A 70,177-nucleotide genomic window follows, 5' to 3' on the forward strand; every position below is an offset into this window, starting at 1 on the left:
GGGGGGCAGGAATAATGAGGTCAGTTTTGGGCATGTCTGTGGGACGTCAGGAGGCAGGTGGACATACAGTCTGGAGCTGAGGAGACATCAAGGCCAGGTATAGAAATTGAGACTCATTAAGGTGTAGTAGAGGGCAGTCGAAATCATGAGCACGATGAGATCCTAATCAATCAGGTCTCTCACTGACCCAGCTCCAACTGGCCTAAGCAATAAGGGAATCTTTTGGCTCAAGCCATTAAAAAGAATGGATCAAGCTTCTTCAGGAACAGCTGAATAAAAGGGCCAAAAGATATTGGGAACCTGCGGTTCAGCTCTAGGCTGAGCTCTCCCCATGCCTCTCTTAGTGGCAAAATGGATTTCCATAGCTCCAAACTTAAGTCCCAGTAGCTTAGCAACTCTCGTAGGAGCATGTCTTTTTTTCTGAGATTTGCAGTAAAATTTCCAGAACTGACTTTAGCTGATTGGCTTGGATCATGTGCTTATCCTGAAACACAAAGGCCTCGTGACCCACGAGATTGGAGATGGATAAATGCCCTGACTCACACAAGGATGTTTGTTCGAGGCTGAGGCTACTGGATGGAGTTGGAAAAAATCATGGTGGAAGGGCAAGTTCTGGCCTAACCAGCCTTTGTCCCCATCTCTACCCCAGTTCTAACCAAATTAACATCAGCTCCCAGATGGCCTTTGTTAAGGTCTTCATCACCATCTTTGTCAATTCCATCTTCCAGTTCAGAAAAACATGTCAATGGAAAGGCCTCTAGTTCTGTGATCACCCCCCCCCCCTCCCTGATACCCTTACATACCCTTTCTCTGTAGTTGGCCCATCCTTGTCCAGGAGAGAGAAAAGTTGAGGAATACAGAAAGGTAAGGGGCCGGTGATGATGGGTTAGGTTTGGAAATGTGTCTAAGCTGTCCAATAAAACTTTCTGCAATGACTGAAGTGTTCTGTATTAGTACTGCCTAGTTTGGTAGGCACTAGCCACATGTAGCTTTTGAGCACTTGAAATGTGGCTAGTGTGACTAAGGAACTGAAGTTTTCTTTTTCTTTTTTTTTTTTTTGTGCCATGCTGCACGGCTTGCAGGATCTTAGCTCCCTGACCAGGGATTGAACCCGGGCCATGGCAGTGAAAGCGTCGAGTCCTAGCCACTGGACAGCCAGGGAATTCCCGGAACCGAAGTTTTCATTTTAATTAATTAAAATAGCCACATGTGCCTAATGACTACTGTATTGGTGTAAGAGGTGCCTGTAGGCAACTAGGTGGAGCTGTCCAGCAGAGATGGATCTACAGCCCCAGCTGCACAAAGTAGTGTGGTCGTGATCAGACATGAGTAGTGGTTAAAGCCATGGACATGAATGAGATTATCCCGGTAATATGTGTAGAGAGAAGAGAGCCTGAAACCTAATTCTGGGGGAAAAGCCACATTTAACAGGCAGGTAAAGAAAGAGAAGTAGAAAGTGCTGAGATGTTGTCTTGGGTAAGATTTTCCAGAAGCATACTCTGAGATGAGAATTTTTGTGCAAGTGATTTATTTAAAAAGTGCTACCAGGAGAAACTAGTAAAGGAGTGGGAGAAGCAGGAGGAAACCAAGCAAACATGTGATCTCAGGAAGAGAGTAGTTCAGCTTGATTCCTCAAGGGAGCCCTGGATGTAAGTTGTGCCTCAGATTTATCCAGAAACAAGGGAGCTGGGCCTTTCATATACCAACATCCCTCAGCTGTAGACTAGGGCTTCCCCTGGGAGATGTCAATTCTCAGGCACTTCATCAAGGCGAAGACTCCAGTAGCCTGAGGACAGTACTCAAAAAAAAAAAAAAAATCTGGAAGGTCTAATTGTGTGGAAGAAAAACCACACACCAAAGACCAGGGGGTGTGGGAATACAGTGTGTGTGTGGTGTGTGGGGGGATTGGGCAAACACTTCACACACAAATGATAAAAAGGGATCCATGCTACTGGGCACTGCCATTGTCTCCTATAGAATACATTGACTTAGATTGCTTGGTGACTTTGTTGAGAGTATCTTTAGGGAAGTGAAAAGGAAGCAGAAGCCAATGGTAGTGGACTGAGGAGTGAATGGAAGGTGAACAAGTGGGAGGAGGAATGCTGAGAGCTGCCTTACAGTTTGGCCAGAAAGGGAAGGAGAGAGATATGGAGGGCTGCAATTTTAGAGGGTGGAAAGGTTTGCTCGTTTGTTTCAATCCTGAGGGAAACCTGATTATGTCTGAAGTCCTAGGAGAAAGGAGCCAGTAGAAAGGATGGTAATTGAAGGAGTGAAGTTTGGGGAAGGTGGGAAGGATGGATCTAGGGCCCAGGTTAAGCCAAGGTATTAATATGAAAGGGAAGACACTTCTTCCTCCTTACGAACAGGGGATGCAATACTCAGGATGCTTTCAGTTACAAGTAATAGGAACACCTCCCCACCCCATTTAAGGTAGTTTAAACATGAAAAGAGAGGGAGTTTATTGGTTCACAGAATTTAAAAATCAGAGGTAGAATGATGTTAGGCATGGCTGGAGCCACAGGCTCAAACAATGTCCATCTGAACTTGCTCTCTGTCTCTTAGCTCTGCTTTCCTCTGGACTGTCTTCCTTCTCAGGCAGGTTTTCCCCTCATAGATAGCAAGATGGCCACCAGAATTCCAAGCTTACATTCTGCCAGCTTCATAATCCCAGCAGAAAAAGATCATAGCTTTCCCAGTAATTCCAGCAAGTGCAATAGGGTTGTGTCTCATCAGCTCAGCTTGGGTCACCCAATGCCTATCTATCGTGTAATAATTTGTCTGGTCTTTGTCCCACGTTCCTGGCACAGAGCTTTTAAAATACTTGGAATTTCCTCAGTGACAGATGTGCCTGTTATTCGTGAGCCCCTTAGGTCACACCTGAGTTTCTGCTGACAAGCTGACTAATGGCAAGTCCCTACATAGCTTCAGGATGGGCTCACCAGAAACACCAACTTTGTGATTAGAGGGTTGGGATTTTGAGCCAGTTTGACCTACAGGGAGGGGAGGGGACTTGGAGATTGAGTTCAGTCACATGACAGTGATTTAATCAATCATGCCTAAGTAATGAAACCCCTAATAAAACTTTGGACACTGAAGCTCAGTGGGGCTTCCTGGTGGGTGAATACACTGATGTGTCGGGGGGGTGGGGGTGATGTGCCCTGATTCTATGTCTCTGTGGACCCTCCCAGACCTCTCCCTATGTAGCTCTTCATTTAGCTGTTCCTGACTTGTATCCTTTATTATAAAATGTAATCATAATTGTAATCATAAGTACAGTGCCTTCCTGCATTCTGTGAGTGGTTCTAGTAAATTATCAAACCTGACGGGGGTCATGGGAAACTCCCAGATCCGTAGGCAGTTGACCAGAAGTAGAGATGGCTGGGGGACCCCACTTGCAGGTGGCATCTGAAGTGGGTGCCCTCTTGTGAAGGAGTGAGCCCTTAACTTGCGGGGTCTGTGCTAACTCTGGGCAGTCAGTGCCAGAACTGCACTTCAGTACACCAGTGAGGGTTGAAACAAAATACTAACACTGAACAGACAATTGTGACTATGAGGAATAGATTATGCTGATTGGTAAACACTGGATCGCGGCCCCATCACCTGAGGTTGGGATGGGCTCAGCTCCAATCAAACTCCATGGGCTGAGCATGGAAGAGGGTGGCTCTTCAAAGGAAAACTGGAGTCTCTGACTGAAGGGGAAGTGGTTGCTTGTGGACTTCTGGAGGTCATCTTGACCCTCCCCCACCCCAAGAGATGGAAATTCCTCTTATTTTGTCCTATTTTCTGGGATGTCAAATTCAGCCTTGGTGCTTTGACCAGAACCTCCTACCCTCCAAGCAAATCATGCTTTGCTCAATCAGAACATTTTGACAGCTGAAGAACTCCACCTTTACTCAGGTTCTGCCTCTGATACCGCACACACCATTTCCCCCAGTTCTGCCAATCTTCCTCCCCCTGGTTTCAGGCTTCAAAGTGTAGCCTCCTCTAGGAAGCCATGCATGACTAACACACCTAGGTTGCCTCTCAAGTGCCTTTTACTTAGGAGCTTTTGTGTGACATTCACAAAGTGTTTCCAACTGGAATGTCTCCAGTCACATCTGAGTGACATGAGTGTGATAAGAGTTCTGTGTTTGGAAGGGCATCCAGGGCCAGTATGGGAGGGCTAGGACTGGATGCAGAGAGGAGACGGGTGCAGTGGTCCAGGAGAGGGCTGATGCTGACCTGGCCAAGGCAGTGCAGTGAGGTTAGTTCCAAGGAGAATGTCCAGAAAGATTTCTGAGGAGACACTGCCAGGCTGACTGGTGGGGAAGAGTGAAGGATGCCCTTGAGCTGTTGAGTGACACCAACAACAAGGCTCTGGGTCCTAGTCCCCAACTTGCCACTAAGTTGTGGGTCACCCCAGAACCTATTTCAATAACAGTAGACCCCACCTCCTTTTAGAAGTTAGAGCTACAAAAACTCTTAGAGATCATAAGGTTTAACCTCTTCACTCATCCCCATTTTATAGATAATAAAGCAGAAGCCCCAAAAGTTACAGTGACTCACCTTTATTTTTTAAATGAACGTGAATACAAAATTTGCCTTCCATTGAAAACATCGAGAAACTTAAGCCCAACACAATGCTGAACTGAATGCTCAACTGAAATGATTCAACAAATTCTTCCTTCAGCAAATACTTCTTCACCTAAGCATTAGGCACTGTTCCTAGAGTGAAAAATAAGTTCTTACTGTCAGGAGCTGGTGAAACAGAATAAAAAATAAAAACAAAAAACCAAACCCCAACAAACAAGCAAACTACTAAGATAATTTTGGATATTTAGATGCTATGAAGAAAATTAAAGAGGACCATTGATACGAGAGTGACAGAAGAGATGACATCTGAGGTGGGAAGATGAGAAGGAACAAGCTGTGGGGAAATCTCCAGGGAAGAGCATTCCAGGGAGAGGGAAGAACATTTGCAAAGACCTTGAGGTAGAAGCAATGGTGGATGTTTGTGGAACAGAAGGATGGCCAGTGTGGCTGGGAGAGAGAGGAAAACAGCACTGAGATGGGGGTCAAAGAGGTGGGCAGAGGCCAGATCATGCATCTTGTGGGCCACAGGGAGGACTCTGGATTTTTTTTTTTAATAGTAGGTTTATTGAGATATAATTCACCTGCCATACAGTTCACGCATTTTAAAGCAGGAGCTTGGATTTTATTCTAAGTGTTATAAGGAGTCATTGAGGGAGGATTCATTTCTGAATCATATTTAAAGATTGATCTGGCTGCTGTGTGGAGGATGGATTTGACAGGTATTGAGAATAAGGACAGAAGCTGGGAAACCCATTGGAGAGGTCATCAGGTAACCTAGGGGAGAGGTGATCCTGGTTTGAACCACAGTATTGACAGTGGAGATAGAAGTGGTCACACTGAGACTTATTTTGGAGAGAGAACAAGTGGGACTGGGTAATGGATAGATGTCCGATGAGGGGAAAGGAGAAAGGTGGTGCCATTTATTCAGATGTGTAAGGAGAGTGTGGGAGAATACAGAGTGTCCGGTTTTGGATATGTTAGGTTCATAGCATCACAGTGGTAGCACCCTTCGGTTTGGAAGGCTCATTAATATAGTTCAAGTGTAAACATGCACAGAGGCCTACTGTGGCCAGGCACAGAGTATACGGAGATAAAGGAAGCCCAGTCCTTGCCCTACTCAAGTCACTCAGTCTCAGACAAGTGAAACCAAGAAATATGTCTCAGGGTACCAAGTGTTGTAAGGCAGACTTATCTGTTAGGGTGTATTTGGCTGCAAGTAAGAGACAACTCTGACACAGTCTGGCTTAAACAATAAAGACATTTGTCATCTCACACCATGAGGAGTCCACACTTCTAAGATCCTCTTCGCTTTGCCCTCTTCTGGATTTTGGCTTCATCATGGACCGGGAGCATGATGGGCACAGTAGTTCCAGGCTTCCCATCCAGACCCAACAACTTCCAGAATCTGAAGGATGTCCATCTCGTCAGTGCCTCCTTCTTAAAAGTGAGGGATCCTCTCCTGAAAGCCCTCCCCAAGGCAGATAGCCTCTTACCAATCATTAGCCCCAAAGGAATCACACACGTAACCCTAAACAAACCCCCTGGCAAGGAGAATAAGACCAGCAGAAGTGGGCTAGCTCTGTCAGGATTTATTCCTGGAACTGGGGAAAGGGCCACCTGAACAAAATCAGGGCCCTGACTGCAGGAAGATGGAAAAATAGTTGTTAAGCGGGAGCTCAAAGTGTCTGTCATAGAGCAGAATGAACGCACTGCTGGGGAGACCAAGAAGGTTGTTTGATTTCAAGAGCATCTTTTTTAAAGAGTTCAAGATTCTGCACAAAAAACTCCTTTAACTGTAATCACATAAAAGAAATGTTTGCGAGAAAAATCTCTCCTTCTCCAAGCAAATTACAGCCTCCTAAAATCACAATTGTTTTCCACTTTGTCCCCACTCCCACCTTGTACACTTGCTATTTTTTTTTTACAGTGGCCAAACTTCTTTCATTTAACACTGCTCACAAGCATTTTCACAGGTGGTTGGCTCTTGTCTCTGCAACCCTGAGCCCAACATTTCATCTAGTGGCTATGCCAAAATTTATGCTACTGTATCCACGTACTGGGCATTTGTATTCATTCTGCTCTTTCACTGTGATATTGGTCATAAGCATGGCTGGACATCTGGAGAAATTCCCTGCTATCAGTCTTGTTCTTACAACAAAGTTAGAAAAATACATCCCGCAGCCTCCTCTGATACAAGAGCACTGAAATATGATGACCTAAACTTCTCCAATCAGACACATCCATGTGAGCCTTTGAATTTGCCTGGCTTTGGGGGTGGAGAGGAGAGAAGGGCACTTTCTTGATGCAAAAGTGGCTTCAGTGCCATAAGCAGTCACTGTTACAGATAAGTCTAAGTCCTGGCATTTAGTGTTTGGTGGCAGCGGCAGTAGCAGCGGTTTTCTTATCAGATCAGTTCTATGGCTTAGGAGCCACTTCTGCAGCCTGCCCCACAAGTCTATAAGCTGCCTACCACTTTTTTTTGTTACTTATTTATTTGTTTATTTGGCTGCATCGGCCCTTAGTTGCAGCATGAGGGATCTTTTGTTGTGGCAAGTGGGCTCTTCATTGCGGCACGCGGGTTTCTCTCTAGTTGTGGTGCGTGGGCTCAGTAGTTGTGGCACGCGGGCTTAGTTGCCCCGTAGCATGTGTGATATTAGTTCCCTGACAAGGGATTGAACCCGCGTCCCTTGCACTGGAAGGCAGATTCTTAACCACTGGATCACCAGGGAAGTCCCAAGCTGCCTACCACTTCTAAACAAATCCCTCTCTTCTCAAACCAGCCCCTGTAAATTCTGTTATCTGTAAATCAAGACTCCTGACTATTACAGAGAATGCTACACACAACAGCTCTAGAAGAAACTCTCTCCCTTTGGACTCTTTTCCGAGCACTGTGTTTTGCAAATTTCAGTCATTCATGTTCACCTCTCCCCAAATTTGCCATATATTCATACCACCCATTTTATCTACCAAGTATTGTTTTTCAAATTGATTCATTTTTTTCAACTCAATATTTACAATGCCAGTCTTTCTGTCAAACTAATACACATTAAAATAAATATAGCACCACTAAAATAATAAGCATCAGTTCAAGTACCAGCCCCCGAAATCTCACATGTTGATGGTGGCCAATAGTGTCTTAGGAAATTCCCAGGAGTGACTGAGGTACAGGCTGGGGACAAAGAGAACCCTTTTATACTGTACCAACCCTTCGTAAGCAGAGCTGATGGGTTTGGAGGGCCAGGAGGACAGAAGTCTTAGCAAGTTTCTCATTGTAAAATGACAGTTAAATTATAGTACAGTTCAGTGGCTAAGTGCACACTCTTTTGGAGGTTAGCCGTGTTGGGCTCCTTGATCACCCTATGCTCAGTTTTCTCATTGCTAAAATGAGGTAAATAATGGCGCCTATTACAGACGATAACACTGGGAGCATTGAATGTGAACCAATATGAAGCATTTCCACAACGTCTGATCCATAAAAGTCTCTAATTCTGAGTTTCCCAAACTCCTCTGAGCTTAACAAGGGTGTTTGTGTGTGTTAAAAATAAATACAGTTTCCTTGCCTATGCCCAGACACTACTGAATCATAATCTCCAAGGGAGGAATTAAGGAATCTATTTGAAACAGACACCGTCAATTGAGTCTTAGGCTCTGATGAGTTTCAGAAACATTAATCAAGGTTAAGCAGCTGCTATTATCATCCCAGGGTGATGAGATGATGGATGTGAAAGTTAAAGGTCATCCTTGCACTCATTCATTCAGTCAACAGACATTTATTGAGTACTCACTGAGTGCCCCGCCCTGTGGTAGGAGCCAGGGACACAGCGGGAACAAGAAAGACTCAGGCTGCCCTTAAAGGCACCAGAAGTTTGTCCCTCACCTGGTCATCTGTAAAATTGGGTGGGTGGAACGACGATCGAGGGAATTACTCTCTGGGCTGCTGAGGGTCCACAAGGGTGGACGGCAAACTTTGTCGCCGCGGTCTGTGAGCCAGGAGCGAGGGTATTTGAGGGTCAAAGACTGTGGGACCTGGAGGCTTCTGGAGCCCTTTTCTGTCTCTTGCCCAGCTCATTTCCTCTCAGAGCCAGACGTCAGCATCTCCCTATGAAGTAGATACTACTATTCCCATTTTACAGATAAGAAAACAAAGGCTCATTGGAGAGATGGGTCATACTAGAGCCCCACCCCCGAAAGATTCCCAGGACGGTCTTCCTCAGCCAGGCCGCAGGGCCTGGTCCTACCTCCAGCTGCGACACACGGCCGCCAGATCTGTCGCCAGACCCGCGCAGTGGGTCGCACTCCAGGGGGTTCGGGGCCAGGACGTTCCGGAGTCATCCACGCTGGGACAGCCGCTTCTGCCTCAAGGAGGACGGGACCTTGCCTCCAGACCTGGCCTCACCCTCCCACGCTAAGTGCCAGCACAGCTCGCCGCCCTGGGAACTACAACGCCCATGAGCCTCCGGGGCGTAGGTGCGCTGTGGGACGCTCCACATCGCCCCCCGGCGCCACCAGAGAGAACTGCGTGGGCCCTGAGCCCGCGAGGCCCGAGGGCGCCTTGGAAACCTCTACCCTCACCCAGCCGAGAGCCATCAGCACCTTCCTGGACGTCTTACGTCCCGCGCCCGGAAGTTGACAGGGCCATAGAGATTGGGGGCTAGAAGCTCCCAGACTTGCCCTCTCGGCCCTCACTTCCGCCGGAAGCGACTTCCATCCACAGTTGCCCTTTGCTTACTACACGCGCCGCCGCCAGTGCCCGGTACACACTAGTCCGGGCCCGGTACACACTAGTCCGGGCACCAGTACGACCACAATGGCGGCCTCAACCCTGCTGCGCGCGACGCCCCTCTTCAGCGGTGAGGGGGCGGGGAGGGCGATTGCGGCCCGGTTTCACGTGGGGTCTTCGGGAGCGGCCGGGCTCAGACCCGCGCCCTGACTCCAAGCCTCTGCCCCGGCAGGTCTCGGCGCCGGCCCGACCCCACTGCTGAAGGGTCTTTTGCGGCCGCTGAAGGCCCCGGCATTGCCCCTCTTGTGCCGCGGCCTGGCTGTGGAGGCCAAGAAGATCTATGTGCGCGACAAGCCCCATGTAAACGTGGGTACCATTGGCCATGTAGACCACGGCAAGACCACACTGACCGCGGCCATCACGAAAAGTAAGCAGGGTTGGGGTGGAGGCTTCCGGCAGCGCCAGCTCTGCTGGCGGGACCTGGAGCCAGGGAGGTGGGGCCCGCGGAGAGGCTGCTAGAGGTGTTCAGTGTGACCCTAGGCGCCAGAACTCGGGCGGACAGTAGGTTGCAAGATGCAGGAGACAGATTTCCCGTAGACATGAAGAAGTTTGTGATGCATAAATTGGGGGACCCCGAATGGCCTCCCTCCAGCCCTGGGGAGTGCCCTGTAAGCAGAGGTGTTACCCTAGAGAAGTCACAGGGATGGCCCTTGAGGTCCTATAACCTTTCTTTCTGACCTGAAGTTACCTCTGCTCCAGGAGTTGAAGGAGGGCGTCTCGGAAGCTTACTTCTCCCAGACTGTCCTTTGTTTAGGTAGGAGGGGCCCAGGGGTGTGGCCTGAGCCCCTCCTCTATCTCTGGAACTTTAGCTGAAACGCGTGTTCTCTTACTTCCGTTAGTTTTAGCCGAGGGAGGTGGGGCCAAGTTTAAGAAATACGAGGAGATTGACAACGCCCCTGAGGAGCGAGCCCGAGGTATCACAATCAATGCCGCCCATGTGGAGTACAGCACCACTGCCCGCCACTACGCCCACACGGACTGTCCCGGTCATGCAGACTACGTTAAGGTGAGAGCTGCTGGGGACAGGGCCTGGAACTGCCCTCCCTCAGGAAAAATGTGAGGCTGGTGGGGAGGAGGTTAAGATACTTGAGATGTATGGTTTTGAGATCATGGATTTGTGGGCCTGGCCAGTCACAGCAGGTGGTAAGGAGGTGGCTGGGGAGCTGAGGAGGTCATTGACCTACACTGAGTGTTTCCTCTCCTCTCCCTCCCCAGAATATGATCACAGGCACAGCCCCCCTCGACGGCTGCATCCTGGTGGTGGCAGCCAACGATGGCCCCATGCCCCAGACCCGAGAACACTTATTACTGGCCAAACAGGTACCCAGAGCCTGGGTACGGGTGGAAAGAGGAAGGGGGGAGCGGCGTTGGGCCACTCAGGACACCATCTCTATGTCTTTGCCCACCTACAGATTGGAGTAGAGCGTGTGGTGGTGTATGTGAACAAGGCGGATGCTGTGCAGGACTCTGAGATGGTGGAGCTGGTTGAGCTGGAGATCAGGGAACTGCTCACTGAATTTGGCTACAAAGGGGAGGAGACTCCGATCATCGTTGGCTCCGCCCTCTGCGCCCTTGAGGTGAAGGCGGGGTCGGGCAGGAGCTGCTGCTGGCTGGGGCTGGGGCTGGATGGGCGTCAGAGCTCTGCTCTGAGTCTGGGGACTGGCTCTTGGCACGTAAGAGGAGCAGAATGGAAGTTTCAGAGTCCTGTCACCTCCCGCTCATAGCAACGTGACCCTGAGCTAGGCTTGAAGTCTGTACAGAAGCTGCTGGATGCTGTGGACACTTACATCACAGTGCCCACCCGGGACCTGGAGAAGCCTTTCCTGCTGCCTATAGAGTCAGTGTACTCTATCCCCGGTGAGGACCCTGCTTATTTGCACCCCCTCCCCCTCACAGAAGCTTCACCCGGAGTTCTTGATATCCTGTCCTGTTTCTCCCAGGCCGGGGCACGGTGGTGACAGGCACACTAGAGCGTGGCATTTTGAAGAGGGGAGATGAGTGTGAATTCCTGGGACATAGCAAGAATATTCGCAGTGTGGTGACAGGTACAGAAAGAAGCCTTGGGACCCAGGGGCTCCAGGATGACCCCTCCCCTCGCAGACCCCTTGTGCCTTCCCTCTGCCTCACACCCTTCTCCCTCCTCTCTCCTCTCTCCTCTCTCCTCTCTCCTAGGCATTGAGATGTTCCACAAGAGCCTGGAGAGGGCAGAGGCAGGCGACAACCTTGGGGCCCTGGTCCGTGGCTTGAAGCGGGAGGACCTGAGGCGTGGCCTGGTCATGGCCAAGCCAGGTTCCATCCAGCCCCACCAGAAGGTGGAGGCACAGGTGAGGGTTCCCTGTGATGGTGGGCAGGCACCGTGGAGAGGCTCGGTGCTTCCAGCCACGCCCAGCTCCACCCTCGTTTTCTCTCACAGGTGTACATCCTCAGTAAGGAGGAGGGTGGCCGCCACAAGCCCTTTGTATCCCACTTCATGCCTGTCATGTTCTCCCTGACTTGGGACATGGCCTGTCGGACTGTCCTGCCTCCAGGGAAGGTACGATGTATATGACAGTGTGGGGGACTTTTCCCTCGTAAAGAGAAGCTGGCTGATGATGCAGGTGGAACTGGTGACGGAAGGGCCTGGATCAGTGGATTTAGGGGGAATGAGTCCTCATCCAGTATTCCTTAGCTTTGGTAGCATTTACCCACAAAGATTTCCCAGAAAAGAGTTCCTGTGGTTGAGAGTTCCAGTGTATTTTACATAAGGGCTCAGAGAAGCCCTGTAACTAAGAAACTTGTATAACCCAAAATTCCCTAAACATTTTTTTCTCAAGAAAAATGTTAGAAACACTAATCACCAGTCCTTTCCTGCCTTTGCGTATGCTGTTTGCATGTGCCTAACAGCTGGGATGAAGGTATCCCCAGAAGGAATCATCACCCTGCTTCATTTTCCCAAGGAGGTTAAAATCTCCTTGGTAGCAAACAAATAGGGAATGGAGGCTCCCTGAAGAACATGAGTGGTCCTTGTCTCTGCCCTCCAGGAGCTTGCCATGCCCGGGGAGGACCTGAAGCTCACTCTAATCCTGCGGCAGCCAATGATCTTAGAAAAAGGCCAGCGTTTCACCCTGCGAGATGGCAACCGGACCATCGGCACCGGCCTCGTCACTGACACACCAGCCATGACCGAGGAGGACAAGAACATCAAGTGGAGCTGAGTCTGGACCTCTGCTGGGGCTCTCTTGTGTTCATGGCTGTGCTGGCCAGTGTTCTCTCCTGCCTCTCGTGCCCCCTTCTCAGGGCAGAGGCTGCAGCCCAGCCGAGTTGCAGCTAGACTGACACTTCCCCTGGCCAGAGGGCCACGTGGCTGGCCAGGTGAGGTAGGTCAATAAACTGTTTTGTGAATAGAAAGCTAGCTTGTGTGCCTTGTGTCCTTTGTACACACTGGAGAGGATGAGGAATATAAAAATGGAGCTGGACACATAGCTTGGGAGAGATCCCTGAGCCGTTTGAACTGAGTTCACCTCTCTAGCCTCAAGAGTTCATCTGTGGTACAGGGTGGAAAAGCTCCTGTCTTATTAAAGGTGTCACCACTGCTGTGACAACTTGAGAAAGGCAGAGAAGCTAAATTAGGATTGAAAGCTATTCTAGTGAGCTTTGTATGATTGCCTAACAAAATGCTACATATAATAGGCTATATTTTGGATATCCTACTGGGAGATACTGGGAAGGTGGTTATAGCTTGGGCCCAGTTCAGGTGCCAAACCCACCTGGTTTCCTCTGAGTAGTTACTAGGCTGTTAATGTCTAGCTACCTTTATTTAAGCTTGATACTGGGAACTGTATCTTACCTCTGTATCTTACCCAGCACATAAAATGTACTTGGTAAATACATAATTTGCTTAATGGGTTATCACCACCATATCACTAATTCCAAACAGGAGTGAGAAATTGTAGCATGAAAGTTTCATTTTCAACATTTACTTAGATTTAACATTAACAAGGTCTGTTTATCAAATACACAGGGAGTAAAATGCTGAGATTTGGGGGAATTCCCTGGCAGTCCAGTGGTTAGGACTCTGTGCTTTCACTGCCCAGGGCCAGGGTTCAATCCCTGGTCGGGGAACTAAGATCCCACAAGCTGCATGGCACAGCCCAAAAGAAACAAAAAAATGCTGCGACTTATAAAAACTTGAAATTACCGGTCAGATGCTGACCCCCAACAAAAAAGGTAACATTCAGCAGGGATTAATGGGCACCCTTTCAAACTTGGATCCTGACAAATGAGTATATTCAGGACCGACAACCTGTTCACAAGCAGCTCATAGAAGGGTCTTGGGCCAAACCTGGCAGCTGTTTTGAGAAACTCAGCCTGATCTGTGATTCCAGAACGAGGCAAACTTGAGAGGACAAAGGAACATCATGAAAAGTACTGTCCAACAGTAAAGCGAGGTTACTTGTTTTACCCTCTTCAGTGTCCAAGGTGAGGCTGAAGGGTTTCACAGGAGGATTCCTGACCTGGGGTGGTGGGGTGGGGGGAGGCTTAGTTCCCTTCCAACTTCAAGACTTCTGCTCTTAGGAATAAATTATCATCGAAAGGGCTACTCAAGAACGCCTGCAATTACACCTATCCCAGGACTACAGAAACCTGTCTCCATCTGCGCCGCAAACATCAGGAGCCCAATTGAAGGCTTTCCTGCTCCTGTTTCTTCCATCATGGATTGCCTCCCAACCCCAAAGGATGGCCCCTAAGACAGCTCCAGTCACTTGGAACCCCAGACGCGTCTTTTTTTTTTTTTTTTTAAATGACTGCTTATATTTATTTATTTATGACTGTGTTGAGTCTTCGTTTCTGTGCGAGGGCTTTCTCTAGTTGCGGCAAGTGGGGACCACTCTTCATCGCGGTGCGTGGGCCTCTCACCATCGCGGCCTCTCTTGTTGCGGAGCACAGGCTCCAGACACGCAGGCTCAGTAATTGTGGCTCACGGGCCCAGTTGCTCCGTGGCATGTGGGATCTTCCCAGACCAGGGCTCGAACCCGTGTCCCCTGCATTGGCAGGCAGATTCTCAACCACTGCGCCACCAGGGAAGCCCCCCGCCTGTTTTTAATAGCCAGTTAGCTGCTACAGATAACCCCTTTCTACTCGCCTCTTTAAACACCTCGCCTGTCTTTCCCAGTGCCACGCCTGCCAAATACCGGGTTTCAGATACTCACACCTGGGAATTCTCCCCCAATATCTAACTTCATTCTTCCTGCCCTGGTCTCAGCCAATTTTCTCTGCCTATAACTGAACACCAGTCCCATCCTCTATCCTCTAAGGGTGAAATCTTCACTTTATAGACAAGAAACCAAGGCCAGGTCCTATAGTTAAGAATTCCAAACCGTCTCTGAAAAAACCCCCTCTTCTGAAGCCTGTTATCTCTCCATCCCATACTTGCCTCCTCTCTTCCTAATTTAGCTCCTGCTCCCCTCAGCCTGGCTCAGTTCAGCCCTCTCCCCACTTTCACCAGCAGCTTCATCTTACAGCTCTCACCCACACCCAAGACCTCTCAGCTGTGTACCAGTCAGGCCCTTATTTGCAGTGGCCCAAAACACTAATGTACTTTTCAGTGTAAAGAGGTAGACATAACTCATGAAGTACTTACATTAGAAATGAAAACCTCGGGCTTCCCTGGTGGCGCAGTGGTTGAGAATCTGCCTGCCAATGCAGGGGACACAGGTTCGAGCCCTGGTCTGGGAGGATCCCACATGCCACGGAGCAACTAGGCCCGTGAGCCACAACTACTGAGCCTGCGCGTCTGGAGCCTGTGCTCCGCAACAAGAGAGGCCGCGATAGTGAGAGGCCAGCGCATCGCGATGAAGAGTGGCCCCCGCTTGCCGCAACTAGAGAAAGCCCTCGCACAGAAACGAAGACCCAACACAGCCAAAAATAAATAATAAATAAATAATAAATTAAAAAAAAAAAAAAAAAAGAAATGAAAACCTCAAACCATACCTATGAGGCCAACTTTGAGGGGAGAAAACAGCCACAGAGACTGGGTGGCCTGTGTAGCACTTACAGAGCCAGAAAGGCATCTTTGGGCTGTACTGCTACACTGCCCCACCTCGGGAACCACGTAAAACTGAGCTGCGATCTCACTATTCTCCAAAGAGGAAACTATAAGCAGGTTAAGTTAGTTTAAAATTTTATTTTTTTTAATTTTTTTTAAATATTTTTATGTAATAAAAAGTAAAAGTCCTTGTCCAACCATCCTTGTGGGGCATCTGTGTCTCTCACGCAGGTCATTCAAGTTAATGGGGAAGAAAGAACAGGGGGCCCAAGTCTGAAGTTATAAATAATAGAAAATAAAAGATCTTCGTCTCCAGCGGGGGGGATAGATGAGAGGATGGAAGGGCAAGATGGGGTGGGGATGGGCAGGGGCAGAGCAGGAACCCCCCACCCCCGCTGGACCCCGGCCCTGCCCACTTTGAGGCCCTTCCCATTCAAGGTGCTTGGCAGGAATTCCCCAGCTCCCCCCGCCCCCGGGGGGGAAAAGGGGACTGGGGGGCTGGGACTGGTCCGAGCTGCTGGGGGAAGAGACATAGGTCACTCTTCCCTCCACTCATGGAGGTCTCAGGTCGCGGCCAGGACAATCTTCAGTTCCCCGGGGGGTGGAAGGGGAGCTGCTGGGAGGGATGAGATTGAACTGGTTGGAGGGGAAAGAGAAGAGAGCAGGAGCATTAGAACCCAAGCAGCTGTCCCTGCATCCAGTGCCGTCCAGTGCGGGGTGTGGGGCAGTGCTGGTAGAAGCGCCTCCTCAAGGTGTCTCATGGGGCTGTCAGAAGCACAGATCAATCGCCGTTTCCCAGTGAGCCAGAGCCCTTCCTCATGTGCCCAGCTCAGCCCCCCACACCCCAGCCTGGCCCTGTCTGCTGCGCTGACCTTACCTCGGCTAAGTCAGGAGACAGTCGGGGTCACTGAGAGCTGGGGAGGCAGTGGGGAGGGGGGCTGCTGGATCACAACTGAGCGAGGACGGAGGGAAGCAAAGGACAGAGCCAGGAGCAAGCCCCTGGCGGCGGCGACTGTGGCTTCTGCCCACCCTACATACTTCACAGACAGGTGCAGGTCGGCAGGCGCCCTGTGGGACAGCCCTGCCTCCAAGACCCCTCACTCCCCACCCAGAACCCGTGCATCCTGCCCCACCTGCAGCCCATCAGCTCTTCCATGCCAAATTCCCCCAGCTAACGAGAACTCACGAATCCTGTCATCGGCTCCTCCTGGAAATCCAGGCGCCTGGCCAGGCTGCTCACCTTGGGGGTGTCCGATGTAGGGATAGGGTGAGGGTGTGGAAGCTGAGAGTGCAGGCACCCCACTCTGGGGCACCGCGCCTTGGGGGGGGCCCCCATGGCTCTGGGGTGGGTGCAGCAGCATCACCTGGGGCGGGTGGGGAGCCCCAGGGTGAGGGGGCGGGGCTGCTGTGATTCCAGTTTGGACATGGGCCTGCAGAGAACAAAAAGCAGCTGGGAGCACCTTTCAGACACAGGCTCTGAAAATCCCAGTGTCAGGAGCCTGAAGTGAAAGGTGCACTGAGGGTTCAGGTCCTCTTGGCAAATCAGGTCACGTGGGCTCTTACCTGGGTAACATGGGCCATGTTGGTGAAGCCGTGGGGCAGCTGCTGATGGGCATGGATAGCATACACAGCGGCTGGCTGGGGGAAGCTGCTCTGAGGGGACTGCGCAGAAGGTCCCGGCGGCAGAGAAGGCGGCGTGCCTGTCAGGGCCCCTGGGTGGTACAGGTTCTGCTGTGGCTGTCCACTGCCCAGGTGTGGGGCCTGCCCCGCCTGGTGCTGTCAAGGGGAGATGGAGGGTGAGTGCCACTTCCTCCTCCGGTCCCCCGGCTTACCACTTGCTGACCCCTGGTCCTCCCTCCCGGCTGGAGAATGACCCCTAGCCTATCCCTCTCTTGCAGCCACCCATTCCTGCCCCGCCCACTTGGATCCCCCATGGCAGGCACCTGGACGGGACTGGGGGCTGCATGCTGGGACTGCGGCTGGCTCCCAGTAGGCGTGGTGGCCGGCTGCGGCTGGTGGGCATGGAGCTGCGTGGCATGGTGTGGATAGGACTGGTGAACAGTGGCTACAGCAGGAAAGGGGAAGAGAATCAGGGCTGAGCACACTGGAGGGGACCGAGGAGCACAGCCTGGAGATGGGAGGGTACAGAACTCACCATAAAGGGCTTGGGGGGTGGGCTGCTCTGCAGAAGGGTACTGAGGGGTGGAGGATGACACAATAGCCTGGGGATGGCTCCCCGACGTCAGCATGCGTGGGTTGCTTTGAAGCATGGGGGCAAACACCGGCTGGAGGAGCAAGGAGAGGAGCGGTCGGCACGGCGGAGGGCTCAGGAGGCAGAGCCTGCTGCCGAGCACCCTGGGCACAGCGCTACCCTGGTCTCGTCACGACCACCCTGCTTCCCGTTCACAATAACCCTACTAAGTTCTTTTCCATATAAAGTGTAGCACTACTAAGGCCCAGGGATCCACTGCCTTGCACAGGTCTTACCAGAGCCAGGACTGAAGCCCAAGTGGGACACCACCACCCAGAACTCTGCCTGCCTCCCTCGCCAGCTCCCGGAGTCTGGGAGGTGGAGAAGACGAGCTTTCTAAGAAGCGGGGGCTCTGCACCCCTCCCTCCTCCTGCGCCTCAGTCACCTGCGAGGGGTAGTGGGCCATGGGCTGCATCATGGCGGGCTGGCCTGGGAACTGCTGTGGGTTGTAGGGGATGTAGGAAGAATAAGGTGTGGCAGCCACCAGAGGGGGGCCAGCAGCGGCGGCGGCCTGCATCATCGGAGGGGCTGAGGCTGGCTGGTGTTGGTCCGAGCGCTGGGGGGGCAGGGAGCCTGCCAGTGGGGGAAAATAGTGCAGAGCTCAAGCTCCATCTGCCAGCAGGCACTAGGCAGTGCCACCGACTGCCCCTCCTGACCCTGCTCACCTTTTGCTCCCCGGTACTTGCCCTGCTGTCCAGGCACTGAGTTGGACACAGGATATGGATACATCTGAGGTGCCTAGGGACAAGAACACAGGTGAGACTGAACGACTTGCTTATAAATGCTCAGAACAGGTGTAACTCGGTCCCTCAGGTAGCCCAGCCAAACCTCTTACCCTGGGCCACCCAGTCTCTTCTCTCACCTGAACAGCTGGTCCCATGTGGATCTGAGGTATGTAGGAAATGTACTGGGGGCTATATAGCCCACTCTGGCCTGCTGTCAGCACCGGGATGGAGGGAGTTGAATGAGTCCGGGGCCCAGGAGAAGTTGGAGTACTGGTGGATTTATTCTGTGAGAGACAAAAGAGGACACGTATAAGATATCTTAATGACTTTCGTACCACCACCCCCCCCGCCCCGGCAATCAACAGCATCCACTGAGTGCTGTGCGCCAAACACATCCTACGCTTTATCTTGGTTAAGCCTCACGTCAAACCCTATGAGATGAGCTTTCTCAAATTACAGGTGAGGAAACTGAGACAGAGAGGTTAAGTGGCTTGTCTAAGATCACAAAGCTTGCAGGTACAGAGGATCAAGCCGAGTCAGTGGGCCCGTGCTCCTACCTACCAGACTCTGTCACCTCTCGCTGCCTGACAGTCAGGTGCTCCCCCTCCAGTGCTCTAACACCCTGCTCCCAAGTCTCCCTCACGGAAACCAAAGCCCACATTCCCCCATCCCATCTCACCACAGACAGCAGGGGCTTAGTGGGATTGAACTCCTTGGCATTAGGGTTCAGTGTTGACTTCTTCACTTGTCTATGAGAGAAAAATAAAGTAAATCCTCACAGCTTGCCCCTCATCACCCGATACCCACCCAGCTCCCCACCCCACTCACTCAGCAACAGGGCCCTCATCCTTGTCATCTCCCTTGATGAGGCCCACTGGGGGGCTACTGGTTTGGCTTGGGCAAGGCGGTGGGGGCTGATCCGGCCCTTCGGCGCCTCCTGCTGGTGGCAGGGGTGGTTTGTCCTCCTTATCTGATATGGATTCTGTCTTGGAGGAAACAGGGGACCCCATGGGCTCTGAAGCCAAAAGACTATCAACCTCCTTCTCCTTCCCTTTGGCCTCCTCCTTTAGGATCCGGGGAGGAAAAGGATCCAGGCTGGTCTCAGGGGAGCTACTGGGCTGAAGCTGGAAGGAGAGAAACACATACACAACATACAGAGTACTGTCCAGTCCAGACCCCAAGCCCACCTTCCTTCCTTCATCTTTGCTTGCTGTCACCTCTTGGTGCCACCCAGTGCCTATTCCATAAACCCCCTTCAACTCCATCCTAACATCCTAGCTCATTCCCACACTTTTCTCACCTTAAACTGGGCCCCAAATTTTCTCAGTTCTTCCAGTTGAAAGCGTTTCTGCTCGTTCTGAAGGCCAGGGACTATGAGAAATACCAAAAAAAGGAAAAAATATACATTTCTTTTCTCGAAGGTGGCTACACAGCATCCCAAAGGACAAAGAAACCACGGAAAAAAAGAAGAGCTCTTTAAAACCCTTTAAGTTAGGATCAAAGGGCTGATACACATTGTCTGAATTCCAACAACTTTCCTAACTGAAAGGCTGTCCTAATCCAAGGGGTATTAGACTCTGGCAGAAAAAAAAAAAAAAAAAAATCCTCACCTTTCCCTGCTATCCGGGACAGCTCCTGGGACTCCAGCGTTCTCCCAGGTTCCTTGGCTGGGAGTTCTTTTACTGAACAAGAAAGGAGAGATGCATGAAGGCCCTTCTGTCCAGAACCACACTTCCCACTGTCCACGGCCCTCAGGCAGGTGGCTCTTACCATCTGTGGGTGCCAGTGAGATCTTTGGAGAAGCTGGGGAAATGGAGCCTACTCCAGGATCCCCAACTGATGATGTCACGGGGATGGAAGCTGAAGAGGTCGGTACTGCTGAGCCGATGGGAGGCTCAGGACAGGAAGCTGAGATTGGGGCAGGGGCAGCTGACTTGGGAGAGCGTGGGGGGTACATCCGGCCTACTGAAAGAAAATGGAGAACGACGTGATAGTCACTGCTGGTCAATGAGCAATGGGTACCGGGGACTCATCAGAAACACCAAGAAAAGTTTATCCACAAGTTCACAAACCTAAATACTTAGAAGGGCAAGGCAGGTAAGGTAAGCAGGTAAAATGGCTTCATGGGTACCATGAAAGACTGGAATGCTGAAAGGGACAGGCATGACTCAGTTCCAGCCAACCAGAGCTATGCAGCAAGACAGGTTCAGTGTTGGCAGAACTTTCTGTATTTCAAAAGAAGTTAGAAATTTTCTATGTTTTCTCCTGTCTTAAAATGTTGGCAACCAATTTAAACAAAAGACATCTGCCGGCCAGACACAACCCATGGATTGCCACGCTGGGACTTCTGCACGAGGGAAACTGAAAAATTATTTCCTAAAAAGCATAAATCCAAGCCTCCAGAACACCTCTTATCATATCTTGAAACTGTCTCCCATCCCAGCATTCTAACAACTGACACATTTACATCCCTTCACAAATTTCTATCCATTTCTTCATGTAACACCACTGGAATCTTACCTGCAGGAGGAGGTGGAACAGAAGCTTCTCCAGAAGGCCTGCTGCTGGGGGAAGACAGAGTCTTGGCACCTCTCAGAGGCCGCTGTGCCTTAGGGGACATGCGGGAAGGGCCTAATTTTTTTTTTTTTTTTAAAGATGGGAAAAAAGAGGCAGAGTTCCTGCTATTACATTACCATCAACACACCTTCCTTCTAACCCATCTAAATCCTTTTAATTGTCTTCCCCACCTCCTTACCTTCCTGTTCCCTGCCCCCAACAAGTCTGCTTCATAACTCACCTCCATTGATACCGCGTGTCTCAGAACCTGGGCCAGGGCTGCTATTGTCAAGATGGTGAGGGCCACGAGGTGGCAAAGAGCTAAGGCCAGGCCGGCCACCCCGAGAACTACTGCATCGAACTCCTCCCCGGGGACCTTCCCGAACTCGCTGGGGTAGAGGGATATACTTTCCCTCCCTGGGGAGAGAGTTCAAATAACATTAAGTAGCCACAAAACACATTTTACAAAGATGAAGCCCTCCTCCTAAAGTCCACCTCCTGCCTCAACACACACACACAACTATGCCTGGCTTCGGCTGTCTGCACTCTTTCACTTGACGAACTGTCCTGGTTATGTGTTCTGTGGCTCCAGGATTATGCCCTTATGTTGCATCAACCCCTGACCAGAACAAAGCAGCCAGTACTCCACAATCCTAACCCTCCTGACCTACAAGAAAGGTAGTATCACACTGTGGTTTAAGGTGCAGCTTTTGTAAGACACTATACACTTTGGTTTCATTTTCATAAAGGGAAGAGTAGAAAAACATATGAATGAATATGCAGAGGAAAAAAGAACATGTATCAAAAAGCTGAAAAAAACCTGTCCTTAATCTGTAAGCTTTAGCCTTGTTACCTTGGGCACATTACCTAATGATTCTAGACTTCAGTCTCCTAAACCTAAGAACTGGGAATAACTATGTATTAACCTACATGGCTGTGAGGCTTCAACAAGAGTATACCGAGCTCTTGGCTCAAGCCCTGGCCCAAACGGTGAGCCCCACATGGACCAGCCACCCCTAGCAATCACCTAGATGCCAAGCTGGGGCTCTCTCGCCCTGAACCCTGTCGCTGAACTGCACTGTGCTTCTCCTCCTCGGTGCGCCCGTCATCGTTCTCCATGGCGATCCGCAGGCGGTACTGGGGGCTCGATTCAATCTCTCGAGCCAACTGGGCTGCACGCAGCTCCCGCTGACGAAATTCTTCTGAGTTGTCCTTCTCTAAGGGCACCCTGAGAGGACCACGACCATCCCAGTGCCACGGGACAAGAGGGGAAAAAGGGAAGACATTTCTATCAGTCCTATCACCAGCTCAGATATGTAGGTGTTTAAACCCTTCAACAACTCAGCATGTATTGAACTGGCATCTAGGAGGGTCCCAGGCAGAGCAGCAAGGCCTATCTCTGAATCTGAGGGACACTTAGACACATATATAAATCTGTTAAGGTTTTAGAGAAAAAGTATGGACAAGAAAGCAGTTAATTCTACTCATGGAATCAAGGTTAAGAGAAAAGAGAAAACCTTTGCGGGAGCAGTTCACAAGGCAGATCAGGAGTGGGGAGAGGGCAACCCAGCACCCAGAAAAGCACGTACAAAAGCTATGTTCCACCTACACATCCACCCGCCTTCTGTTGATGACCCCACACCTCAAGCTGTACCACATAAGAAGTACCAAAAGACACTCACGTGTAAGAAGAGAGACTGCTGTCATAGGTGGTCTTTATGCCATAGTTCTCCTCATTGAACTTGAACATTTCATTGGGGTCCCATCCATTGGACTAAAGGAAAAGGGAGAATGTTTTAAAACCCAGGAAGGAAAGCAACAATAACCTGTCTTTGTCCTCCATCAGGTTGAAATATTAAAAATCTGACCAAATCAAGAGTGAAAAAAGGAACACAGCTGGTGGGAATGTCAACTAGTACTACGGACTATGGTACAAACCGGCAATATCTAGCAAAAGAGAAGTCTTTAAGACCTAACATCCATTTCCAGGTTTATATCCCAGGGAAATTCTGGCATATGTATATGGGGATACATGTTATAAAAATTCACTAAGGCACTATTTTTAATACCAAAATAATGGCCAAAGAAACACCAATCAGTAAGGAAAGGGATAAATACAATTTGTTGTGTATACATACATGTACATGTATATAAATAGGACAACACACAACAGTTAAGAGCAATGACTAGATCCACAGACCAACATGAAAAATTCAAAATCTATAAGCAGGAAAAGTAAATTTTAGACAAATTAATGCAGTGAAATAACAATGCACTCACTAATGAGCAACTTTAAATGGTCACGGTAGTTGTTCTGAGAAAGGAAAATGGGCCTACACAGTACTCAATCTCATCTATATCTTTTTTTTTTTTTTCAGGCTGGATAAAAAACTGACTTGAAGCAAAGGTTAACAGCTGTCAATCACAGATGATGGAAGAACAGGTATTTTTGTTTTGTTATTTTCTGTACCTTTCCATTGGAATCTAACTGCCATCAACAAGCAATAGTAAAAGAGATCCCCCCGCCCACCCCAGCAACTCTTGGTTCCAAGAATTACGTCGTGTCAACAACCCACACTCTGGCAGCAGAGCTCCCCAGCTCTCAGGTTCTCGGGGAAGGAGACTGTACCATGTCAGACTCCAGGTCGTAGTCATCACTGTTGCTGTCGCCCCCCTCCCAGCGCTGAAGCACCTTCTCTTTGTGCTCCCCATTCACCTTCGAGTTCATGGCAATGGCTGAATCAGTGAACTTGTCTGTGAGGGCAGATTGAAGATCAGGAGTCAGGTGATATTTCACAGCCTTCTTTCCAACACCCCTCCCACCACGGGAGTAAAGAAAAGTTTCTGTGTGTCAGAGTTTGGGGGGTGGGGGCAAGGGGTGGGGTGCAGCATAAAAAGCCTCATTCTAAGAGTTCAAAAGGAGCAAGGAGTTGAAAACAAAGCAAGGAAAGTATAAAGAACCACAACACAGGCTGGAATTCATTCCACTGTATCTTAGACATTAAGACATACTCTCAAGAAGAAAAATCTAGCCATCTTCCTCAGAAATAAAGGAAGATGGTAAAGAGGGGGAGGGAGGAGGAGAAACAAGTCATCACGTTCTCTGCCCTCTACTCAAGAAGTGGGTCTGACATAACACCCTGGCCCCAAAAAATACCTTTAGTAGCATAATTGAAGTCAACATTTCGGAAGTGGACAAGCATGACATCACTTGGTTTAAACACCATGGTGTCCACAATGTCTTCCCGACGAGGGCCACCTGCTGGCTCCGATGCTTTCCGGTGCACAGCGTCTACTGCCAGTTCAAACTACAAAAGTCCCATTTCCCAACACCCAAGAGTCAGTATCAAGAAATGTGAAGACAAAAATATGACTACTTTTGTTTTACCCTTTCTAAACTTTCCCCAACACCACATTCTAACGTGCACTGTCTTCTCAACACCAGCCACAGGACTTAGCCAAAGTCCCAAACTTAAAAATTCACATCTTTAAAGTTGAGCATTTTAACATCAAAGTACTGAGCCCTCAAATCTCAAACCCGTATCTTTTAAGTGTATGCAGCACTATTCCGGCACAGGCCTACAAAAATGATTACAGCCACAATGTTGACCAACACCACTCAATTTATATCTGAAATGAGCCTATTTCATTTTCCCCCTCTTCCTCCCATGTAACTCCAAAGCTAAGCTAATTTGAATACACTGACCTTTGAGCTCAGCGTCTTGAAGATACCTTCATAGGTGGTACCATTCTTTACCTTTACATCACAAGTGGAGCCCTGAAAGAGCGGGAGGGAAAGAAAGAAGAGTGCCTCTAGCAAATGGATGCATTACATTTCTCAACCTAGGGGTTAGGTACCCACTTACCACAACAGCTGTAAGGAAATGCAGCATTCTGGAATTGTTGTAGACACCCTCAAACACCTGTCAGTAACACAAGAGAGGGACAAATAAAGGAACAGCCAGTCACCATCTCATCTTCCTTCAAAATGTCCACATTCCACTCACACCCACCTTGTACGTGCTGGACCCCTTGCGCTTCTGAACCCATCTATTTCTGCACCTAATCTGCCCTATATACCCATATATACATCTTTTAGGTCTCTATACTTTAGGCAGGGGGGAAAAGGCACTCACCGGTGACTGTGGGGGTCCCTTTCCTGTGCTTTGTCCCCTGCAAGAGAAAGAAATGAGAAACTAGTTTTTTAAATATGTTCAATCCCTCTTATACAACTGATTTCAAAGAACTTGGTATGCTAGAGCCAGATACCATGTGAAGATGATCATTTAGGCTACAAACCAATTAATCAACAAGATTTTCAAATTCTCACTTTATAGAGGAAGAAAAACAGGCATTAAAAGCCATTTTCTCCAAATGCCAGTCAGTCATCAACGGCTGTCAATTGCTTTAAGAGCCAATTCAATACAACCGTTTCACTTTCTGCAAGAGGACCAGGGCTGCATGCTTCCAAAAGACAAATGCTACAATATTCGACAACAAATAACCCATCCCCGATGTAAAGGTGGAAACTCAGAGTGCAGATTTGGAACTACCTAGCTCAGGCATATTACCTCCGAAACAGAAAAGACCATCATTTTTACGTCCTAAACCCTGGAGAGTGGGGGTACTCCCGCTACAATCCACCCTTCTAGACTTCTTTACTCATTCAGCCTGTTACCCACTCTGGAAGGAGTCACCTATCGCCCGGTAACCCTGCTCCTCGCTGGGTGATGTAACCAGCGGTTGAAGAAGGCGATCAGGGGGGCCGTTGGCGGGGCTGGGGGACAGCGCAGCCGCAAAACCTATCCACCGGGAAGCCTCGCCCGGTCTGCGCCTGCGCACTAAAGCCCACGGGCCTCTTCCAACCACCCCCTCCCGCGATCAGAACCCACTGCGCCTGCGTGTACCTCCACTCTCAATTCCATACACCCACACACAGAAGAAACCGAGTGGGGTGTCCACCGCTCATCCAAGAACACCAGGCGAACCCGTCCACGCACACTCCCAGCAGCTGCCCTATATGTTACCCGGGGCTGGAGAATGGCCGGGTCGTAAGACAGAGCATTCGCGCACACGTAGGGAAAGAGCGCGCGCGCGCGCTGGAGGTTCCCGACCCGCAGTCCTCCCAGCTTCTTCCCTCCTTCCGTCCCCCCGCCCACCCTGCTCCCCTCCTACTGGCCAGGCTGGGAAGGGGGAGGTAGCAACTCGCTCCCAAGTCCCTCCCTCCCCATTGGCCAAACTGTGGGCCGCGCGCCCCCCTCCATTGGCTACGGCCAGGAACCCCTTCCCGCAGCTGACTCCCCATTGGCTGAAGCCGGGGACCGCCAGACCCTTCGTGGTAATGGAGCCGGGGACCCCGATCACCTCTTCACCCCCCCCCAAAACTCCCCGTTCCGACGCCGCTGGCGGGATGCGCCCTGCCTGCCCTTAAAGCCCAGGTCCCGAGCCCTGACTAGGCTCGCAGAGCTGAACACGGCCCCTAAATGCCCTGGTGGCCATCCGGGGACCCTTTTCCTCCGACCTGTTTGGACCTGAGGGGCCCAACCCCAGCTTCACGGGGTTTCCCCACTCCCCCTGGCGCCCCTCAAAGGTGGCCAGGCTGGAAGTCCGCCTCACGCGGTGTCTCAGCCACCTCGGCTCCAGCGCCCGGAAACCCACCCATCCTCACCTGGCGCTGCCGATGGCCGCTGCCCCTGGCCTCTCCTGATGTTGCTGCTGCGGCGGCGGCGCCAAGATGCCCTCAGCTCCCCGGCGGAGCCCGCTCCCGGCAGCGGCTGCAGGCCCCAAGCAGGGGGAAGCAGCGGCGGGAGGCCCTGGGGGAGCCGAGGTGGAGGCCAGGGGCCCCGGGAGGCCGCCGTTGGGAGGGCTGGTGCCCCCGGGAGGCCGGCGGGCTACGGCCTGTTGCGTGGGGGGCGGCTGCTGGGGCTGGGAGGTCTGTTGTGGCGGCTGAGGCTTCAACATGATGGCAGCGTCCGGAAGGGGAATTAGGGGGAAGGGAGGGAGAGAGGAAGCCGGGGCTGGGCCCCCGCCGGAGAGCGCGGGAAACGACGGGGACTGGGAAGCTGGGGACCCGCCGTTGGCGGGCGGGGGCAAGCCCCGCGGTGTCGGGGGTGGAGAGAGAAGACCGCGGCGCGAGGAAGCGCCGCGAGGCGGAAGGGGAGGGGGTCTCGCGGGCCGGAGGAAAGCGAGAGGGCGCGAGCCGGCTTGGCGCGCGTGCGCGTCGCCGGGGAAAGGGGAGGGGGAAGAGCGCCCGGGCGGGAGCTCCCGAAGGGGGAGGGGGGGGGAGGAGGGAGCGGCGGCGCGAGCTGTCCGCGCGCACCGGGGCGTTCAGCTCCGGGCGGGAGAGGCGAGAATAAAAAAAGGTGAATCTCGCGCCCCTCGCCTTTGGAGTTGGGAAAGAGCAGCGCGGGCGCTCACGCGCGCCAAGGACTTATGGTCTCTAGATCTCAAGCAGCCCGGAAGGCTGCCGGCCGCTGTCGCTTCACAATGAACGTGTGAAGCGCTGGGGGTGGAGCCGAAGAAGCAGAGAGGAAGGAAGAGCCGGCCGCCCCGCCTAGGCCGCCGGCGTAGCGTCGGGATACCTCCGCAGTCGTGTGAGAAGTCACGACGTAAGCTGCAGTTCTTCCGCCATTTGGGGGCCCATGGGCGGAGTCTTGAGTGCAAAAAGAAATCCCGCGACTAGACCAGGGACTTATCCTAGGCTTGTGGTAGGTTGCACGGGGACCTTATCTGCTTTACATAAAAGACTGATAGGCATTAAAGTTATCAGTTTGAGCATGCTGATCTTTGGGGATAAATCTATGCCTAATTCTAAATTATTTTAATGATTTTCAACCTAATGGTTTCTCCATGCCCTAGGATGAACCCTTAAACTGTAGTAACAAAGAGACTGAAGGCCATAGTTCCTAGGGTCTAGTTCAAAATCCTCCACCCAACTCCGCAATGAAGGCAGCCTTCATTCATTCAAATTAGTTGGGCATTAGGACATTAGGCTAGGTGTTTTGGATGTAACTAATTAAACCACTTCTTGCTCTCAAGGAGTTCAAACTAATGGTAGATTCAGAGAATTAGATGAGATTAGGTGAAGCACAGGGCACTATGATAGTACACCTAATTCAGCTTTGGGTGATGGATTTCTAGGCAGGGGAAATAGGATATGACAAGGTAAGAAAACTTCATTATGTCGAGTATAAAATAAGAGGGAGGAATTAAACACACACACACACACACACACACACACACACACACACAAACTGGAAAGGTAAGTAACTTGGGACCAGAGTTTAAAAGAGATGTGGAGGGACTTCCCTGGTGGTCTAGTGGCTAAAACTCCACACTCCCAATGCAGGGGGCCTGGGTTTGATCCCTGGTCAGGGAACTAGATCCCACATGCCACAACTAAAGATCCTGCATGCCACAATGAAGATCCTGCACGTGGCGACGAAGATCCGTGGTCCACAACAAATACCTGGTGCAGCCAAATAAATAAATATTTTGAAAAATAAATAAAAGGCACTTCCCTGGTGGCACAGTGGTTAAGAATCCGCCTGCCAATTCAGGGGACACGGGTTTGAGCCCTGGTCCAGGAAGATCCCACATGCCACACAACAACTAAGCCTGTGCACCACAACTACTGAGCCCGCATGCCACAACTACTGAAGCCCACGCGCCTAGAGCTCGAGCTCCACAACAAGAGAAGCCACCACAATGAGAAGCCCGTGCACCGCAACGAAGAGTAGGCCCTGCTCGCCGCAACTAGAGCAACTAGAGAAAGCCTGCGCACAGCAACGAAGACCCAACACAGCCCAAAAAATTAACTAATTATTTATTTTTAAAAAAGAGACGTGGACATCATCCTCAAAGCAGTGGGGAGCCTTTTACAGAAAATGAAGAGAACAGATTTGCATTTTTAAAGGACTACTCTTTCTTTGCAAAGTGGATAATGGAGTGGAGAAGTGATGGGTCTATGGTCTTAATCCCAGCGAAACTTTCAACATCTCATTCTCTCTTCACTCAGGCATTAGCACTGGAACTCCTCCAGCTCCCAACTCTCCCCTGAACATGCACACACTTAGCTAAAAGTCTACCTTACTCTTTGGGAACTATTCCTTCACCCCACCTCACTCCTAGCTTTTTAGAGTGTTAGGTTCCCTCCCTCTGTGTTTGGCCAGCAATTTTCTCCACTGTATTCTGTGAGCTCCCTTTCATTCTGTTTTCCTGCTGGTATCAGCTCCCTAACGGCTGGGATCTTATTCTTGCTGCTCCTTCTGCGATACCTGGCACAATGCAGGCAGTCAATTAAATACCTATGAAGTGGATGGATCCAAGAGGTATTTTGAGGACCATGTCTCCTGGATGTCTGAATAACTGTCTAGCTCTTTCCTGGCATTATGCCACCTCCCCGGCCTCGTTATGGGCACTCCTGTCTCCCCACCCACATTCTGCTCCCACACTCTGTTATGTCTCAGCCTGTTAAACTCCCATTTCCGCAACATGCCTTGCCCTTATTCAACTCTGCCTTTACATGTGCTGTTTCTTCACCTACTGCTCATTCTTCAAGCTTAGGTGTCAGTTCTTTCGAACATCTTGTTATTGACTCCCTCCTCCAGGCTCCCAGAACACTGATTTTTTTTTTTTTGGCTCCCCTTTCCATTGGAGCCTAAGGTCATTAAGGTCAGGGACTGTATTTTACTCATTTCTCTATCCTTCCTGTCTAGCTCAGTGGCTGGCACACAGTCATTCAATAAATTGATAAATGAATGAAATGTCTTATTACCTGCAATTTAGAGATTATATCCTGTGATTTGCTCTGGAGTGATCTCCAGGGTATACTGTTAAGTGAAGAAAGCAAAGAGTATTAACTATGCTTCCTGTGTGCAAGGAAGAAGGGGAAATAAGAAAACAAATATATCTGCAAATTCTTCCAAAGAGAAACGCAAGAAGGGTAAACCAAAAACTAATAAAATTGGGCACCAATGGGGCTTCCCTGGTGGTGCAGTGGTTGAGAATCTGCCTGCCAATGCAGGGGACATGGGTTTGAGCCCTGGTCTGGGAAGATCCCACATGCCGCGGAGCAACTAGGCCCGTGAGCCACAACTACTGAGCCTGCGCGTCTGGAGCCCATGCTCTGCAACGAGAGAGGCCACGATAGTGAGAGGCCCACGCACTGCGATGAAGAGTGGCCCCCGCTTGCCACAACTAGAGAAAGCCCTCGCACAGAAACGAAGACACAGCACAGCCAAAAATAAATAAATTTTTAAAAAAATTGGGCACCCATGAGGGGTGGGAGAAGATGAGGGTTCCTTGGTTGTTGGGTTACATCCCTCTTGTTGAGGGAAACAACAGTGCCCTGAATGGGGAAAGGGAGACACTTCTTTGAGCCTTTTCATATAGTTTTGACTTTTCAAATAATGGTCAACATATTAAAAAAATTAAATCAACAGAAACAGAGTACCTAAAATCTGAATACAGATATAAATAAATGAACCCAACACTATTTTAGATAAGTAAATATAACACCCTTGGGCTTCCCTGGTGGCGCAGTGGTTAAGAATCCGCCTGCCAATGCAGGGGACATGGGTTCGTGCCCTGGTCCAGGAAGATCCCACATGCTGCGGAGCACCTAAACCCATGCGCCACAACTACTGAGCCTGCGCTATAGAGCCCGTGAGCCACAACTACTGAAGCCCGCATGCCACAACTACTGAAGCCCGCGCGCCTAGAGCCCGTGCTCCACAACAAGAAGCCACGACAATGAGAAGCCTGCGTACCACCAACGAAAAGTAGCCCCTGCTCGCCGCAACTAGAGAAAGCCCAGGTGCAACAACAAAGAGCCAACACAGCCAAAAATAAAAAACAAATAAATTTATTTAAAATACCCTGAAGGGCAAAAAAATAGAACTAATTCAAGTAACTTTTAAGCACCTTCTGCTAAAGAAAAAAATATCTGCAAACCTTGAATTCTTCTTAAGTCAGTGTGCTCTAGTGGTAAGGGCATGGCAATTCGGAAATTATTTTGGGTGCATGGTAGGATTGAGCACATGAGTAAATATGCAGACTGGTTGGGAGCGTTCTCACTGAGGAAGTAGGGAGAAGCAAATGTGGAGTGAGAGAAGTGAGCAAAAACTGTGGGGATTGGAATGGGAAGCATCAGTATAAAATTTATGGGAAAAAATTAGATGGATAGACAGACTGATATTTACACAAGTTCCCAGATCTTGTTTACTAAATATTCCATCGAAAGAAACCAGGGCTCCTTGAAGAAATGGCTGACTCCAGCCTGGACAGGCACAAGGAAGGTACCAGATGAGCTTGGAACATTTTGTTGTGCCAGAAAATAGTACTAAAAACATTTATAAGCGCATCAAAGAGCCACAGGAGCCATCTTAAGAAGGCCAAATCTGGCACAATTTGAGCATCGAAACAAATAAGGATAGTGAGTGATTATAGCTCATTGAATAAAAGAATCCATGCATCCATACTGTTAACAGATATAAACATACATGCAGGACTTCCCTGGTGGCGCAGTGGTTAAGAATCCACCTGCCATTGCAGGGGACATGGGTTCGATCCGTGGTCTGGGAAGAGCCCACATGCCATGGACCAACTAAGCCCGTGCAACACAATTACTAAGCCTGCGCTCTAGAGCCCGCTAGCTACAACTACTGAGCCTGCGTGCCACAGCTACTGCAGCCCGTGTGCCCTGGAGCCCACACTCCGCAACGAAGAGTAGCCCCCGCTCGCTGCAGCTAGAGAAAGCCCGCTTGCAGCAATGAAGATCCAATGCAGCCAAAAGTAAAATTAAAAAAATAACTAATAAATAAATAATGCATACACTGCTAAAAAGAAGAAACGTAGAAATGACTGTATTTTTCAAAAATGTCCATGGCATGAAAGGCAAAGAAAGGTTGAGGAACTGTTCCAGATTAAAGGAGGCTAAAGTGACTAACAACTAGATGAAATACTTGATCCTGGTCTAAATCCAGAACAAAATTGCTATAAAAGACATTGTGGGGGGTTTCCTTGGTGGCGCAGTGGTTGAGAATCTGCCTGCCAGTGCAGGGGACAGGGGTTCGAGCCCTGGTCTGGGAAGATCCCACATGCCGCGGAGCAACTAGGCCCGTGAGCCACAACTACTGAGCCTGCGCATCTGGAGCCTGTGCTCCGCAACAACAGAGGCCGCGATAATGAGAGGCCCGCGCACGGCGATGAAGAGTGGCCCCCACTTGCCGCAAATAGAGAAAGCCCTCGCACAGAAACGAAGACCCAAGACAGCCATAAATAAAAATAAATAAATAAATATGAAAAGACATTGTGGGGAAAATTGATGAATTTGGAATATAGACTATGAAGTATTACATCCATGATAAATTTCTTGAATGTGCTAACTCTGTAGATGTGTAGGAGTATATTCTTAGTAATTATACACCAAAGTATTATGGGGCAAAGGAACATGATATATGCAACCTACTATTAAATAGTTCAAGTTATATATATTCTTTATACACCCACAGAGAAAATGATGAAGCAAATTGGCAAAATATTAGTTGTTTGTGAATCTTGGTAAATGTCATACTATAGTTCTATGTAGTAGCCTTTCAACTTACCTGTAAATTTGAAATTTAAAAAAAAAAATTTTTTTTTGGACACTCAGTTTGTGGGATCTTAGTTCCCCAGCCAGGGACTGAACCCGGGCCCTTGGCAGTGAGAGCACGGAGTCCTAACCACTGGACCACCAGGGAATTCCCTGAAATTATTTTAAAAATAAGGAATTTACATGTAATTAAATAAGTAAAAATTATTTGATACCCCTAAAGTTAGGGAAAAGAGGGAGAGTAAACCACCTAATTATATTTACTAAACACTCATAAACTTGTTGATAAATTAGGTGAGGAGTTTTTAGCTCTTGAGAGTACCCTTAGGCAGTACCCCAGTGTTCACTGCAAAGTAATCCCACTTTGAGGTTCAGGTGTTACCAGACTCCACTGATACAAAGAGGTCACATTCCTCACTTAAGACATGTTAAGAGAGAGTGGCTGGAACAGCAAGAGACATTCGTTATGATGAAGCCCAGCTCAACGACATCTCCCCGACAGATATCCCACAGGGGCAGTTTTCCTTCACAAAGGCTGCGCGGTAGCAGAAAGAATAGAGAGTCTGTCCCGGGAGACAAGAACTCTAGCTCTGCCTTTGTCTCTTATTAGCTTTACCGACGAGGGCAAGTGATTGGACTTCTGCGGCCCCAGTCTGAATCTGTAAAAGGAGGGGCTGGATTAGAGGAAGGATCCCATACTCAAATTCCTGCATGAGATGGGTAATAAAATAGGGTGAACAAAGAGGCACCGTGAAACTGGAGAGCATGTGCCCTATCTAAAAGGGGTGCCTGCTTCTCAGCTCCAACCAACTAATGCCAGGCAGGGATGTGTCCCAGTGTTGCCAGAGATCTTGATTTAAAACAAAAAAATAGAAGAAGCCAGAAGTTTGGATTTCTAAAAATTGAAATCACCCAATTTTTCTTTTCTTTTTTGGGGGAAATATTTTGTGTGCCAAACAATGTATGTGTGCAAGCCACAGTGTGCAGCCATCAGGTTAGATGAACCCCAGTGTCTGCTGTCCTCCTTCACCAAGGTCTTTCCAGTGCCGCTCATGCTATCCAAATATGGTATGAAGACCTGCTTCAGCCTTCATCAGAAGAAGATAGGCACACCTTAGCTATGCCTTCGCAATCAGTTTGGAGAATAAGCTCCCTTTCTGAGCATATCTTGCACTTCCTTTCCAAAAGAAGACTCTGGATTTCTCATTTCCCTCCCAATGGACCACTAGGCACAGATCTCCATGACTGCATCCTTCAGGAGGAAAGTAAGGGCAAGAGCAGATGACACATTAACAGATGCTCTACCCATATTTTCCCACTTGATTCACTGGGTTTCTCTATCTTCTTTAGGTCTCTCAGAAGTTCCATCACCTTCTTTTGGTACCTGCTCATCAAACATTTCTTCACTTTCTGCTTCTAGGACCTGGCTCTCTCATTTGTCTCCCCTGACCAGTCTCTCATGTTTATCTCTGTCCTCCTGAACATCGACTCAAAGACTGAGCTCATTTTCTCCCACACATTCAAGCTCACTCCTTCCATCTCCTTCCAGGAACCTCTCCATTCTTCAAAAACCATCTTTCTGTCTTGCTAGTGTCTGGCCCCCAATCCCTTTGCACTTTCCTGGGCTTTGCATGTCAGTATTTACATATCATGTTTTCATCTCTCCCCCACCTTCCAGTAATCCAGAGAACAGTGGGGTCTAGCACTCCTGCCTCTTGGGAGCTCCAGCCCACTTGATCATAGGGACTATGCTTCCAAGTCTACCTCAAGGACAGGAACCCAGTTCTCGGTGGCACCTCTTCCCTGTCCCCTCCATCTGCTACTTTTCGGATCTTGAAGACTGGGAATATATAAGGATGCTAGAGTAGTTTCTCCTTCCAAAGAATCAATTGCCTAATTTTCTCCTCTCCCTGTCCAGAATCCCAGGATTTCCACAAGAAAGGCAGCAAAGTTCCTGCCCTTCTCAAGCTGCCCTGCCCCTCCTAGTCCATGTCACCATGTCCCCAACTTTTATTTCTTGTCTCACTCTAGGGTCTTCACCTTGTTCCTTCTCTACCCCCAGATACTTCTGTGCTTCTTTAGATGTAGAAAATCACACAGCCAGGGCAGTGATGCTCATCAAAATGGTCAGGATGATATTCCTGTGGCTCATCATCACCCTGAAAACCCTGTTGCCACTGCCAGTCTCCTGACCATGGAGGAAGGAAAAAAGTAGAGTCAGTTTCCTGAGACCTCTGGAGCAGACTCTTCTCCCTGGAGACTTTCTCACTTGTTCCAAGGAGAAAGACCTTCCCATAGCTCAGTGTTCAAATCCTTTAGAAATGATCCCTCTCCTGAGTATCCTCCAAATCTCTGACCATGTAGCCTCTTCGTGATGTTGGATGGATGAGTCCACATTCAAGAACTTTCCTTGTCCAACCCCGGACCAAGCCTGAACCAAGCCCAGACTTTTCTCCATGAACACCCTCTTCTTCCTCTCAGACCTGTATTCATTTCCCCAGTGCCCCCCTGTCTCTCATGCCTAAAATGCCACACACTGACTTAGAGTTACTTTTTCATTCACTTCCCCAGGTGCCCTTTGTTCTCTTTTCTTTGGTTCGTCTTTCTGGTTCTCGGGCAAGTTCTACCTTCTCTCCTCCTTCAACCTTTCCAATTCTCTTTTAGTTGGACTCATTTCATACCCATGTCCCTTTCTCCTGACTTCTGCTTTCCAAAACGATTTCTTATTTCTAGAAGTAACCTTCTAATCCATCCCATTCTCTCACTCATTCATTCACTTATGCATCAGCATTAATGGAGTGTCTATTTTGTGTCCAGCACAACCCTAGCAATGAAGAGTGGATTTGAAGCTGAGAGGCAATAAATTGATAACCATCATCGTAGCCATCTCTTTGGCTATTCAGCTTTTGTATGCACCCTATTTTTTACACATTAGAACACCATGCCACTATGTTTCCACCTTGTAAGATACAGCTACCCTTCATACAAGTGGAGTTCTTTCTTGTTCCCTAAAATGAGGGAACCATCATTGTATAAATTGCTGGTTATATGAATTACTCCTCAAATTCAATCACAGTCCTACAGAATATTCTACTACCTAAGCACTAATTGTAAAGTTAACCCCCAACAACTTGTATAAAAATAAAAATGAGAGAGAAAAAGAAATTGGTTAGCATATACAAATAAACACGTGAATATATTAAGGGAAGAGAAAATATGCCAAGCTTCTACAGTTGCCATTTCTGTAAGTGGTCATGAGGCTGTAATTAATAACTATAGTTCCTTCTTCAAGTATCCAAGCCATCTTTCCTTGGCACTCAGCCAGAATCTCAGATAGTTGTGATTTTTACCTGGTGGAGTGATGCAAAGCTTCATTCCTTATGGGTCCTCAATTGTCCTGCCTTCTTTTAGTTGTGGTAGCTCTCCATTAACCTTTGTAACTGGGCATGGAAGTAGTGCCCAGAGGCACCCCAGAGAACCCCTGGGTTTCAGACACACCATTCTCACCCCCACTGTGTAGCAGCAACCCAGTCTCCCCTGGTCATAAGTGTCAATTACTCCAGCCAGTAGAGTAACCCCCATTTTTTGCTGATTGGTTCAGTGGCATGAAAGTCCAAAATAGCCCAGCGGAAGTCTCATCTTCCAATTCAATGGAATCATCCTTGTGTGCCCTAGTGGAAGAATTCCTCCCTTGAGGACTAAGTCCTCCAAATCAGCAGAGCTCAAAGTTGCCAAGATGAGAAGCAAAAATTCTACAAGTGGGTTATTAAGTATAATAATGAGAAGAGTGGGCTTCCCTGGTGGCGCAGTGGTTGAGAATCTGCCTGCCAATGTAGGGGACACAGGTTCGAGCCCTGGTCTGGGAAGATCCCACATGACGCGGAGCAACTAGGCCCGTGAGCCACACCTACTGAGCCTGCGCGTCTGGAGCTTGTGCTCCGCAACAAGAGAGGCCGCGACAGTGAGAGGCCCGCGCACCGTGATGAAGAGTGGCCCCCGCTCGCCGCAACTGGAGAAAGCCCTCGCACAGAAACGAAGACCCAACGCAGCCAAAAATTAATTAATTAATTAATTAATTAACTAAAAATAATAAAAAAAATAAAAATAAATAATGAGAAGAGCAAGATTCATTTCCACCCATTGATTCTCAGACCCATGTATTCTGGCTTTAGGGGAAACAGCATCATATAACGGTCTCTGATTAAAGTATACACTCCATGCTGTAAAAGAGAACCCCATCCTTTCAGGGTGTGGTCTCCCAAGTGATGCCATAATTAGCCCTTAGCCCTTATAGTTAGCCCTTCTTGCCATAATATTTTCACTCCATGGACTGGGGAGCCATTGTGGGGATCCTTCCATTTGCTATCAAGGTCTATTCTAGTTATACTCTCAGGAACTTAGAAATAAACGCAGGGTGGGACTGTGGATCAGCTGAGCCCTCTGTGAGTTGGGCCAAGACCCCATCTATTACCTGACCACCTTAAGCCCCCACTTTGATTGGTGAGCCACAGTAGCATTTGGATCCCCAGGAGTTACCAACAATACATAGCCAGTGTCTAGTAATCCTCAAAAGGTCTGGGTATTTCCTTCTCCCTAATGTACAGTCACTCTAGTAAATGGGCCACAGTTCCTTTCTTGAGGACACCCAACCTCCCCTTCAATCAAAGGATTCTGGATCTATGCTGACTTAGGTCTGGAAACTGGGAGAGAAACCAGGGCTCTCCACTGTGGTGACTCAAGTTAGGTTTTTGGCTACCAGAGCAGGATTTTTCCCCCCCTGTTATATAGACCAAGCAAATTTTTAGTAGGCTTCTCATCTATTTGTTCTTAGGAACATGGTAACCAATTAGCCACTGCCAAAGATTGCTGTGGGCCAAGGCATTCCAATTAATGGTATATCCTGCTGCCCTTTACAGGAGATGCATCCATCTTGTCTTTGGTGGTAATATACTGTCATGTGGCCTCTGCTACTTCAGGTTCCCATTATCCCCATTAAAATCAGAGAGCCCATCTCAATGGTGGCATCCTCCATGGTAATACCTGGCTTACACAAACACACAGCAAAACGGAGCTTTCAATAATGAGATGTTGGGACTTCCCTGGTGGTTCAGTGGTTAAGACTCCGTACTTCCACGGAAGGGGGCGCGGGTTCAATCCTTGATTGGGGAACTAAGATCCCACATGCCACTCGGCGTGGAAAAAAAAAAAAAAAAAAAATGCAGGTGTTTTCCTCACTAATGTATTACTCAATGCCTTTGTGAAGGAAATATCTTCTAGGCCTTCTCATGAAATGTAATTAGGTGGTGAATATTTTAATTGCACGTGATAAATCTACTCCAAAATTCCTATCTCTATTCCCTGCTCTACATCATGGCAGGAAGGTTCTGGCATCTCAACTTCACCGAAGGTAGGCCACTGTTAAGTTCACACTGCAGTCAACTTACTATGTAAACTGTTAAAGAGCCACCTGCAGCTATATGAGCCAACACATTAAATCCAGAGTCTCTAGCAAGTGCACCCATATCAATGAATTCAACCCAACCCGGGGCTATACTTTGCTCTACTTGGTCTAACACTCTTAGGATCCCCTTCTGCACAAATTCCCCAGGTTTCTGCTGATATATATTAGCAAAGTCTTGCAGTTCTTTTGCTGTATAAATTATTTCCTCCTGGGTTATAGTGTGCACCTAAATCCTCTGGAGCCCACCGAGATTTGACCCTTGTTATGGATCTAATGGCAACAGGAATAGTTGTGGTTTTAAGGAGGATGAATATCCCCTTCCAAGGAATCTGTCCCAGGTGAGGTTATCACAGAGTTTTCAAGCAAGGAACACTAGTGTCCTTAGACGTCAGAATGCAAGATAGTTCTACTGGCAAGGGAAGCCCAGAAAACTTGTGTATTCAAGATTATCAGTTTCATCATGGTTCAATATAAGACATCCCTATTCCAAGTTTCAGGATCCCAATCTTTCCCAATCAGTGTCCAGAATTACATATAAGAAACTTGTGAGACTGTGAATGTAACTATCATTGTAATTCATCAACTCACAGAATTCACTTTTAAACCAGCTTAAATTGAGGTATAATTAAAATACAATAAATTGTACAAATTTAAAGTGCAAAATTTGGTATGTTTTGACATATGTATACAACCATGAAACCATCACCACAATCACAATAGTAAACATATCCATCACCTCAAAAGTTTCTTTGTGACCCTTTGTAATGTCTCCCACCTGACCCTCTCCAAGCCCCCCATCCCCAAGCAACCATTGATCTGCTTTATGTCACTATAGATTGCCTGCATTTTCTAGAGCAGGAGTTGGCAAACATTTTCTGTAAAGGACCAAATAGTAAATATTTTAGGTATTGTGGGACAAGAGGCAAAAATGAGGATACTATAGGTACTTGTATAATGAGAAAACAATTTTTTATTTGTCAGATTAAAAATATAATAACAATGAGTACAATTTTTGTAATTTAAGTCTACTAATGAAAATAATGGAATTTTTTTGTATAACATTTTGCTTAATTGGGGTTCAAAGTGAGTGTTCCCTATCATCAAAATCTATTACAAATGTTTATATGTTAATTCAGATTTGTAATGATACTTTTAATCTGTGTCTTTCACACAGATACTGCAAAATACAGATATCAATCCACAAGCATTTGATTTTTTTTAATAGGATGCTTTTTTTTTAATCTTTTTTAAAATTTTTATTTATTTTTGGCTGTGCTGGGTCTTCATTGCTGCATGTGGGCTTTCTCTAGTTGTGGCGAGCGGGGGCTACTCTTCGTTGTGGTGCACGGGCTCCTCATTGCGGTGGCTTCTTTTGTTGCAGAGCACGGGCTCTAGGTGCGGGGGCTTCAGTAGTTGCAGCACAGGGGCTCAGTAGTTGCAGTGCGTGGGCTCTAGGGCGCATGGGCATCAGTAGTTGTGGCGCATGGGCTTAGCTGCTCCGCAGCATGTGGGATCTTCCCAGACCAGGGATTGAACCTGTGTCCCCTGCATTGGCAGGAGGATTCTTAACCACTGGACCACCAGGGAAGTCCCGAGCATTTGATTTTACTTGAGCATATTCATCATTTGGAAGGCATTTAAAGAATTCTATTAGATTTTTTCTTGATATTTGCTTTTTAGCATGTCACCACATTGCAGATTGATCACTTCCAATTGAAGGTTATGTGGAATAGCCTCAATCACACAGTTAAATGGATTCTGAAATATGGAAATTTCCTTTGTACTGCTTGTATTAAAATCCTAAAAAATGCTGCTGGAACTGTAGTAGTTTGAGCTTGGAAAATAACAGCTATTACAAATTTGTGGGGGAATGGAGATCTTGCTTCTTGTTTTAACTTTTGACATCATGTGTATAATGCAGCTTGTCATTACTTGTGATTCAGACAATGTTGTCATTGAAATTACTTTACAGCATCATAATTTATGTACATAAATGCTATTTTGCCTTGTAATTTTAGGTTTAATTCATTAATAAACATTGTCAAGTCTGAAACAAAAGCTAGTTACCAAAGCCATTCAGTGTTGGATAGTAGTGGTTGAGTTTGATTCTTTTCATTCAGAAAAAATTTTAATCTAAGTTGTGAGTTCAAAAAACCACAATAAAACTTTAGCACTGCTAAGACATCAAACTGCTATGGGGTAGGGTAAGACAGGATATTCAGCTTTCATTTCTAACAAAAATTTATGATGGTTAAGTCCACAAGAGCAAATGAAGTTCACAATTGGCAGTACTAGTTCCATATCGTATAATAGATTCAAATAATTTCTGCAAAGCACCTACTGATGAATAATACAATTTATAATTATAGGCTTTAAATACCTCACATTTTCACAAGCTTTGTAAATTTGTCCAACTAAGGCTTTTTCTATTCCACATATATTTTTACCAACATCAGTTGTAACACATCTTAGCAGATTCCACTTCAGTTTGTACTGAATTAGTGTTTTCTCAATTTCTTTAAACATATACTTACCTGTACTTATTTCACATAGACTATTCATAGAGGCTAATTCTTGAGTTACTTCAAACATTGATTCCTCAAATAAACACACTAACTGAACAGTACTGGTAACATCTGTTAAATCATCAAGAGCCAAGAAAAACCACTTGAAAGCATTCCCTTGTTTTGTTTTTTGTCCATGCAACTTGTGGGATCTTAGTTCCCCAAACAGGGATTGAACCCAGGCCCTCGGCAGTGACAGCATGGAATCCTAACCACTGGACCACAAGGGAATTCCCATTCACCTTGTTTTTTAATCGTCATTCATGTTGCTCCCAATTTCTTCATCTCTTTTGAGCAACTGTTCTCACCTAATGACTAATAGTCTAAACAAGTTTATTTTCTCTGAACACATTTCTTTGGTTATTGCAATCAACTATCATCACTATCTCCAGAACTCCTTTCATCCTGAAAAACTGAAACTCTGTACCCATTAAAAAATAAGTCCCCATTTTCTTCTCCCTCCAGCCCCTAGCAACCATCATTCTATTTGTTTTTTATTAATTTGACTACTCTAGGTATAACTGAAATCATACAGTATTTATCTTTTTATGATTGGCTTATTTCACTTAGCATAATGTTCTCAAGGTTCATCCATATTGCAGCTTCTATGAGAATTCTATTCATTTTTCTGGCTGAATAATATTCCATTGTATGTATATAACACATTTGCTTATCCATTCATCCATCTGTGGGCACGCAACTGTTTATAATATTCCCTTATAATACTTTTATTCCTGAGTGTTGGTAGTGATGTCTCTTCTTTTGTTCTTGTTTTATAATTTGAGTCCTCTTTTTTTTCCCCCCCTTGGTCAATCCATCTAAAGATTTGTCAATTTTTAACTTTTTTAAAAAAAAATTAATTAATTTATTTATTTTTGGCTGTGTTGGGTCTTCGTTTCTGTGCAAGGGCTTTCTCTAGTTGTGGCGAGCAGGGGCCACTCTTCATCGCGGTGCGCGGGCCTCTCACTGTTGCGGCCTCTCTTGTTGCAGAGCACAAGCTCCAGACGCGCAGGCTCAGTAGTTGTGGCTCACGGGCCTAGTTGCTCCGCGGCATGTGGGATCTTCCCAGACCAGGGCTCGAACCCATTTCCCCTGCATTGGCAGGCAGATTCTCAACCACTGCGCCACCAGGGAAGCCCAAGATTTGTCAATTTTGTGGACTTTTCAAAGAATCAAATTTCAGTTTCATTGATTTTCTCTAGTGTTCTTCTATTTTGTTTCATTTATTTCTTTTTATCATTTTCTTCCTCTGCTTGCCTTGGGTCTAGGTTGCTCTTCTTTTTCTAGGTTTTTGGGTTTTTAGTTTTTTTTTTTTTTTTGCAGTGCTATGGCTTGTGGGATCTTATTTCTCCGACCAGGGATTGAACCCATGCCCTCGGCAGTGAAAGCGCAGTCCTAATTGATTTAAGATCTTTCTTCTTTTTTTTAATATATATATTTACAGCTATAAATTTCCCTCTAAGTACTAACTTAGATGATTTCCCTAAGTTTTGGTATTGTTGTATTTTTGCTTTCATTCATCTCAAAGTACTTTTATTTTATTTTTAAAAATATTTATTTGGTTGCACAGGGTCTTAGTTGCGGCACATAGGCTCCTTAGCTGTGGCTTGCATGTGGGATCTAGTTCCCTGACCAGGGATTGAACCCTGGCCCCCTGCATTGGGAGCACAGAGTCTTATCCACTGTGCCACCAGGGAAGTCCCTCAAAGTACTTTTAAAATTTCCTTTGTAATTTCTTCTTTGACTCATCAATCTTTTTAGAAGTGTGGTCTTTAATTTCCACATATTTGTGAATTTCCCAAATTTCCTTCTGTTCTTGATCTCTAATTTAATCCCTTTATGGTGTGGAGAACACACTTTGTGTGATTTCAGTCTTTTTAAATGTACTGAAGTTTGTTTCATGGCTTAATATATGTTCTATCAAGAAGAATATTCCAAGTATACTTGAAAAGAATGTTTATTCTGCTGTTGTTGGATACAGTATTCTATAGATGCCTGTTAGGTCTAGTTGGTTACGCGTCATTCGAGTCTTCTATTTCTGTTAATCTTCTGCCTACTTATTGTTTACATTACTGAAAGTGAGGTATTGAAGTCGTCAACGATTATTGTTGAACTGTAATCTCTCTTCAATTCTGTCAGTTTTTGCTTCATGGGGCTCTCATATTAGGTGCTTATATGTTTATAATTATTGTATCTTCACAATGGTATGCTTTTATCATTATAAAATGTCCTTCTCTGTCTCTAAAAACATTTTTTTCTTGAAGTTTATTTTGCCTCATATTAGTATAAACACTTCAGCTTTCTTTTGCACTGTATCTTCTATGATATACAGAGCCGGCCTTGGGCTGTGTTTTGTGAGGGAATAGCGCCCCCTGGGGAAATAAAGGTAGTGCAGAGGGTGAAGACAGACACTAGGTCAAGGATGTCAGAGGACTGAAAGGCAGCAAAATACTAGACCCTTCTACACTCAACCTTGAGGAATCTGGGGCCTGGCGGTTCGATCTGAGGGCATCCTAGGTCCTGAAGAGGGGACCAAAGGCTTGCTTTGTGACAACTGTCTGGACTGTCCTGACAATCCCTTTCTCATCTCTTCTGACTGCAGATCTGTTCTCCAGAGCAAAGGGGTGGCACTTCCTTCCCCTCTTTCTCTTGAGAGTGAGGCCTTGTTCATATGTATCCATGGGGCCCAGATCAGGGGCTAGCACAGAAAAGGTGAACCGAAATGACTGTTTAAATGAATGACATTCACTGAATCTCACCCCAGTGCCTTCCTCAAAGCCCTGCATGAAAGCCTCAATAAATTTTGGCCGAATGCTTAATTAATTCTTACTAACAGCATCATGAGAGCAGAATTCAACAAACTGAGAGCCCTGGGGCTGAACCTAGCCAGCAAATATTATGTTTGTCCTACAAAGTACTGATCAATAAAGTGTTTTATAAAAACCCAACATACTGGGCTTCCCTGGTGACACAGTGGTTAAGAATCCGCCTGCCAATGCAGGGGACACGGGTTCAAGCCCTGGTCTGGGAAGATCCCACATGCTGCGGAGCAACTAAGCCCGTGCGCCACAGTTGCTGAGCCTGCGAGCCACAACTACTGAGCCCACGTGCCACAACTACTGAAGCCTGTGAGCCTAGAGTCTGTGCTCCGCAACAAGAGAAGCCACTGCAATGAGAAGCCCGCGCACCGCAAGGAAGAGTAGCCCCCGCTCACCACAACTAGAGAAAGCCCACACGCAGCAACGAAGACCCAACGCAGCCAAAAATAAATAAATAAAATAAATAAAATTTTTAAAAATCCAAAATACCAAGATCAGGAGATTTCACAATAAAATCCAAATTTCTGCTTCTCTTGAAAAATCAGCTCTGGCAACACTGGGCCCGTATTCTGAGGGGCTGTCTCCTAAAATAGGGCAAAGCTCTCCAGTTTGTCACATTTCCACCATCCCCTATTGCCTTTCTCATTTATCTTGCTTCACTGCATTATTTCCTCATGACTGCCCCCTGTAGGCACTGTCTTGTGATCCCTAGACTAGAACAAAGGGGTGTCTCTCTCCTGACCCCCAATAAGACACTGGGAAGTGAAACATCATTCCCAAAAGTGGTTACCCAGGTCAAAAGGAAACAAGTTTTCCTGTTAAAAAGAACGTGACTCAGAGCAGAAATCCCAGTAGCCAGGTCAGAAATTCCCCTGGAAAGATCCAGCGGCTGCTCCCCAGAGGCCAAGAAAACACACCCATCATGTATGTACCAAGCCCCTCCTGCTGGTTCACCCCACCCGCTGGAGAGTTATATAGGATGATCCCAATTGGGTAGTAAACTAATATACACATGCCAGGAAAAAAAAAAAAAAAGGCACCAAAATGTTAAAAGTGTTTATTTTTAAAATACAGGTGATTTTATCGGTTTTACACTTTCTAGTATTTTCCAAATTTTCTACAATAAGCAAGAGTGACTTTATAGTCAGAAAAAAAATTTTTTTTCTTTGAAATATCACTCAGGTTGCATGTATGAGTTATTGGTGGGTCTGCCACACCTCTCGACTACATGCCCCTTCCTACCACATTCCATACCTCCCATAGCCCCAGGGCCTGGACTGAACCCAAGTGGGGGCTTGACATCTGTTAGCAATGCCCTTAGCTTTTCATTGGCCATAGCCTTTCTCTCTGCCTGACTTAGACACACCATGTGGTCTTTAGAGTAAAGGTTTGGGCTGTGTAGCCACTTTCTACCCCAAAGAAAGCTGCCGCTTGTTTTCAGACTCCAGAATTTCTTTCTTAGACTGAGATGTGCCAAGACAAGGGCTAGGAACTCTTGTCCTGTTTTCTCGGGGAGGCCAGCCCAGGAATTGTGGCAGAGATTCCAGGAGAGGCATCCATAACTTATAGCAGGAAGATAACAACTTGGGGCCTGAGTTTCTTTCCTACACTAAGGGGGAGAGAGTCATGGAGTGAGAATTCGTGACAGTCACAGAGGGATGCAAACGACCTTGGGAAAATAACTTTCCTTGTATTTTAATTTCCTCATCTGGCAAATGTTGACTACAACACCTGAAAGTCCTTTCAAGTACTAGCATCATACATTTCTTTTATATTTAAAAGCTGTATGACCTCAAGCAAGTAATTAAAACTCCCTGATGTTTATGACAACATAGCACATTGCATGCTTAAACAGCTTTTTACAATTATACTATCACACATCTTGTTAAATCTTAGTGTGCCAGTGATGTAGCTATGGAGAAATTGAAGCTCAGAGAGGTTGAGAGAAATCTGCCCCAGATCACACCTACACAGAAGTGGTGGCAGAGGAACCAAAACCAGGTTCTGGCCCTGCATCTCCCACTTCACTCTGTCCTTCCTATCCACAAGGTTGTCACCAGCCCAGGAAAGGCAAGCAAGCCATGGAGAGCATTACATACGGGTGTCCTCAATGCTCTAAACCTCTTGAGACCTCTGTCCATATGGTAGCTGTATAACTCTTGAAGAAAATGCCAAACTGTTTTCCAGAATGGTTATGCCATTTTACATTCCCACCGTGTATGAGTTCCAGTTCCTCTACATCCCGCCCCCAACACTTAGTACTGTCAGTCTGCTTAATTTTAGACATTCTCATAGGTATACAGTGGTATCTCATGGCTTTAATTTTTATTTCCCTAATAATCAATGATGTTACGCCTCCTTCTAATGTGCTTATTGGCCATCAATATATCTGGTAAAGTGTCTGTTCAAATCTTTTACCCATTTTTAAATTGGGTCGTGTTACTTCCTTACTGAGTTTCGAGAGTTCCTTATATACTCTGGATACAAGTCCTTTGTCAGATACATGATTTGCAAATTTCTCCCAGTCCTAGCTTGTCTTTTCATTCTCGTCAGTGACTTTTGAAGAACAGAAGTTCTCAATTTTGATGGTCCAATTTATCTTTTTTTTTTCTTCTTTGAAGCATGCTTTTGGTATTACACCTAATACATCTTTGCTTAACTCATGGTAACAAAGATTTCCGACCAATGTTTCCTTCTAACAGTTTTACAGTTTTAAGTTTTACATTTAGACCTTTGATCCATTTTTGTTTTATTGTGGTAAAATATACGTAAGATGAAGTTTATCATTAAAAAAAAAAAAGACACTATTTTTAAGAGTTTTTTTTTTTTTTCCTGGCTGCACCCTGCAGCTTCTGGGATCTTAGGTTCCCCAACGAGGGATTGAACCTGGGCCCTCAACAGTGAGAGAGCAGAGTCCTAACCACTGGACCGCCAAGGAATTCCCATTAAGAGCAATTTTAGGTTCACAGCAAAATTGTGCAGAAGGTACAGAAATTTCCCATATACCCCCTGCTCCCACACATGTACAGCCTCCCTTATTATCAATGTCCCCCCACCCCCTGTACATTTGTTACAATCAACAAACCTACATTGACACATCATCACCCAAGGTACATAATTTACGTTAGGGTTCACTCTTGGTGTTATACATTCTATGGGTCTAGAGGAATGTTTAATGACATGTATCCATCATTATAGTATCACACCCAGCAGTCTCACTGCCCTAAAAATCCTTTGTGCCCCACCTATTCTTCCCTCCCTCTCCCCCAATCCCTGGCAACCACTGATCTTTTTAGTCTCCATAGCTGTGCATTTTACAGAATGTCACATAGTTGGAATCATACAATACGTAAACTTTTCTTCTTCAGAATGCATTTTAAAGTGTCCTCCATGTCTTTTCATGGCTTGATAGTTCACTTTTTAAAATCTTTTTGGTTGAGTTGGGTCTTCATTGCTGTGCGCAGGCTTTCTCTAGTTGTGGTGAGTGGGGGCTACTCATCGTTGCAGTGCGTGGGCTTCTCATTGAGGTGGCTTCTCTTGTTGTGGAGCACAGGCTCTAGGCACACGGGATTTAGTAGTTGCGGCACTCCAGCTCAGTATTTGTGGCTCGCGGGCTTAGTTGCTCCATGGCATGTAGGATCTTCCCAGACCAGGGATCGAACCCGTGTCCCCTGCATTGGCAGGCAGATTCTTAACCACTGTGCCACCAGGGAAGTCCCAGTTCATTTCTTTTTAGTGCTGAAAAATACTCCATCATCTGGATGTACCACAGTTTACTTATCCATTCACTTACTGAAGGACATCTTGGTTGTTTCCAGGTTTTGGCAATTATAAGTAAAGTTGCTATAAGTACCCATGTGCAGGTTTTTGTGTAGACGTTAAATTTTCAACTCCTTTGGTAAATACCAAGGAGCATGACTGGTGGATGGTATGGTAAGAACATACTTTGTTTTGTAGATAATTGCCAAAATTGTCTTCCAAAGTGGCTGTACCATTCATTTTGCTTTGCCACCAGCAATGAATAAAATTTCCTGTTGCTCCGCAACCTTGCCAGCATTTGGTGTTGTCAGTGTTCTGGAACTTGGTCATTTTAATAGGTGTGTAATAGTAATTTTTAACCATTATTAAGTACACAATTCAGGGGCATTAAGTACACTCACAATGTTTTGTAACCATCACTACAATCTACTTCCAAAACTTTTTCATCACCCAAAATAGAAACTCTTTAGCTATTAGCAGTAATTCCCCATTTGCCCCGCCCCAGCCCCTGAAAACCTCTATTCTACTTTCTGCCTCTATGAAGTTGCCCATTCTAGGTTCCTCATATAAATGGACTAACAGAATATTTGTCCTTTGCGTCTGGCTTATTTCACTTAGCATAATTTTCAAGGTTGTAGCATGTATCAGAACTTTATTCCTCTTTAAGGCCAACAGTTATTCACTTCATGTATATACCACATTTTGTTTATCCATTTCTCTGTGGGTGGATATTTGGGTTGATTCCATCTTTTAGTTACTGTGAGAAATGCTGCAATGAACACTGCTGTACAGGCATCACTCTGAGTTCCTATTTCCAATTCTTTTGGGTATATACCTAGTAGTGGAACTGCTTGGTCATACAGTAATTCTGTTTAGCTTTTGGAGGAACCACCAAACTGTCTTCTGTAGTAGCCTATTTTACATTCCTACTAGCAACATATGAGAGTTCCAATTTCTCCACATCCTCACCAACACTCATCTTCTATGTGATAGCAGCCACCCTAATGGGTGTGAAGGGGTATCTTGTGGTTTTGATTTGCATTTCCCTAAAAATTAATAATGTTGAACATCTTTCCATGTGCTTATTGGCCATTTGCTTATCTTTTTTGGAGAAATATCTTCAAGTCCTTTGCTCATTTAAAAATCTTGTTGTTGTTGTTTTTAAGAGTTCTTTGTATATTCTGAACAATAACTCATCAGATGTATGATTTGCAAATTTCTCCCATTCTGTGGGTTGCCTTTTCACTGTCGGTAGTGTCCTTTGATGCAACTGATTTTTGTGTTGTGTACCCTGTAATTTTGCTGAATTCGTTTGATCAAGTAGCTTTCTTATGGATTCTTTGGAATTTTCTCTATACAGGATCACCTCATTTGTGAATATTTTACTTTTTCCTTTCCAATTTGGATGCCTTTTCTTTTTCCTGTCTAATTGGTTTGGCTCAAACTTCTTGTACTATGTTGAACAGCAATGGTGATAACAGGTGTCCTTGTTTTGTTCCTGATCTTCGGGGAAATGCTTTCAGTCTTTCACCAGAGAATGTTGGCTATCAGTTTTTCATAAATATCCTTTATCATGTAACGCAGGGGTCCCCAACTTTTTTGGAACCAGGGACTGGCTTCATGGAAGACAATTTTTCCACTGGTTTGGGGGGGAATGGTTCAGGTGGTAATGCGAGCGATGGGGAGAGAGATGATGCTTCACTCTCTCGCCGCCTGCTGCTCACCTCCTGCAGTGCGGTCTGGTTCCTAACAGGCCGCGGACTGGGCCCTGGGAGCTGGGGACCCCTGATGTAAAGAATATTCATTCCCTTCTATTCCTAGTTTTCTATTGTTTTATCATGGGAGGGCATTGTGTTTTGTCAAATGCCTTTTCTGCATCAACTGAGATGCTCATGTGGGTTTTTCTTTGTCCTATTAATGTGGTGTATTACACTGATTTTCTTACATTGAACCACCCTTGCATTTCTGCTATAAACCCTTTTGGTCATGGCATATAATCCTTCTAATATGCTGTTGAATTTAGTTTGCTTGTATTTTGTTGAGAATCTGCTAAGAACTTCTATCTTTCCATCCACTTAAAGTGTGTTTATATTCATTTCATGCAGTAGTTATAATAGCTGCTTCATAGGTTTTGATATGAGCTGGCATCTGTCAAGGGACTTTTCCCTTGAGAATTGGTCCCATGGTAATTCTGGACAATATCTTGGACATTTTGAATATTATGTTGTGAGACTCTAAATTCTGTCTAAATCCTCTCAAGAATATTTTTGTTTCAGCAGGCAATTTAACCTGTCAGAAGGATAGGGTTCCTTAGACGTTTTAGCTGCCTGTGCCACCACTACAGCTCTAGCTCTATGACAGGGCCATACTTGGGCCAAAATAGGAAGAGAAATAGAATGGTGATTCCCCTTCTTTAGACAAGTGTCCCCTTTTCCTGGTTCCTCTGCCCAGACAATAATAGTTTTAGCTGCCAGAGCTAAAGTGCTGCAGCCTTGCAACTTTTGCCTGCTCTTGGGGGCCAGCAGAGGGAAAAAAAGAAATGGATTTCCTATTATGTTCTCCAGCTCACAGGGTCCCTTTTCCCGGTCCTCTGGCCAAAGCCAAGCTGGGTTCTTTAGGGGGTTTTGCAGCCTGACCTCAGAAGTGAAAGCCATGAAAAAGGAAAAACACCAGGAAACTCAGCCCTGTAGGACTGCGTAAGTTTTGACTCCCCCTCCCTAATCTGACTTCTTTATTTTTCAGAATCCTCAGGTAACTTTTGTATTTTTTCCAATTTTTGGTATAATCAGTTGGAGATAGGCTGTAGTGGGCTTAAATCTTGACCCAGCACCAGAAGTTGGGAAGCAATTTCTGAGAACTCATGATCTGTGCTTTCACACAATTTCACAAGGGCCAATACTGTTGCTTTCCACCTACACTTGCATAAACTGATGCTAGGAAGTTGCATCTGAGAACTGTGAATTTGCGCTTGCTTTCACAAAAATGGCTGTCTTAGCTACATTTGCTCAAATTCGTAACAGGAAAATTTATGAATCTAAGCTTAGCTTTCACAAAAACTGTTTCATTCTTATTTCATCCAAATTTGCTTGAACATACTTTTGAGACATTTTGATTGGAGTTTCTTTTAACAAAAAGTGTTTTTTATCCTCTAGGTTTGCTCAAACCCCTGCTGAAGTCTTGAAAACTTTTGAATCTGACTTTATTTTCATAAAAGACTATTGTTTCAGCTAGATTCGTACAACTGAGAAATTCTGTGAACTCTTGAAAATTTTGAGAAAAACTTGTGAAGTTGAGCTTTTCACCAAAACTGAAGGGCGTGGGACTTCTCTGGTGGTCCAGTGGTAAAGAATCTGCCTTCCAATGCAGGGGACGCGAGTTCAAACCCTGGTCAGGGAACTAAGATCCCGCATGCCGTGGGGAAACTAAGTCCATGTGCCACAAGTACTGAGCTCGCACGCCTCAGCTAGAGTGCCTACATGCCGCAAACTACAGAGCCCACGTGCTCTGGAGCCTGCACGCCACAACTAGAGAAGAGAAAACCCACACGCCACAACTGGAGAGAAGCCAGCAAGCCACAACAAAGAGGCCTGCATGCCGCAAACTAAAACCTGACACAGCCAAAAATAAACAAATAATCTTTAAAACAAAACAAAACAAAACAACAAAATGAAGGGCGTGCATTGGCAGAGTCATATTTTGCCTCCCTCCGTAAGGCCAGGTTGAGGCAAAATCATGTGAACGTATCTAGGCCTCCGTCAATATGCCATGTGGTACAATTCCAGGTGGCACCAATCACTCTGTATCTAGGGCAGGGATTGGGGCAAATCTGGTCCGTGGATTGTTTCTGTACAATCAGTTAGCCAAGACTGGATTTTACATGTTTAAAGAGTTGTTCAAAAGAAAAACGGTATATGTGACAGATCACATGCGGCCTACAAAGCTTAAAATATTTAATATCTAGCCCCAGACAGAAAAAGCTTTGACAACACTGTTCAGTGGTTACCAGTTCTAGACTGGAAAATGGAAAGGGACTTCATGGAACCAGGCAACACGATGACTGTACCTTCTGCCAAAGGGTGCTAAACTGGCCAAATTTAGTACGGGGAAGCCTAGTCTAGAGATGCAGACTCTTCAGCCTTTCCATCGCCTTTCCTCCCTGGTTCTACTGCCTCTGTGGCCACTCCTTTCTTTGGCTTCCCCCTTTCTCCTACCACTCACATGCTGAGAGTTCAGTCATTAGCTGTCTCCTCCTCTATGCTGACCATTCCTGAAATATAATTATCACTAAGTACAACGGTTAAGAGCTAGGATCACAAAGTAAGGCTGCCTTACTGTGCATCTATCTACCGTACTTCCTAGTTATGTGATCTCAGGCAAATCACTTAAGGTCAGTTTTCCCAACTATAAAATGGAGATAATAGGGTTATTCTAGAAGGAGTAAATGAAGTAAGGCATGTAAAGCACCCAGCATGTAAGCAGTCAATAATGCTGGCTCTGATAAATGTTACCCACTACCATACTTTTTACAACCATTTACAAGCCACTCAATCCAAAATCTTTTGTTCTTTTCCTTCTGTGACAGACTAATAATTGTGCCCCCATGGTCCACTCTCCTCTTCTTTTAATAATATAACCCCCAAGTTTAAATGAACACACAACCATCCAGATAGAGGCATTTTAGCCTTCTCCACAGGATGGTAAGAATTTGAGACTAGGTTCTAGCCCATGGGATCAGGGTAATTTCCAGGCCCTCTATTTTCTCTTCCCCTTCCTATGGGCCTGAACAAAGATGTGGGGCTGGTGCACTAGCTTCAACCATACAGATGAGAACCACCACCTAGGGGATGGTAAAGCATTAAGACAGTAGGACCCTGAGTCCCCAGATGATCCTGTAATATAGTTGCTTAACTGCAAGCCAGGGCCACTCACCTACCTCTGGACTGTCACATGAGAACTAAACTATTTTGTGTGAATCATTGCTTTGGAGTCCATTTGTTAGAGCAGCTTAATAGTCTAATTAATATGCATCCCAAACCTTAACCTCCAACTGCCTTGCTTATGTCCCAGAGGAACCTCAAACTCAACATTCGTAAAACCAACCTCATTATCAAGCCCACTCTGCACCCCTGCTCTTCTTGTATTTCTGAACACAAAGACTAGCCCAACAATTTCTTGATAACATCCCTACTGTCAATTTATCCCCAGGCACGAGAATCTGTCGCTCTTACTACTCTCAGATTCAACCTGTCACAGAACCCCACAGCTTGACACATACATCCCTCTTCTATCATTCCCTCACCTCTGATCCCAAACCAATCCTGGCTTTATTTATTTATTTTAAAAATTTATTTATTTATTTATTTAGACTGTGCTGGGTTTCACTGCTTCGCGCGGGCTTTCTCTAGTTGGCAGTGCACGGGCTTCTCATTGCGGTGGCTTCTCTTGTTGCGCAGCACGGGCTCTAGAGCGCAGGCTCAGTAGTTGTGGCGCACGGGCCTAGCCGCTCTGCGGCACATGGAATCCTCCCGGACCAGGGCTCGAACCCATGTCCCCTGCATTGGCAGGCGGATTCCCAACCACTGTGCCACCAGGGAAGCCCCACCCTGGCTTTAGATGCTTTTTACTCTGGTAGGCTCTCTGCCTCCAACTCTATACTCCACAGTACTGCTCCATTACCCTTCTTAAAAATGGATCCATTCTATTTTGTTTCCACAAGTCCAAAGCATTTAGCCTTCATGAGGTGGCCCCCAGATTAAGCCTCTAGTTGATCTTCTGCACATACTCCACAAACACTTTATACCAACCACAATATTCTTTTGCTCCTCTCATCCTCTTTAAGTGCTCTTTTTCCTTTGCCTACATCAATGCTCTTCAAATGTGGTGAAGGGCCATTAAAAAAATTTCCAGCCTATTGTGGGTAAATACTTTGAAAACACTATACACACAAATCAGAAAATCGATCACATGCTTAGATATCACAGCAATGGCAAAGTTCCTCAGTGCTTACTCTTAATTATGGTGCCTGTTTTGTCATGGACAGGCTAACTGTGCATCCACACTGGTCTGAGGACTACACTTCACACGGGTCTAGACTAACTCTCCCTTTTCCCTGCCTGGTGAACCACCACCCATCCACTTGCAACGTCCATCACCACTGCCTCCATTATGCTTTCCCTGACATTTATGCCCCATAATCACATCCTATTCAATATACCCACCACCTTTTAAAAAAACACCCGTTATAACTTATCACATGTTATTACAATTTTCCGGTCAAATGTCAAAAAGCAGCAAGCTCTTTGAAGTCAGGGATACGTGCAAGTCATCCCTGCATCCTGAGCCTTGTGCCTGTCATGGGATAGAAGCTTAGAAATATAATTAGCAAATAAATGTGTCCAACACACCTCTGGTGACACACAGACAGGCAGAACTGCAGCAACTCTAGATAGACCTTTAATGACTGGGGTGTGGCTGGACCTAAACGTTGAATGGTTTAGGGCACTGGGAACTGAAGTCAAGCAATCAGTAGGCCGTCTGAGACTGCTGCTGGCGGTAGCCACCCCGGCGCATGTAGCCCTCATTTTTGCGGTAGCCATCCTTCTGGTCTGCAGGAGAGAGATGGGGAGGGGAGGGGGTGAATGCCAAGGGAGAGGCAGTAAGGGGGCCAGGACCCTGGGAGCGCAGAGGGGATGGAAGCACTCACCTCGGAAGTAGCCACCATAGGTACCCTGCTTGTGGTCAAACACCCGCTCATTGTTTTCCACCAGGCTGCCCAGCTTCTCAGCCAGCTGCAGGGCCAGGTTCTGCTGGGCAGTGGGCTCAGTGCGGTGCATCACCACTGTCTGTGTCGGCTGGTCCAGGGAGGCCTGACAGAAGTGAGGCGGAGGAAGGGACAGATCAGTCTCCTGCACTCCAATCTCTCCATGACTCCACCTGCCCATGTGCCCATGTTGATGGCCCTTACCATCAACTCCTCGTTAATGATCATCTTGCTGATGATGGAGTGCACAGTGGGCAGGTCCAGTTCAAACATGTCAGACAGTGTCTCCATGCTGGGGAGAAAGAAGGCCAAGAGCAGGGAGCAATTAGGACCCTTGACCACAGAGCTGGGGCTCCTGTTGCCTCCTCAGGCCCATCCTACCTGATGGAGTCATAGACACTGCTGTAGGTGAAGAGGTAGGTCCGCAGTGACTCTTCCTGGATCTTCCTGTGGGGAGAAGGGAGAAAAGGGGGAGATTTTCAGTGAAGGAGACCAAGTCTTTTCTTCCCCACCCACTAGGGTCTTGTTCTCTGCTCACCTAACCAGCATGGATCGGACTTTGTCAGCCTCCGGGAAAAGGTCCCACACTTTGCCATTCATCTTCTCGTTGATGATAAAACTGTGGCAGGTCTTCCAGTCACCCATCTTCATGGCCTTGGAGGCAGCGACCACGTGTTCCCTCATTGACTCGGGGGGACCTGAAAGGTTGGGAATGAGGGAGGGCCTAGGGAAACTTGGGATGAGGGCTCCTTCCCCCACAAGCACTATTTAAGGAGGAACCCAGGCTAGGAGAGCAAACAACTGGATTGAGACTCTCCCAGCTCTCCATTAAGTAGCCATGTAACTGTAATAGTCACTTAATATCAGAATAACTGTATTTACATTTAGACTTAGTCTATGATGTGCCTCAGGGGATTGGCGAGTTCCTTGAAAATGCTGACAAATTGCTGTGTGTACCCTTATGCACATTTTCCTAGGAAAGGGTCCACAGCTTTTATCAGATTCTTACAAGGTTCACTGACCTAAAAAAAATGTCTAACATCCACTGCAGACAGTAGTAGAGAGGCGGGGAATGTGAACCAAGAAGCCCTAAGAGATGCTGGACATACAGATTTTCACTGGCAATTTTCCAATGAAAACAAAACAAAGTAAAGCACCACTACACAGCGCAGACAAAATGCGCCTAAAGTGCGCCTGCTCTTAATATGACCATACACACAACCAGTAGAGGACAAATCTGTAGAGGGACGTGGCTGTGGGCAATAAGCTTGGCTCACTTGCCAAGTCCTTCCATGCACCAGCCTTACAGGAAAGGCACAATTCAAATTCCTTTCCCAGTGAAATCACAACTCACTCAACCTCTGGATTGAATGATCAGATCTCTAAAAGTGCTCAAAGAAGCCAATGTCAGATTCTTGAATGCCAAGGGTCTAGTTAGTTAGCTAAAAAATAATATGGATGAAAGGGAAAAAGACGAAAAGGTCAGAGAGACACATACCAGCTGTGTTAACCCTGGGTAAAGTCACTTAACTTTTGTGCCTCAGTTTCTTAATCAGGAAAAAGGAGGGTCATAATAGTATCTTCACAGGGCTACGACTGATGAAGAATAAATGAATTATTATTATTTATAAAACACTTAGTGCCAGGCAGGAAAAAGTAGTACGTAAGTTTATACTAAATTAAAAATACTGTTGGAATCAGGTCATGGAGACTTTAACTTAGTGACTAAGGAGGCTGGACTTCATTCTACAGGCAATGAAGAACTTCTGAAGGTGCTGGGGGTGTATAACATCCTACACTTGGTAGAAAGATACTACTGACAAATACAGACTGAAGGGGAGAATGATAAGAAGCAGGGAGCTTAATTTGTAAGCTAAGACAACGTGTCCTATGGTAAGAGACGATGGAGACTACTTAGTAAAAATGATGCTTTTATGCCATACATGGAAATGCCATTAAATCAAAGGGAATCATCTTGTGGGAAAGCTTACTCCCTTTACCTTCTCTTAATCCTTTAATTACAAGTAATCAAGGAACAAACGAACAAAGTCTGCTGCACTACAGAGCCCCACACTCACCCAGCAAGGGCTGTCGCTCGCCCACCCGCAGCTGGTGATGGAACTGCTTGCTGATCATGCGCCGGCGGGCATCACTCTCATGGGCGGCCATGTAGGGGATCTCCAGGAGCATGGCCGACACCAGGTAAACACACTCCAGCAGCTCCAGATTTATGTGCAGGTGGAAGGGCACCTGCCGGCGCCGCTCCACCTTCTCCTGCTCCTGGTTGCGCTCTTGCAGGCTGCGCAGCAGCAGACCCTGGCCCAGAAGTTCCTTGGCCCGGCCGCTTGACTGGATGTCCAGCAGGGCATTGTGAGCATCCTTGGTCAGGCCTTGGCGGAAGGCACAGATGCCCAGCTGCACCATGGTGCGGTTGTACAGGATCTAAGAGCGAAGGGCAATGCACTCAGAGGTGATAGCCACAAGGCAAGTCTTTCACAGGGTTAGGACAGAGAACAAAATAGACCAGTTCCTCCCCTTCCATGGAGCTTACACTCTAGGGACAGGGGTATGGAGGACAAAATAAGCATAATATGCAGGTGGTGACTCAAGCTAAGGAGAAAAATAAAGCAGACGAGGAAGTTAAGAAGGGAGTCTGAGTGGTGGCAGTAGTGGTGGGAACTCACAATTTTATGTAGGATAACTAGGGAAGGCCTCATTTTGAAGGGGATGTTTAAAAACAAAGACCTAATAGAAAAAGAAAGAGCAAGTCATACAGATCCCTGGAGGAAGAAGAATATTCTAGGAAACATGAAAAGCAAGTGCAAAGGCCCTATGCCAGACGTATTCAAGGACAAGGAATGCGATATGGCTAGAGCTGGTAAAAGATGTGACCAGAAACTGAAGGCTGGGCAAGCACAGGGCGTTGTAAGCCATGTTAAAGATTTTAAGATGGGAAACCACAGGAAACTTTTGAGCAAATAAGTGACATAATTTGACTTTATTAACAGGGTTACTCTGGCTGCTGCATTAAGAACAGCCTGAAGGGGCTTCCCTGGTGGTACACTGGTTAAGAATCCGCCTGCCAATGCAGAGGACATGGGTTCGATCCCTGGTCCGGGAAGATCCCACATGTGGAGCAACTAAGCTTGTGTGCCACAACTACTGAGCCCACACGCCACAGCTACTGAAGCCCGCCGGCCTAGAGCCCATGCTCCGCAACAAGAGAAGCCACTGCAAGGAGAAGCCCGCACACCGCAACAAGAGAAAGCCCACGCACAGCAACAAAGACCCAATGCAGCCAAAAATAAATAAGTTTATTTAAAATTTAAAAAAAAAAAAAAAAAAAAGAATCTGCCTGCCAAAGCAGGGGACATGGGTTTGAGCCCTGGTCCGGGAAGATCCCACATGCCGCGGAGCAACTAAGCCCATGCGCCGCAACTACTGAAGCCCGCGTGCCCTAGAGCCCGTGCTCCGTAACAAAGAGGAGCCACCACAATGAGAAGCCCGCGCACGCAATGAAGAGCAGCCCCCACTCGCCGCAACTAGAGAAAGCCCGTGCGCAGCAATGAAGACCCAATGCAGCCAAAAATAAATTAATTAAAAAAGTAAAAGGAATAAACATTAAAAAAAAAAAGAAAAAGAAAAAGAAAGAACAGCCTGAAGGGATAAAAGGGCAGAAGCAGAGAGACAGACCGGGAACCTGATGGTGGCTTAGACCAGAGGGTAGCAGTGGAAGTGATAATAAGTGGTCAGATAGGGATTTTCAACACAGATGGGTGGGGAATCAAATGTGAGAGAAAAACAAGAATCAAAGGTGAATGCAAGGCTTCTGGGCCTAGGCAACTGAAAAGATGGACTTATCAATAATTAAGATAGGGAAGATTGTAGGTAGCAGGGATTTTGGTGGGGGGGAAAGACCAAGTCTTTACTGACAACAAAAATATAGAGGTCAATATCGGTCATGAACTTAGATACCAAGAGCCTTAAAAACATACCAGCAAGCAAAATCCAGCAATACATATAAGAGATAATATACCATGACCAAGCAGGATATATCACAGGAATGAAAGTCTGGTATAAAAATCTAAAATCAAGGTTATTCACCACATGAACAGAATAATGGAGAAATAACTGTGCATTATTTCAATAGATGCAGAAAAAGATTTTGACAAAATTCAACACCTATTAAGGACAAAAATTCCCAGCCAACTAGGATCAGAAGAGAACTCCATCAATCTGAGAAAGTCTATCTACAAAAATACTATCTATAAAAATAGGTAACATTCTTCTTAATGGTGAAATGTTCACTGCTTCCCTGCTGATACTGGGAAGGAGGCAAGATGTCTGCTCTCACTTCTATTCAGCACTAAGTATTAGAGATTTGAGTCATTACAATATGGCAAAAAAATGGCAAAAAAAATAAAGAAAGAAAAGTCTCAGAGATTGGTATAGTAATAAAACTGTCCCTATGTGCAGATGACATGATTAATTCAGTAAAAAAAACTTAAGGAATCTATAAAACACTAGACCCAATACAGCTGTCCCTCAGTATCCATGGGGGATTGGTTCCTGGACCCTCCATGGATACCAAAATCTGCAGATGCTCAAGTCTCTTACATGAAATGGCATAGTATTTGAATATAACTTACGGTACATCCTCCCATGTAATTTAAATCATCTGTAGATTACTTGTAACACCTAATACAATGTAAGGGCTATGTAAATAGTTACCAAACAAGGCAAATTTTGTTTTTTGGGGGAACTTTCTGGAATCCCTCCCCCTCCCCGCAAATATCTTCAATCTGCAGTTGGTTGAATCCGCAAATACAGAGGACAGAAGGCCAGACTAAAACTGAATTTAGCAAGATGGCAGGATCCAAGGTCAATGTAAAAAAATTAACTCTATTTTTAGATACTGGTAGTTAACAATTTAAAAATGAAATTAACAGGAGTTCCCTGGTGGTCTACTGGTTAGGATTCAGTGCTTTCTCTGCCATGGCCCAGGTTCAATCCTTGGTTGAGGAACTGAGATCCCGCAAACCGTGTGGACAAAATAAAAAATAAAATAAAATTAAATTTAATTTAAAAATTGCATTTACGATAGCATCAAAAATCGTATAATTCTCAGGAATAATTTTTTAAAAGATGTGTATTACCTCTGCAGAGAGAAACTGAAGAAATTAAATGAAGAATAACACGTAAGATCAAAAGGTTCAAAGTTGTTAAGGTGTCAGTTCTCCCAAAATTGATTTACAGATTCAATATAATCCCAGCAGGCATTTTTGCACAAATTGACAAGCTGATTTTGAAATTTATGTGGAAATGCAAATGTCACAGAACATTCCAACTATTCTTAAAAAACAACAAAGTTGGAGGAGTCATACTACCTGACTTCAAGACTTACTCTAGGGACTTCCCTTGTGGCACAGTGGTTAAGAATCCGCCTGCCAATGCAGGAGACACGGGTTCGAGCCCTGGTCCGGGAAGATCCCACATGCCGTGGAGCAACTAAGCCCGTGCGCTACAACTACTGAGCCTGCGCTCTAGAGCCTGCGTGCCACAACTACTGAGCCCGAGTACCACAAGTACTGAAGCCTGCACGCCTAGAGCCCATGCTGCGCAACAAGAGAAGCCACTGCAATGAGAAGCCCATGCACCGCAACAAAGAGCAACCCCTGCTCGCCGCAACTAGAGAAAGCCTGGGCGAAGCAACGAAGACCCCATGCAGCCATAAATAAATAAATAAATTAATTAAAAAAAAAAAAAAAAGGCTTAACTCTAAAGGCACAGCCATCGAGACAGTGTGGAACTGGCATAAGGAAAGACAAAAAGATGAATGAATGCAATAGAATAGAGAGCCCAGAAACACATTTATAGGGTCATGTGGTTGGTTTTTCATGTGGTTTTCCACAAAGGCACCAAAGCAATATAATGGGGAAAGAACGTCTCTGACCCTGACTTCACACCATATGCAGAAAACATAGACCTAAATGTGAAAGCTAAAACCACAAGAACTTCCAAAAACTAAAAATAGAAAAAGATTATCCTTATGAATTGCAAGTAGGAAAAAGTTTCTTTAGATAGGACCCAGAAAATAACCAAAAGAGATAAAACTGATATATTAGAATATACATCAAAACACATGGTTAAGAAAATGAATAGGCAAACCACAGCCTGGAAAAAAATATTTGGAAAACATTTATATGACAAAGGACTGCTATCCAGGATATATAAAGATTTCCTACAACGCAATAATAAAAAGATGAATAATCCAATCTTTAAAAAAAGGGGGGGGGCAAAAGTTGACCAGACATCTCACAAAGGAAGACATATAAAGGGCCAATAAAAATTTTTAAAGTAGTCAATTTCAATAGTTATCAGGGAAATACAAACTAACACCACATTGAGACACCATTAGACAACAACTATGATGGACAAAATTAAGAAGACCAACAACACTAAATATTGACAAGGTAGAAGTGAAAAATGGTACAACCGGGCTTCCCTGGTGGCGCAGCGGTTAAGAATCTGCCTGCCAATGCAGGGGACAGGGGTTCGAGCCCTGGTCTGGGAAGATCCCACATGCCGCAGAGCGACTAAGCCCGTGAGCCACAACTACTGAGCCTGCGCGTCTGGAGCCTGTGCTCCCCAACGGGAGAGGCCGTGACGGTGAGAGGCCGCGCACCGCAATTAAGAGTGGCCCCCGCTTGCCGCAACTGGAGAAAGCCCTCGCACAGAAACGAAGACCCAACACAGCCAAAAATAAATATAAATAAATAAATAAATTAAAAAAAAAAAAAAAGAAAAATGGTACAACCATTTCTGAGTTCATTCTTCTTCTTTTTTTTTTTTTTATAAATTTATTTATTTATTTTTGGCTGCCTTGGGTCTTCATTGATGCGCGCAAGCTTTCTCTAGTTGCAGTGAGCGGGGGCTACTCTTCGTTGAGTAGAGTACTCGTACTGAGCGGGGGCTCAGTAGCCGTGGCTTGCAGGCTCTAGAGTGCAGGCTCAGTAGTTGTGGGCTTAGTTGCTCTGCGGCATGTGGGATCTTCCCGGACCAGGGCTTGAACCCGTGTCCCCTGCATTGGCAGGCAGATTCTTAACCACTGTACCACCAGGGAAGTCTCACTTTTGAGTTTCTTAAAAAACTGCACATACACCTACACTATGATGCAGCAATTCCACTCTTAAGTATTTACCCAAGAGAAACCATACATCCACACAAACTTACACATAAATCACAAGAGCTTCATTTATAATACCCCAAACTGGTTGATCAGGTATCTATCAAGAGGAAATTCAAGAACCTGTGATAAATTCATACAATGGAATAAAAAATAGGAGTGCTATTCAAAAAGCACCACCAGACAGGCTCACCAAATGTTTTATACATAAATCCCTCACAATTGTTCTAAACACACATTTATAGGATCTATACCTAGACACAGCTGTAATACTCCTACATGAAAATGTCCTCACAATGTTGCCACACACAAAATTTTATGTTTCACACGTCACACTGTATTTGGGTCCTTGTCCTTCTCAGTTTAACTGCTTAAATGCTTTTTCATCTTTTTAAGTAAGATGATCTCCTAATGTTTGTTCCAAACCAGACACATAGTAGTTATAATAAATGTTAGTTGAACCCAAATCCTATCCCAGAGGACTCTATGTTAATATGTAGGAGAATCAAAGAATGCTAGCACTAGGGAAGGACCAAGTGTCTCCCTGTATCTGCATTAGCCAGACAGGTGGCTAATCTGCCTGAGACACTTTGCCTGAACAGAGAGGACGGGGTCCTGGCCTGGTCTTCCCTTTGCCACCAGGGCCAGAACGCCTCCTTCCCATCCTACCTGTACTGGCGGGTCCGCGTGCTGAATGTTGTCTTGTAGGTGGCTCATGAGCATAAGGTCACGGGCCTGGTACCAGCGGGAGTGCAGAGCATGATGGTAGATATGGCAGAGGATGGCGCATGTGCGGATTCGGTCTGTGCGGTCCTTGGCATAGATGTACTTGCACAGTCTCTCCATCAGCACAGCTGAGTCCTCGCCCTCATTTTCGGCCTGGTCTTGCTCTGACTGGAGGGGTAGGGGGTGGGGGGAGATATTGCTGGAGGAGGAGATGCGGCAAGGACAATGGTTCTAAATGGCTCAACCTTCAGCAACCAAAGACGAGACTCCATCCAGCCTCATCCTCGTCCCTCTGCTCCACCACAGACAGTCCCCAGGGAATAGAAGATCTGCCATGAAGTCCTGACAGACATGCAGAACCGACGGACACACCCCTCTCCCCTCTGACATGGTGGCCAAGCACTTACCTTTGAGGAGCCCTCAGGGGGGGTAAGCTGCCGCTGATGGGCCTTGTAATCAAACTTGTAGTAGGTGTGGAGGATGCGCCTCAGGTAGACGCGACAGATCTCGTCAGTGGTGCCCTTCTCCTCCAGGTAGCGCTGCACACGCTCAATGATGGTGCACACCTGTGCCTCGTCCTTCAGGTGCTCCACGTACTCTGGCAGGGAGAGCACCCACCCTCAGCTTAGCCAGGCACCCAGGCTTTCCCAATCATATGTCCCTCATCAACCCAATTACCTCTGCATGTGTTTTCTGTACCCATCAGAGAAGTCTACTCACTGTGCCCTAAAAATACCATCCTCTCCTGGGACATGTCAAGCTCACTTTCCATTGCTGTCAGGCACTCTCTTCTGCTAATTCCTCCCCTGATTAACTCCTCCTCCTCCTTCTCATTCGGCTCTCACCTCAAATGGGCCCTACCTATAGATGCTTCTTCAACCATTATCTAAAGCAGCCACCACTCCAGACATCCTCTGTCACATGTCCCGATCTGAATTTCTAATTCACACTTTACATTATCTACAACTGACTCGTTTTTTCTGTAGAACTGCCTTGCTTCAGCACCGAAATGTAAGCTCCATGAGCATGAAGGCCCCAAGTTGTCTTGTTCATCAATACACCTTTGACTTGGTGGACACATGTGGACACTCACATTTTACTGTGTAAATGTCCTGCATTTCCCCATTCTAATGCTTAAGGCGTACAAGCTAAACAAGCCAAGTGGACAGAGACCATCATACCCCAACAGTTCTCAAAGTAGCAGACAGCAGCATCACTTAGGAACATGTTAGAAATGCAAAATGTGAGGCCTCAGCCAGACCTACTGAATCAGAAGCTATGGGAGTGGGGTCCAGTATCTTAAAGAGGCCCTGTGGTATGAATGCTGGGGTGAGGAAGGGCTGGCTTTCCGAACATTCTCACTTAGTATAATCCTTCATTTTAATCCCTGCACTTTTCCTCTCACTGATGCCCATGCTTGCTCGGGCTCACCTTGGGAGTGAGGATCAGTGTTTTGCATTATCTTGGTAAATTCTTCATCCATTCGTTCCACCAGAGTTAGGATACAGCCACGGACACGCAGCGGCTGAAGAGAACGCAAAGGAGGAAATAAATTAGCCCAGATTCCAGTCCTGGACTTCAACCCTTCTGTCTCCAACAAGCCTTCCCAAAGCAGACAACACACACTTCCAAATAGCCTGCCAAATCCCCTCTTTACCTGGTCGGCGTTATGCAGGTTCTCACTCTCTTCCAGAATGTTCTCTCCAACAAAGATGTTGGGGTTTGCAAACAGGATGTCCATCAGCTCATTGATGCAGTCCAGACACTTCTGCCACATCTCAGGCTGCCAAGAGATCAGACAGCAGTCAGAGCTGTGAAGGTGGGACAAGCAGATGCCTCCCAAGAGCCCTTCACCAGAAATCCACGGGCCTTCAACCACCAAGACTGCTCCAACAGTCCTTGAGTCTTGAGTCACTAGCCACCTTCCCATGACCCACCAGCTCCGCCGTGGGATGCTCCTTATTGTTCTCACCTTCATGTATGTGGCCAGGTTGGGGTTGTAGTCATAAAGAGAGGCGATGATATTGAACTTGATCTTGACGGTGACACCCTCTCCCAGGTTGTTTTCAGAGGCAATCTGAACCAGCAGCTGTAGCAGCTCAATCTGGGCTGCACTGGAGGGGTACAGAATTGGGTGAGGCACAGGAAACAAATAAAAAAGTCTTATCCTGTCATACAGCATGCCCTCTTCAGACAAGAAAAGCAGCCTCATTCCCAATACCCACCCCTAGCCTCACCACCTATATACTTGCTTCTCCCTCATAAATTACAAACAGAAATAGCAATAATGCTAACAATCTACCATCCTCTTTAGTCACTGAATAACTAAAGAAGATGATTATTATTCCCATTTTATGAATGGGAAAACAGCCCCCAAAGGTTAAGTGATTGATCTAAGGTCAAACAGAATGTAAACAGCAGAAAATAGACTGGTGTATTCCAAGTACATCATTCCTTCTACTGTAACCACACAAAGATCTTCCCAAAATAGCACTATTTCCCCACCAACCTTCACCCTGTGTCTTAAGAGAAAATGAGCTTTCACCCTGTAATGACACAGTCCAGGCCCATGAATCTTACCGATCAGTTCCCTTCTTGCCTCGTGCCTGTAGGATTTCATTCAGTTTCTTGATGACAACAGCGTGGGTGATCTCAGTTCCCTTGGCAAACATTTTTGGCTTCTCCTAGGTAACACACAAGTTATGTGCAGGCTGACAGAAACCTGTTCTTGCCTTAATTGTTCTCCCGAATCCGACCAGGAGGGTACCTGTATGCTCTCCCAAACTGTTTCCCAATTCCTTTTCGTTCTAAAATCCTCACCTTAACCAGGGGCACTCCACCCCGGACCCTTTCCCACTCCCCGCCTTCATTGTCTTCCTCCTCCTCATCCAGGCGCTTGGATTTCCTATCGTGCTTCTTCTTGGCTTTGTCCTCCCGTTTCTTCTCAGCTGCCTTCTTGTCCTCCTCTGTGGTGGGGGCCCTGCCAAGAGACACAGGAGAAGATGAAGGATCAGCCCCCTCTCCACCTTGAGGCTTCTTCCTCCCACGAAATCCCTCTTTTTCTCTTCCTGGGTCCAAGTTACACTCTACAAGAATGACCTATGGATAACTAACCATAATCAAAGCAAGGACCACTAAGCATTTGAATCTGCCAGACCACTTACCAAGGTCTGTTACCATATTACACTAAGCAACTCGTATGAAGGAAAGAGTACGGTCTAGTTTAATAAGACAGAGGTGCTAACCAGGCCACTACAGACACAGAAACAGCCTGTCATGTTGCTCCACAACTAAACTCTAAGGTTTTCCAAAGAATCCATAAGCAACACAGTTGTTCTTTGGTACTAGTTGCTCTGTCCAGACTAATCTTTTTTTTTTTTTTTTTAATAAATAAATCTATTTATTTATTTAGTTCGTTAGTTAGTTAGTTATGGCCGCGTTGGGTCTTCGTTGTTGTGCACGGGTCCTCTCTAGCTGCGGCTAGTGGGGGCTACTCTTTGTTGCAGTGCGCCATCTTCTCACTGCGGTGGCTTCTCTTGTTGCGGAGCACGGGCTCCAGGCGTTGTGGCTCCAGGCTCTAGAGCGCAGGCTCAGTAGTAGTGGTGCACAGGCTTAGTTGCTCCGCGGCATGTGGGATCTTCCTGGACCAGGGCTTGAACCTGTGTCCCTGCACTGGCAGGGAGATTCTTAACCACTGCACCACCAGGGAAGTCCCCAGACTAATCTTTTTATCACCAACTGATTTATCAGTTTAAAATCAGTGCTTAGAAAAAAAAAAAGTGCAAAAAAATTTTTGCGGTTCCCAGACTGGCTGCTTTTCCCTGCCTTTCTTTCCCCTCTTATGAAAATTATTAATATAAATTCTGAATTTAAAAAAAAAAACTGTTCAATACAACAAAACGTCCCCAACAAAAGAGAAAAATATCACTGGCTACCTCAAAGTGGACTTAAGCTATTTGATGTCTGAAACCATTTCCAGACTTTAATACTTATATAATGAAATATAAACCAAATGACAGGGACAAATTATTTTAAACTTTATAAAGATACTGAGGAAAAAGTCTCTCCAGAAAGACTTGAGAACAGACATTCAAGTTATCTATGATTAAAACACCATTTAAACATTTATAAATAAATTTCATTTTAACTGCTTAAAAGGTTTGAATATGCTTTAGTAATAGTTTATAAATTTGCCAGTTGGATTAAAACTTGCCCTTGCCAAAATATTTATGGCATTTTTTTTTTTTTTTTGGGCCATGCCACGTGGCTTGTGGGATGCTTGTGGGATCTCAGTTCTCCAACCAGGGACGGAACCCGGGCCATGGCAGTGACAGCACTGAATCCCAACCACTAGACCACCAGGGAACTCCCTATGCCATAACTCAATAAAAGCTTAATGGTTTTTCCTCCTGTACTAATGCAATACTCCCTAACGATAAAAACTCTCATTTCATAGCTAAAATCCTTTGCAAATACGCTAAGTGTGTTCATTAAGCTGAAACTGCTTGGTCTGCATCATCCATCCCCAAAGCTCTGAGATCACAGGACCTCATGCTATTTAAAAATCAATGCTGTCTAAACTTCAAAAGAACTTAATTATCCTTGGCCTAAAGTTTTACTCGAAGCCCTCAGGATATTGTGATTCACACCTCAAAAACACAAACTCTCACCCTATGAAATTCTAACTGAAAGACCTAAAACTTGACTTGATCTCTCCCCTATGACAGATTATACCTTGGTATAGTCACATCGTTAGAATCGATCAGAAAACTGACATTTATGCTCTCAGGTAGAGGAACATCACCAGATACACCTCCACCTAAACACATAGCTAAGAAACTGAAGACATTAAGAGACACCAATAGAAGTTAGTCCTAAAACTACACTGAAAAGGACCATTCCACTCCCTCTTAACCACAACTATGATCTAGAGCCCCTAGACATACACTCTTCCTTAGGATCCTAACAACTTGGAGATTCAGTCCCACCAGAGGTCTATCCTGAGGTTCACTTTAAAAAAGGCCTCCAGAAGCAGGTAGCTCTTAGAAGCAGACAGCATCTCGGCGAGATTCCACAGGGAATCAGATGTAGACAACTTCCTCCAAAACCCTTCAGATTAGGATTCCTAATTGAGACAACAAATGTATTCTGTGTATTCCTCCTCTTTTAACTTCTTTTGAATCAGTTCATCATTATCGAAGTTTCACAGTAAAAATCTTGGTTGCTCACTATTGGAAGAGGTCATTGAGAGGATGTGACCATGGGCTGACCCAAGAGCTGGACCCAGGGTACTGGAGGCTTATTACTCCCTCCCCTGTCCTTGGAATGTACGTTCTGCTCACGGTTCCCACTTTAGGAGCCACTTCAAGGATGCAGCCTTGCGAGCAATGTGTTGAGACCATCTGATCTGAATATGTGACTGAGCTCTATTATAGCCTCTATATAAACTCTTAAGATTCTGGAAGACAGGTGCAGAGATCTACTCATCTTGAGGCCACCAAAGATAAACCTTGTATTTAAGTCCCCTTGCTTATTACACCTGCCACCTACCAATCTGGAGTGGTCTGCCTCTTTCTTCGGTCTCTCCTTGTCCTCTGTGCATGGGGATAGTTTCAGATTTTACCAGGGAGCTCCCAAGGTTGCAAACCAATATTCACATTTGATTAAGACTCCAACATGGTAACTTATGAGAAGGGGTCCAAGATACTAGATTTCATCAGTTTGTACTTAAGAATTCCTACCCCAACTACCAATTCAGAAACACGAACATGTGATCTGTAATTTACTTCTTGTATGGTCCAAAATAACAAATAATTTAAACATTTCAGCCCCAAACTAACAAATTCCTTAGCTAAGAATTAACCTTAAATAGGGAATTCCCTGACAGTCCAGTGGTTAGGACTCTAAGCTTTCACTGCCGAGGGCGTGGGTTTAATCCCTGGTCAGGGAACTAAGATTCCATAAGCCACGAGGCTCGGCTAAAAATTAAAAAAAAAAAAAAAAAAAAAAAAAGAACTAACCCTAAATAAAACTGATCTCAAATACTGGTCAGTCAAGGTTAATAAATAAAGATGTGCAATAAATAACATCTTATTGAACCTGGATAAATACTTTGGAAAAAACAAATCAATTAAGAAAAAAGCCACTTGGGCTTCCCTGGTGGCACAGTGGTTGAGAATCTGCCTGCCAATGCAGGGGACACGGGTTCGAGCCCTGGTCTGGGAAGATCCCACATGCCGCGGAGCAACTGGGCCCGTGAGCCACAACTACTGAGCCTGCGCGTCTGGAGCCTGTGCTCCGCAACCAGAGAGGCCGCGATAGTGAGAGGCCCGCGCACCGCGATGAAGAGTGGCCCCCACTTGCCGCAACTAGAGAAAGCCCTCGCACAGAAACGAAGACCCAACACGGCCAAAAATAAAATAAATAAATAAATAAATAAAGGAATTCCTTTAAAAAAAAAAAAGAAAAAAGCCACTTGATTAAAAGTTCACTAAAGTGATTCTTAAAGACATTCTCCTAGATAGGCTTAGCCTGATTAGAAAATTAAATAAAGGTCCTAAATGTTTCTTTTATTGTATCTGTGACTATCCTCATATTTTCTGCCCAAACCCACTATCTAATATCCAGGTGCTTTAATGTTGCTAGACAACCTTATTATCCCACATCAAAGAAACTGAAGCTCTTGAGATTAAATGTGTTCCTTTACGTGCTTGTTTTGACCAAAAGATGAAAGCTGAGAAATTCTGATGAGAGGAAGGGTATAGACTGGTTTAATACGGAGATGTTGAAAAAGGATGCTGGCAGACATTATAGGGACAGCCTGTCATGTTTCTAAATAATCCATTAACAACTGAAACTAACCTTGGCTGGCTTAGATAGCTAATGAGTTTACACACACACAAATGTGCAAACAAAATTCAACATTCCCACCACCGTCTGCGGTTTCTCCCTCTCTCCTTATTCCTCTTTCTCTTATCAAATTCTTTTTTGTCTTGGTTAGAAATCGATCTTAAAAGTTGGTCTACCTTGTTATACAAGTAAAATAGTGTCTCTGAGTTATTCTTTGACACTACAAAGCCACAAACTCTTAATGTCAATAAGGCCTTTGAGGATCCCATGGTTAAACCCAACCTCTGACACTTGACACTTTAACTAAATCTAATTTTAGATTTTTTTTTGCGGTGGCGGGGGGGGAATCAGGTGGGTTAGGTACACAAAGTAAAATTTCACAGGTTAAAAAAATATATCAAGGGTAACCTCTAAAGTAAAAATAATAAAGATAGGATTAATCTTAAAATAATTATTCTGAAAAATAATTCTGAAAGCCAAATCTCTCCCAACCAAATTACATACTGTATGAATCCATTTATATAAAACTCTAAAAAATGCCAACCTATCTAGTGATAGAAAACAAATCAGCAGTTGACCACAGAAAGGGCAAAGAGAAGTGGGGCAGGAGAGAAGGTTTACAAAGGGGCATAAAGCAATTTTTAGGAGTGATGGATTTTATTTACTCTGATTGCAGTGATGGTTTCATGAGTATAAACATGTCACAACTTATCAAACTGCTAACTTAAATATGTGTGGTGGGCTTCCCTGGTGGCACCCTGGTTAAGAATACACCTACCAATGCAAAGGACACGGGTTTGAGCCCTGGTCCAGGAAGATCCCATGTGCCGTGGAGCAACTAAGCCTGTGGGCCACAACTACTGAGCCTGCACGCCACAACTACTGAAGCCCGTGTGCCTAGAGCCCGTGCTCCGAAACAAGAGACACCAACATGGAAGATTGGAATTGACAATATATACAGTAATATGTATAAAATAGATAACTAATAAGAACCTGCTGTATAAAAAAATAAAAATTAATTAATTAAATTAAAAAAAGAGAAGCCACCGCAATGAGAGCCCATGCACTGCAACGAACAGCCCCCGCTTGCTACTACTAGAGACAGCCCACGCGCAGCAACGAAGACCCAACGCAAAAATAAATAAATAAATTTATGTTAAAAAAAGGAAGTTAAAAATAGGAAGAGGATAAATAGAAAGCACATTAATAAAAGAGCAAGAACAAGACAAAATACATTTATAATCACAATAAATGTAAATTAACCTGCAGAGATTAAAAAGCAGAGATCAAGTTTTGGAGACAGTGGTGGTGGTTGCACAACCGACTGAATGAACTCAATGACACTGAATTGGACACTTAAAAAATGATTAACGGTAAATTTTATGAGTGGCACAATTGAAAACAGAAAAAAAAATAGCAATGATCATGAGATGAAAAAGAAAAAAAGCCGAGCTGTGTTTGTAAGAGACATCTCTAAACATAAACCACGGTAAAGTGCAAAATAAAAGGACAGGAGAAGATACACAGTTGACCCATGATCGATGTGGGGTA

At 46.1% G+C, this 70,177-nt stretch overlaps 3 protein-coding genes and 1 long non-coding RNA gene across 33 annotated transcripts in view; 1 reads left to right on the plus strand and 3 right to left on the minus strand.

Moving 5' to 3' along the window:
- Positions 1-4,531: 4,531 nt before the first annotated feature.
- Positions 4,532-9,129, minus strand: LOC118881502. 3 transcript variants are annotated; one of them, XR_005016554.1, is made up of 3 exons: positions 8,811-9,129; positions 5,846-5,977; positions 4,532-4,704 (listed from the first exon to the last, which is right to left on the minus strand). It is a non-coding gene; the product is annotated as an uncharacterized LOC118881502 (long non-coding RNA). The 3 variants fall into 3 exon arrangements; XR_005016553.1 differs by having other exon boundaries at positions 5,846-6,031; XR_005016552.1 differs by having other exon boundaries at positions 5,846-6,040.
- A 131-nt stretch (positions 9,130-9,260) lies between these two features.
- TUFM (Tu translation elongation factor, mitochondrial) lies at positions 9,261-12,740 on the plus strand. The gene is made up of 10 exons (XM_036826521.1): positions 9,261-9,422; positions 9,525-9,719; positions 10,192-10,358; positions 10,568-10,672; positions 10,765-10,929; positions 11,077-11,209; positions 11,293-11,397; positions 11,525-11,676; positions 11,766-11,885; positions 12,373-12,740. Exons 1-10 carry the CDS (start codon positions 9,380-9,382, stop codon positions 12,544-12,546), a joined length of 1,359 nt encoding a protein of 452 aa, XP_036682416.1. The 5' UTR covers positions 9,261-9,379; the 3' UTR covers positions 12,547-12,740.
- Positions 12,741-15,500: 2,760 nt separating this feature from the next.
- ATXN2L (ataxin 2 like) lies at positions 15,501-27,153 on the minus strand. 28 transcript variants are annotated; one of them, XM_036825660.1, is made up of 24 exons: positions 26,578-26,870; positions 25,046-25,082; positions 24,776-24,832; positions 24,616-24,687; positions 24,067-24,217; positions 23,539-23,663; positions 22,592-22,683; positions 21,937-22,137; positions 21,151-21,326; positions 20,874-20,984; positions 20,124-20,318; positions 19,964-20,035; positions 19,654-19,724; positions 19,182-19,477; positions 19,033-19,102; positions 18,491-18,637; positions 18,294-18,366; positions 18,014-18,201; positions 17,533-17,662; positions 17,321-17,442; positions 16,941-17,153; positions 16,618-16,807; positions 16,255-16,291; positions 15,501-16,013 (listed from the first exon to the last, which is right to left on the minus strand). In XM_036825660.1, exons 1-23 carry the CDS (start codon positions 26,868-26,870, stop codon positions 16,260-16,262), a joined length of 3,114 nt encoding a protein of 1,037 aa, XP_036681555.1. In that variant the 3' UTR covers positions 15,501-16,013; positions 16,255-16,259. The 28 variants fall into 28 exon arrangements, 24 of the variants coding, with proteins under 24 accessions (XP_036681555.1, XP_036681550.1, XP_036681571.1 ...); XM_036825655.1 differs by having other exon boundaries at positions 16,564-16,807; XM_036825661.1 differs by having other exon boundaries at positions 16,001-16,142.
- Positions 27,154-53,540: 26,387 nt separating this feature from the next.
- The window catches only part of LOC118881367 (eukaryotic translation initiation factor 3 subunit C), a 23,433-nt gene continuing 6,796 nt past the window's right edge, over positions 53,541-70,177 (minus strand). Inside the window, exons 9-21 of the mRNA XM_036826231.1 lie at positions 64,598-64,757; positions 64,358-64,461; positions 63,750-63,891; positions 63,435-63,560; positions 63,209-63,302; positions 62,185-62,375; positions 61,721-61,945; positions 55,944-56,307; positions 54,404-54,563; positions 54,247-54,312; positions 54,070-54,157; positions 53,809-53,971; positions 53,541-53,710 (exon numbers count right to left, since the gene is read on the minus strand). Coding sequence (XP_036682126.1) covers positions 53,628-53,710; positions 53,809-53,971; positions 54,070-54,157; positions 54,247-54,312; positions 54,404-54,563; positions 55,944-56,307; positions 61,721-61,945; positions 62,185-62,375; positions 63,209-63,302; positions 63,435-63,560; positions 63,750-63,891; positions 64,358-64,461; positions 64,598-64,757 — 1,966 coding nt within the window. The 3' untranslated portion in view covers positions 53,541-53,627. The remainder of the gene's footprint in view (positions 53,711-53,808; positions 53,972-54,069; positions 54,158-54,246; positions 54,313-54,403; positions 54,564-55,943; positions 56,308-61,720; positions 61,946-62,184; positions 62,376-63,208; positions 63,303-63,434; positions 63,561-63,749; positions 63,892-64,357; positions 64,462-64,597; positions 64,758-70,177) is intronic.

This window comes from Balaenoptera musculus, chromosome 15 (assembly GCF_009873245.2).
Source record: "Balaenoptera musculus isolate JJ_BM4_2016_0621 chromosome 15, mBalMus1.pri.v3, whole genome shotgun sequence".
Classification (NCBI taxonomy): domain Eukaryota; kingdom Metazoa; phylum Chordata; class Mammalia; order Artiodactyla; family Balaenopteridae; genus Balaenoptera; species Balaenoptera musculus.

Bases quoted from the DNA above. Each gene is read 5' to 3' on its own strand.
- TUFM (XM_036826521.1), top strand. From the start codon at position 9,380: ATGGCGGCCTCAACCCTGCTGCGCGCGACGCCCCTCTTCAGCG. The intron at 9,423-9,524 runs GTGAGGGGGCGG...CTGCCCCGGCAG, and splicing joins CGCGACGCCCCTCTTCAGCG to GTCTCGGCGCCGGCCCGACC. The intron at 10,930-11,076 runs GTGAAGGCGGGG...TCCCGCTCATAG, and splicing joins CCGCCCTCTGCGCCCTTGAG to CAACGTGACCCTGAGCTAGG.
- ATXN2L (XM_036825674.1), bottom strand. From the start codon at position 26,870: ATGTTGAAGCCTCAGCCGCCACAACAGACCTCCCAGCCCCAGCAGCCG. The intron at 22,684-23,538 runs GTACAGTCTCCT...CTTTTCCTTTAG, and splicing joins ACGACCTGGAGTCTGACATG to TCCAATGGATGGGACCCCAA. The intron at 20,985-21,150 runs GTGAGTTATGAA...AAAAAAAATTAG, and splicing joins GACACGCGGTATCAATGGAG to GCCCTTCCCGCATGTCCCCT.